Source organism: Panthera onca, chromosome D4 (genome assembly GCF_046562875.1).
Source record: "Panthera onca isolate mPanOnc1 chromosome D4, mPanOnc1 haplotype 2, whole genome shotgun sequence".
NCBI lineage: Eukaryota > Metazoa > Chordata > Mammalia > Carnivora > Felidae > Panthera > Panthera onca.
The window spans coordinates 28,018,902-28,090,990 of NC_138351.1; the positions used below are offsets into that span (position 1 = coordinate 28,018,902).

Genomic DNA, 72,089 nt, shown 5'->3' on the forward strand with positions numbered 1-72,089 from the left:
GAGAAGCCAGTCTGACCTGTGAAATGCTACATCCTTGGCATCTGTCTGCCGGGGGAGGGGGCTGGCTGGCCTTTAAGGGGCACGATATTCTTCCATTTGCCTAAGAAGCGGTCTCTTTCCTCCCTCAATTCCCCTAGAAGCTTTCCCTTTAACAAGTGTTTTCCTAAGCACCAATTCGGTACCCAGAACTAGGCCAAGCAAAGGGGATACGGTGACGAGCAAGATATACCCAGGCCAGCTTGGGGAGACAAATGAGGTAAATGGTCACCAAGTGGTTAAGTGATTTTGCCTGCGATAAATACCACGGACGTCATGAAGGAGAAACACGCGGCAATAAATGTTTTGGCCACCTTGGTATGACGATGAAAGTTTTTCTGATTGTGTCTCGGGTTCCAGGCCTTGGGTGTGTCTTTGACTGTGAGCAGGATTAGGTCAGGTTGAGCTTGGACAAGGAGGACTCTATCCCCTAATGTGCTCCTCCAGACCTGCTTTCCCTCCATGTCCTCTTTTTCACTTATTCCCACCCTTCGCCTCTTCTGCACAGTCTGGGAACTCCTTTAGGTCAGGGATCGTGGCCTTGGCTCCGAGTCGCAATGCTCTGTGCAGCGACTGGTACATGACAGGTGCCAAATTCATGTACACTGAGTTGAACTATAGACCTTTCTACAGCGTCTCTGCTTCCAAGTATAGGCTTCGGCTGGGCAGAGGGGCTGTGGGTCCTACCTGGGTGTCGTTCTTCAGTGCACCGAGGATTCCTGACCGCAGCGTCTGGCTAAGGGGCTGAGACAGGAGCAGGACAGTGAAGATGGCTGCGAAAGCAGGGGATTTCTGCTCCAAGCGCTCCCCGTCCTCCATCGAGTGATGCAGGTTTCGCACAGATCCTTTCTACTCTGCTCTCAAGGGATGCGAAAGATTCGGGTGTCAGCTTTCCTCCTGAAGGGTTTCAGAATCAGACTGATTGCTCTGTCTCGGCCAGTACCTTCCAGATTCTCTCAGAGGGACCTCCTGATGGTGTTCCGATGGAAGGTGTCAGTGTTTCACAGCAAACGCAATGTAATACAACCTTGACTCTACATGCCCCCCCCGCCCCCAACAAAAACGGCACTGTTTTCCCTTGCATTCTTTAGGTTGCTACCATCCACCCCGCAGCATTGCCGCTACCCTAGAATCCAACTTGCTTTCCACCACTAATTGCCTTGCCTCCGCGCTCGCATGCGCTATCTTGTCTCCTCCTAAATATATTATGTATTTCTCCCTCCTCTCAGTCTCAGTTACAGATTCCTTAAAACAAACAACTGGTCACCCTGCCTCAAGTTCATGCTGTTTCCAGAGATAACTTCTCGAGACACAGATTTATAGTGACTGCCTCGGAGAGCATGCTTGTCACCCACGGTGTACGTGCAGAACCCTTAGGAGGGCATAAAAAGCCTTTGAAATCTGATCTCAGGGCACCTGACGGTGTTTTCACTCCGTTCTCTACTTTCAGATATACTGTGCTCCCATAGAACCAAGCCATGTGCAGTTCTGAACCCCATTACGTTCTTTGGGCCTCGAGGCATGATGTGTCATTGTCTAGAATACGCCTCCAGCCTCTTGCCATGCCCTTTCTCCATGTCAGCCTTGTCAACATCTACTCAGTGTTCACGATCCAGCTCAAGCATCCCGGCTTCTGAGAACTTCTCCTCTCTCCCTTTCCCATCCATGCACCCGACCCAGTTATTCACACCCTTTTCTGGGACAGCAGTTTCCACCTGACTCTACTCTGGGATCTATCATAGGGCGCTGGAATTTTCGCTGTCTACCCTTTTGTTCTTCACCCGTGTCTTGTTCAGGTTTATGTTCCCTGCACCTTACACTCAACTTCCTGTTAACTCCGTGGCTTTGGAGACATTATATAACCTCCCCCGTTCCCCACCCCCCCACCCCCACCGCCAGCTTCAGGGGCCCACTTCACAGATTGTTATGAGGGGTTAACACGATACCTACAGCACAGTGTAACTATCTAATAAACGGCGCTGTCTGTTGATGTTATCTATTAGCCTAATATCAATGCAGATAAGAATTGTCTTCTGGAGGGGCGCCTGGGTGGCTCAGTCGGTTGAGCGGCCGACTTCGGCTCAGGTCATGATCTCACTGTCCGTGAGTTCGAGCCCCGCGTCGGGCTCTGTGCTGACAGCTCAGAGCCTGGAGCCTGTTTCGGATTCTGTGTCTCCCTCTCTCTGACCCTCCCCCATTCATGCTCTGTCTCTCTCTGTCTCAAAAATAAATAAACGTTAAAAAAAAAAAATTAAAAAAAAAAAAAGAATTGTCTTCTGGAGATGTCAGGGACTGTGTATGTATGTCACCAGAAGGAAGGGTTTCTTCTGTGCTTTGGGCTTGACGTAATGGATTTTGAGGAGAGGGTACGGGTCCACTGTTACTTTCAGCTGCTGAAGGGAGATTTTCACTTAGGGCCCACGGTCATCCTGGAGGAAAGAGAGGCGTGAGCTTTGCCTGGGACTAGTCTGGAGCTGTTGGTATGGAGGGTGGGGGGTGCGTGCAGAATGAACAGGTTGCTGTGTTACTTGTGCTGTCATAGGATTTTCAAGGCGAGACGGTTACAAACTGGACAGAATCATAAAAAATCTTACCTAGATATATTTTATGGTTTGAGCTAACTATTAAATGGCTACTTTGAATCTAGCACAAAAGAAGCTCAAGGCATTGTTTTGGCCTTAGGTTATTCGCCGCCTCCCTCTTCCTGCCCCACCATGAGGAAAGGAAGCTACTTTCATTTTGGCATTAATGTATAGTCCCAGACCTGCGTGATCCAGTGTGGTGTGACAGAGACTCAATTCTCTCAGAGCGCAGTGAAACGTGAGGTCAGCATGCACAGAGACCTGGGAAAAACAAACTGATTTAAGGCACTACACTGGGAAACTCTGTTCCATTTCCTTCTGAATGGAGTCCACAGTGGTGCTGGAAAACCATCTGGAGAAACCCAGCCCCAGGAGAAATAGCATGGTGTAATGCATTTGATTAAAAAAAGAAAGGGAAAAACCATGGTGTGTGTTATCCTCATGCTAAGACTGGGGGGGAGCCAACAGCCTGCGAGTGGTGGTCTACGGAGATTTCGCCTGGATTACTTTAAAAGCACTTTTGCAGAGCCAGGCAAATGAAAGTCATGTGTTTATTCATTAAGGAGACCTTCTCTTGGGGATATTTTATTTGCAGTTCTATAAAGAGGCAAAACCTCCACATTTTTAATCTTCCGTGCAAGAACTTCTAAGCACTGGAAAAGCAGTCACAGGAAGAATGAGTTTGGATGTCTCAGAAATCCTGATAAAGTTTGGGAACTTGTCCAGGCTCTTTGAACTTTTTGGCTGTGTCATATCGGATTCTGTCTGTGGTAGCAAGTTCACTTGCAGCGTGTACATTTCTCAGGCTATTTTGGTGTTTTTATCAAGGGCTGGGCCCAGCCCCAGAGGAGCAAAGGTAGCACTGAGAGAGTCTTGAGCATGGGGATGTCTGGCCCAAATTTCCTCGGCCTTCAGTGGGAGTTTGAGAGACACGCGGGGGTCATTTATCCCATCCGGGGGGAAGTGTTCTACTGATCACAAGTGGTCAGTCTCCAAGCCTCTTAGTCAAGTGGTACCAGTCCAGTACAAAGGGTCTTGCCATAACATTCAAGGCCTAGTGGGATGAGACCTTCTCTTTTATTGTTTGGAAATTTTGGAAGGTTGAAACTCCCAGTCAAGAACTCAACACTGCTTTGTGTCTTTGGTCTGGACTATGGGCAAATGGATTCAAACACAGACAGTCAACTTCAGCTCTTTGTGATTCTTTGTACAGGCGTGGTGATCAGACAGGGCACTTGATAAATGTTTTCAAATGTGTCGAATCCAGAGAAGGATGGAAAGGGGCTTTTATGTCCCTGTCCCACTTAATTTTGTATGCCGTTGGACACACAAGGGCAAATGGAATTGCTTTTGAGGGAATATGATTTAGGAGAAAAACATGCGCATCAGTGATCTAATTTCACATACATTTAACAGATTAAAACAGCAAAGAATTATTGCATGGTTTCTGTGGATCAGAATTTAGGGTGGCCACGCTGGGTGGTTCTGGCTCATGGTGTCTCACGAGGCTGCAGTCACAATGTCAGCTGGGGTTGTGGTCACTTGAGGGCTTGGCTGGGGCTGGAAGATCTGCTTCCAAGGTGGCTCTGTCACAGGGCTGTCGCAGGAATTCTCTGCTCCTTGTCACATGGGCCTCTCCATGGCGCTGCTTGAGTGTCCTCATGATATGGCAGCCAGCTTCCCCCAGAGTGAACTGAGGAGAGATGGAGAGCAAGCGGGAAGCCACAGTGGCTTGACCTAATTTTGGGAGTCACACACCCGCCTTCTGCCATATTCTCTTTATTAGAAACGAGCTGCTAAGCACAATGTACTTTTAAGGGGACAAAAATTAGCGTCCGCCTTTGCTGAGAGAAGTATCGAAGCATTTGTAGAGATATTTTAAATTTTTTTTTCAACGTTTTTTATTTATTTTTGGGACAGAGAGAGACAGAGCATGAACGGGGGAGGGGCAGAGAGAGAGGGAGACACAGAATCGGAAACAGGCTCCAGGCTCCGAGCCATCAGCCCAGAGCCTGACGCGGGGCTCAAACTCACAGACTGCAAGATCATGACCTGGCTGAAGTCGGACGCTTAACCGACTGCGCCACCCAGGCGCCCCTGTAGAGATATTTTAAAACTAACACACTACGAGCCTCAGAGCTCATTGATATTGACGTGAATCTCAAGTCCGCCACTTAATAACTGCATTGCTGGGGGCAAGTTGATGAATCTCTGGGACTTAACTTCTCATTTATGAAGTGATATCCAATAAACCTGCTTTGAAGTGTTATTGACACGATTAGAAATTATGCTTATAAAATACTTCAAATAAAAACCAGGTCATATTTACAATGAAAATTGTAGCTATGATTAATGTCATAAATTCTAACATTGTTAGAGCACACCCACTGAGAAAAAAATAGGGGAATCCCACTTTTAAAATTATTTTTGAAAAATGTTTATGTATTCACTTTGAGAGAGAGAGAGAGAGAGAGAGAGAAAGAGAGAGAGCACACGCATGAGCAAGTGGGGGAGGGGCAGAAAGAGAGGGAGAGAGGGAATCCCAAGCAGGCTCCGTGCTGTCAGCACAGAGTCCAAAGTGGGGCTTGATCTCATGAAATCTGAGCTGAAATCAAGAGTCAGACACTTAACCAACTGAGCCACCCAGGGGACTCACATTTTAACATCTACTCATCTAGACAAAAGGGTTCGTCCTCCTGCATTAGAGGCACCATCTTGTCCCATGATTCATTGCGCCGATTGGTTGTTCTGTGTCAGTAAGTCTCTTCAGGGCATTGTACCTGGAGATGACATCTGTCACACCCTCTTTTGAAGAGCTGATCATAAAACACACACGGACACACACCCCACTCTTTCAGTTAGTGTGCCATTTAATACATTCCCATCATCTGAAAACAATTATCCTGTGGACAGTGATGGGACCGGATATGAAAAAGAGATGGAAAATGTCAGAATGAGGCATTTGATGGCAGATGGTTTTTACTGTTTCACAACGATGCTTCCCCCGGAAGCCAGGGTATGACAATGAGGCCAAACAGTTGCCCGGTATGAGGTTGTTGCTCAATGGAGTGATTAGACCTCATCCCCCAGCCTTGGAACAGTAGCAGGGTGGCCCAATTGGCACTTTTATTTTTATTTATTTATTTATTTATTTATTTATTTATTTATTTATTTAGAACGAGGCCCCATGCTTCCCAAGAACCATTAAATTCAATTGGATTTCAGCAACTGGTGAGGTTACCTCAGCAAAGGCCTGTTTACATGCGGTAAGTTCAAGGTTTCTGGAATTGAAGGTGAAACTGGCAAAGCCACCATTAATCCAGGAAGCGAGGGAAAAGCAGTATATCCGTGGTGCAAATGTGGGAACAATAAAGAACAAAGACCATGATCTTCCTGCCCTGGGAAGACACTGTTCCCCTCGTTTCTACCTCCTACTAGTCAAAGGCAGGGAGGCGGTGGCGGGGGTGGGGGGGGTGGGGGGGGTGGGGGGGGGGGAGGTTCCAGTTTTCCCTGGAATGAATTGTCACAACTTTCCCCTCCAGGCTTGAAACGGGTTCCCCTCTGAGCAGCTCAGCACATTGTCAAACCAGTCTTGACTTGAAAGACATATGGCATCAGCATGGAAGATGTCATGTAAGTTACCCCCACCCCCACCCCCAAGATTTTCGAAAGATGTTACATCCTGCATCTGGGGCCTGCAGAGCTGAGGTGGTGGAGAGCAGGCAGCTCTGCAGGGGAAGCTGCCAGGGGGCTGGAGACCCCATCTGGAGAAGGTCCTGAGCTGGTTTCTGTGGAGCAAATGAAGGAGAAAAACAACTGACCGGGCGGGGGGTGGGAAGACAAAGCAGGCGACGGGAAACGTTGGTTTTATGGAGCTTGCAAACCTGAACTCAAATATTAAAAATGCTTTCATCAGTCTCCTTAATCCAGAGAAATTCTTTTTGGCTTAGATGGGAGGAAAAATCAGTCCCTTAAGGGGAAAGCGAGAGGAGAAGGAGGTAAGGATATGAGTCAGATTCACGGAATTGCCGGCAAATGACTTCGTTTTAGGAGGTGGAGGGGGACTGTTCCAGCTGATCCAATGTTGCAGGCCACGGATCATGCCCGCCTGCCTTTTACAGATTTTTCTCTCTACTTCAGAAAAGAGTTTGACTCCATTAAGTGGGGGGAAAGGTGAGGGGGGAAAAAAAAAGCTATTCTCTCTTGTTTTCTTTTTTCTCTGGGGAGTAAGCAACGCTTGGGCTCCAAAGCTGTGTTTTCCTTTGGGTTTCGCCTTTTAATAGGGGTTGAAGAAAGTGGTTATAGACATTCGAGGGGAAATAAAGCCTGCGGTTTATTAACAGGGCTGGTTTTAATCAGCAGTGATTTGACTAGGGTAACATTAGAGCTACAACACTGATAACCGATACTATGATTTTCTATGCTTTTAACCCCAAACTGAAGTCTTGTGGATTCACTGACAGACACGCATTTGTTTCCCTGGCCAGGCTGTGGGGAGTAAGTTTTGTGAGGACAGCATCCGCTGAGGGCAGGAGTAGTGGGGCGGGGGAGTCTTCTCAGCTGGAATGCCAGCTTCAAACCTTGGGGACGCGAGGGCTGCTCAGTGAGGCCAGTGGAGGCGAGAGGGAAGAGTGGAAGGCAGGTTCTAGCTTGGAAGCCAGATGGATCTGGCCACTCCGGGTCAGGGCGCAGATGGTCAAGTATTCACGAATACTTCTTCAACAGACCTGAGGTGACATCTCAGGTCGTGACACCTTACAATTTCCAGATGTTGTTTTTCCTCCTCCTTTTAGGAAAGTTGAGAAAGTCTAGCCACTTCTCAGGCAGAAGGCTGCTCTTTGGGGTAACTCAATCCTGTCCTACGTGGAACAAAATGTTCTGGATCTCTCCCTCCGGTTAGCATGGCCTCCACCCAAATCACTGCCAAGATCCCAGTGAATTTCCAGTTTGACCTTAAAAATCAAGGTCAAACTCCTGGACTAGTCAGCAACTCGGGTTTGCCGTATTTATAGCCAGCGGTAGCAATAAGGTTTCTAGGTAGGTTCCCTGCAAGAGGAAGGCACTTTGTTTTTCAGTGTATTTTTTTTTTTTAATTGTTTTAAATGTTTATTTTTGACAGAGAGAGAGAGAGAGACAGAGCATGAGTGGGGGAGGGGGAGAGAGAGAGGGAGACACAGAATCCGAAGCAGGCTCCAGGCTGTGAGCTGTCAGCACAGAGCCCAACGCGGGGCTCGAACTCACAGTGAGATCATTACCTAAGCTGAAGTCGGATGCTCAACCGACTGAGCCACCCAGGCGCCCCTTTCAGTGTATTTTTTTTTTTTTATCTATCTATCTATCTATCTATCTATCATCTATCATCATCTGTCATTTATTTTTAGCAAGCTCTTTTATCAGTCTTCTTAATCCACAGGGGTGGATTTGAACTCAGGACCCTGAGATCAAGAGTTACATACTCTACCAACTGAGCCAGCCAGGTGCTCCCACTGTATTTTATAAAAGGAGAAACAGAGGCCCAACATTTACCTTTCTCCTACTGATTGCTTAAAAGACAAATGAGATGATGCACCAAGTTCCTGGAGAAAGTGAGAGGTGAGGGTGGTGAGGGGAGTAGACCCATCCCCAGCCAGTCGTCCTCACATTTCTGTAATGTTTTGTGTTTCTTGTTTACACGGATACAAATTACTCTCTCAGCCTAGAGAGTGCTTTGGGCGCGTAGAGTTTCTTTCTTGTTCTCATGCCAGAGAGGCAGTAGTCAATCCCCAGTCTCTCCCTCGATGTTCCTTGTGAAAGGGGGCACATATCCAGGAGATGGCTGCCCAAGGTGATGGTGGAACCATGGCATGGAACCAGGCATGTGGCCAGGAAGGAATCAGAGTGAGTCTGCGTCAGTGTCGGCTCAGATCCACCTACCCAGCACCTTCCTCTTGCCTCTCCCTCTGACCACACTGCCCTTGTGTCCCTCTTTAGTGGGCATCCCTGGGGGAGGCTGCCCAGTTCACAGTACCAGCTCCTGGGGACCTGCCCCTGACTCAGACGGGTGGGGCTGTGGAAGCCATTTCTTACCACCCTGGGCTGAGAAGCAGACAGCTCAGCTCTGGAGCAATAGATTCTCTCTCTCGGGAATATGAAATCATACTGAGAATCACAGAGACTCGGGTTTGTTAGAGCCGAGTCTCATGAATGACAGCCTTTTGGAACAGTGGTTGCCAAATATTGTTTTCATTACGGGTGGGTTAAAAAATGGGACATGTATTCCCACTCTATTTATATATTTGTAGATTATATACATGTATACTTTTACTGGCTAATATCTCAAGGCACACTATATTCTTAGGGTTTTTTTTTTTTTTTTTTTTTAAATTTTTTTTTTTCAACGTTTTTAATTTATTTTTGGGACAGAGAGAGACAGAGCATGAATGGGGGAGGGGCAGAGAGAGAGGGAGACACAGAATCGGAAACAGGCTCCAGGCTCCGAGCCATCAGAGGCTCCGAGCCATCAGCCCAGAGCCATCAGCCCAGAGCCTGACGCGGGGCTCGAACTCACGGACCGCAAGATCGTGACCTGGCTGAAGTCGGACGCTTAACCGACTGCGCCACCCAGGCGCCCCGGGTTTTTTTTTTAAAATGAAAAGTAAAGATGGCCTTGGTAGTAACAAGCACACCCAATGCCCGAATCTTGGTTTCGAATACCATTCTCCAATGAAAGGAAGCAGGACTCCTTGGGTTAATGGTTGATTCTTGGACGGGGGTATTGAAATGCAGAAGATTAGCCAAGAGCATCTTGTAGTGCCAGAAAGTAGGGAAACACTCAAACAAAACAAAACAACCTAATAATGGGGGTATGCCACAGGGACACAGGAGCCAACTGAAAGAGCTCCCAATGGCCAAAATTGGAAAAAATGGAGCATCAAAATAATATGGCATTATATCCAGAACATAAAATAAATATCCATGAGTCCAGATTGATATAAAAAAATGATTAAGTAAGTAAGTGAAGAGGAAGAGGCAAATTTCATGTGCTGAAGCATTCCAATTAATTTATGTAGATAATCCAGGAGGTGGAGCATAATTCCTTGCTTCTTAAGTGCGGGCCACGTGTGGTGACTTCCTTCGAGGGGGACAGTATGGAAAAAGGAGGCAGGGGGAAGCAGCTTTCCAATGGAGAAACTTGAAAATCTCTGCCTCCACCAGGTGATCAGGTCAACATCAACAGTCATTAAGTCAGGTTGATGGTATTTGATATGATGTGATGAAAACGGTGCTTTATTTCTATTGGTCTTTCCTCTAAAAATGCATAACCCCAGACTAGTCATGAGAGAAACATCAGACAAATCCCAATTGAGAAACACTGGACAAAGCACCTGCCCAGTACTCCTCCAACTGTCAAAGTCATCAAAACGAAGACGAGTCTGAGAAACTATCACGGCCAAGGGGAACTGAGGAAGAACAAGGATATATATATATATATATATATATATATATATAACTAAATATAATGTACTATACTGGATGCCATGATCAAATAGAAAAAGGGCACTAGATGAAAACTAAGGAAATCTGAATTAAGTTTGGACTGTAGTTAATGATAATCTACTAATATTGATTCATTAATTACAATAAATGTACCATGCTGGTAAAAGCTGTTAATCATAGGGAAATTGAGGGTGGATCATATGGGACCTCCCCATCCTATCTTTATGATTCTTATGTAAATCTAAAGCTGTTCCAAAAAGAGAAGCTTATTGTTATGGGATGAATTGGTTAAAACATCATCCTTCAGGGGCCCCTGGGTGGCTCCATTGGTTAAGCATTCGACTTTGGCTCAGGTCATGATCTCCCGATTCATGAGTTCAAGCCCCCCATCGGGCTCTGTGAAGACAACTCCGAGCCTGGAGCCTGTTTCAGATTCTGTGTCTCCCTCTTTCTGCCCCTCCCCTGCTCGTGCCCTGCCTCTCTCTGTCTCAAAAATAAATGAACGTTAAAAATATTTTTAAAAATCCCATCATCCTTCAGCAGCTTCCCTGGCCTCTACCTAGTAGATGCCTATAGCATCCTTCCAGTTGTGACGATACAAATGTCACAAGTGTTAGCAAATCCCCACCCCCCCCGCCGGGGGAGGGGGTGCAGATCGTCCCCAGTTGAGAACCATTTGCCTTAAAGAAAGGCTTGATTGAGTGGGAGGGCTGGTATGAGATAGAAAGTTAAAGAACTTTCTCACAAATAAAAAACGGCCCCTCTAATTTTGCCAGCTACGTATTTGTGTGCGTGCGTGTACTTACTCATCATTGTTGGCTGAATTAGAGGAAAGTAGACAAGCTGATTCTTCGTGCTATAAGGAGCTGGTGCAGAGGATGAGACGACAAGGTCATAGGAAGGTCGGAAAGAACAAACAGCGGAAGACCTCAGAAGCGTGAGGAGCAGAGACAACAAGCAGCAGCGGCACAGGTAATCGAGGGTCTGACGTGGGCGATGTAGCTCCACGCGCTGGGGGGAGGAGCTCCTGCATCCTCCCTACTAAACTCAATTACACAGGTATGTATTGACCGCTTGCTCTGAACTAAGGCTCGTGCTAAATGCCAGGCTTCTAGGTCACCCTCCTTCACGGGCAGGTCGCTTCTCCCAAGCTCGTTCCTTCCCTTAAGGTGCTCACGTTGCTGCCCAGAGGCCCCGGCCACCCTTCAGGCTCGGCAGTTGGGCTCCGCCTCCTCAGAGACAAACCACTTGCTCAGGTCTCTCCCTGTCAATAAAATTGTCTAAGACCCCTCATCTCTGGCCTTTGCTGTGCACATACACACTATTATTTGACACAGTATATGCATATAATTATATATTATGCATATATTATATAATAATTATACACATGTTATATGCATGAAATATATGTATATGTAATATGTTATGCATGTGTATATGTTACATTATATAGTATTAATATATAATATATTAATATATAGTATATATACACACAATACATACATATATTGCATGTATTAATAATGTATATAATATATGTAATTATATACACTATTAATTATAGACACACACTATTATTATGCACTATTAATTATATGCACACACAAGTATTATACACAGTATATAAATATAATTACATAAATATATTATTATACATATAATACATATATACATATAATATATGTATATAATATATTACATACATGAATAGAATATATCCCATTATACATTATTAATATATACAACATATAATATATAATTATATATAAATTATGATGTAATTATATATAAAATTGCCTACACTTACACTATCACATATACATTTAATTTATATATTTAATTGTATAAGCTACATTGGTTATCTTCTTTCTAGCTTTATTGAGATATAATTGACCTACAACATTGTGTAAGTTTAAAGTGTACAACATATTGATTTGATGCACTTAATATATTGTGAAATGATTACCGCTGTAGAGTTAACTAACACATCCATTACCTCAGTTAATTACCATTTCTTTTTGTGGTGGGAATATTTACCATCTCCTCTCTTAGCAACTTTCTTCCCCCCCCCCCTTTTTTTTTCAACATATGAAGTTTATTGTCAAATTGGTTTCCATACAACACCCTGTGCTCATCCCAACAGGTACCCTCCTCAATACCCATCACCCACCCTCCCCTCCCTCCCACCCCCCCATCAACCCTCAGTTTGTTCTCAGTTTTTGAAGAGTCTCTTATGCTTTGGCTCTCTTCCACTCTAACCTCTTTTTTTTTTTTTTTTCCTTCCCCACCCCCATGGGTTTCTGTTAAGTTTCTCAGGATGCAACTTTCAAGTATACAATGGAGTTTTGTTAATTAACTATAGGCACTATGCTATACACTGCACCCCAGGATGTATTCATCTTATAACTGGAAGTTTGCATGCTTTGACCAACATCTCCTCATTCGGCCCGCTCCTCCCTCTTCCCCCCAGCCCCTGGCAATCACCACTCTACTCTCTGTTTCCATGAGTTCAGCTTTTTTAGATTCCACGTGTAAGTGCCAGCATATAGTATTTGTCTTTCTCTGTCTGACTTATTTCACTTAGCATAATGGGCTCAGGGTCCATCCATGTTGCAAATGGCAGGATATCCTCCTTTCTCGTGGCTGAATCATATTCCACTGTATATGTATACCAGGTTTTTTTTTTTTTTAATCCATTCATCCACTGATGGGCACTTTGGTTATTTCCATATGTTGGCTATTTTGAATAATGCCGCAATGGATCCAGGGGTGCAGATATCTCTTTGAGATCCGGATTTCATTCCTTTTGGATGGATACCCTATATGGGTTATTTCTGTCCTTCTAAATCTTCACTGTACTTGAATATCCCTGGTCAAATGTCACTTTTGCTATGAATACTTCCCAGTTTTACCAGTCACAAGTAGTTTCTTTTTCTGCTGATTTCCATTGCTCTCCCAGTTCCTTGACAAAGGTACAAAAAGCCTACATGTCTCTTCCCTAAAAGATTGCACTCTGCTGTTGTCATGAGAGTGTAATCATTGTTGTGTTATTTTAATCTTTGTACCCTTTGTTAACCCTGTGGTCAAAAATTATTACTTAACTACAAAGCTATTTTAACTGAGGTCTAGATTATTTGAAATAAATTAATATCTTACCCTGTCATCCTTTTGACATATTTGCATTTCAACAGGAACTTTCTGGAGAAACACAATGCTGAACTTACAAGATTTGAGGGTGGCCATTTAAGGTACGAAGCCAGGTTAGTCATATTAATTAGGGGCAAGTTTTATCTCGGACTCCAAATCTCATTCTGTGGGTGGAGGCCTCATCTACTTATGCCTGAGACTTGCTCTGCCTTTATTCTTAATACATGGGGATCAAGATTGAAGAGTTGGATTCTTATGGAAAATACTCCTCTTGGACATTTTCTGTTAGCCTTTCCTGTATACAAAGCACCCCCAAACTTAGTGACTTAAGATAGTAATAAGATATTATTTTTTAAGCCTCTGTGGTTGGCAAAGCAGTTCTTCTGTTGGTTTTGTATGAGGTCATTCACGTAGGGGGTCAGCTGGGCCAGAGGGTCCAAGATGGCGGGTGATGCTGGCTCTTGTCCTGAATACCAGGGTTCTCCTCTATGTGCTCTCCCATCCTCCAGGAGGCTAGACCAGCTTCCTGACATGGCAGCCACAAGGTAGCATTCCAAAATGGCAAGGGCAGAAGCTACAATGTTTCTTTATTCCAAGGCTCCAGATTTCACACATCAGGAATTCCATAACATGCTATTGATCAAGTCAACTCACATGCCAGCCGATAGTGGAAAGATGGGGAAACAGATGCCACTTTCAACGGGAGGAGCTGCAAAGACTTTGTAGCCCTATGAAATCGACCAGACAGCTGTGTCACATTTCCAGTGACCCAAACCCGAGGGACTGAGGCTACCATCCCACGCTATGCAGAAGTCCTCTACTTATTCTCCTCTCAAAGGGACAGAGGAAAGATATGCTATCTTCAAAGCCTTCTCTCTGCCCAGAGATGGGAGACAAATGATTTCCCAATACAATGCTACACTGGACTGACCCGAATTAACCAATGGTATGATATCCTCGAAGATTTCTTTCTTTGCCCAGAAGTAGGAGAATTGGAACTGTCTCATCTGTGGGGAAGAACACTATGTTGGCTGACCACCACGTATTTCTGGAAAATTAACCACTTACCTCTAAGTGATGGCCGGAGGCTGCCCACGTTGCCAAACCATTTCTTGCAGGTGGTAGTAACTTCCTAAAGCCTAAGAATGTGAAGTAGCTGGCAAAGCATCATCATAAAACTATCTTTAAAGAATGCTGAGCTTGCCTGAGTGGAATTTAGAGGGGAGATTCTATCGTCTGTAGAAAGTTAAACAGTCCCCCCCCTCCCCACAATACAGTCTTTCCTCTGCCCCAAAAGTTTGTAATAAGGATGAGTAAGATGCTGTGGATTCCCTGCACTCAAACACGAGGGAGCATTTCTTATAACATCCTTTTGCCTGGTCAGGGAGGGGAGATGTTTGAGGAATTCACCGAGCACCACATTCCACACTCACAACCACGCTCAGAGGGAAGAATTGGCATTGCACAGCTCAGGAAATGGCATCTGAGGGGCTAAGAAATCGTCTACTATCTCGCAGCTAGTAAGAACTGGAAGTGGAATTCATGCTTAATTCCAGGTCTGTCTGAGGGGAGACTCACCACCACCGCCCTCTCTCCCAGGAGGATGTACACACAAGATCTGCCAGATAGATCATGCCTTGGATAAAGGAATACAAGAAACCAAGGACTTGTAGAATCCCAGAGAGGAAAGCGTTGGAGGAAGTTTGGGGATGGCCTGGAAGCATGATGTTACTCCATTCCTGTCTTTAGAAGAAAGGTCCAATGAAGAAAGATTATTGAAGTAAGAGATAGATAGAGATAGAGATAGAGATAGAGATGATAGAGATAGAGATAGAGATAGAGACATAGAGATGGAGGTGGAGTTAGAGAGAGAGAGAGAGAGAGAGAGAAGGAAGGGCTGCACCCTGAAAATGTGCACTCTGGCTTCAACAAAGGCTTGGTGACCCAGAGGCATTTCTCATTCGCCAAGGGGAAGTTCAAAGCACTTTCTGGTGTGTAGTGTAGGCCAGCCTGGGCTTTCCAGCCAAGCATGTGCCATGACCTGGGAAAAGCTGTTGTTAATTCTATTCAGTTCAGTCTAGCATTATGCAGGGAAATCATTTGTCTTAAATAAGACCCTGTGTTTTGCAAGGTACTGTCATCTTGTTACCACATATTCACAAATACCCGGGGATTACCTATCGAGGTATTTTTTGCCTTGTTTCACATTGGCTGGGCATGTCAAAGACCCAAGCCCACCCCACATCTCCCAGGAGGGGTCAATTCCACTGAGGGAATGTCTAGTGGTTGCCTGGGGACCGCTGTCCAATACTCAAGCCTTGAAAAGGGAAGGGAGAGTCTCCCATTGCCCAGTCTGGGGCTGAACTCCTCCACATCTTGAAAACCGTTGTATTATTTTTGCCTATCCATTGTGTGCTTATGACTGACTCGTGATAAATGTGGGCTTACTCAGCAGCAGGCTTATAAGCAGAAGAAGGGAGAGAACCCGGTGTCCCATAGACTAGGGGCCAAGATAACAAGGGACTCTTCTCTAATGTGATGGAGGACAGAAGGAAACCCACAAATACGGGCATCAGATGTTCTGCTAGTCACATAAGTAGGAGCCTGCAACCAGATTTATTTGCTCTGGAGAAATAAGAAAGTGGTACATTTCTTATACTCAAGCATTGTTGGGCAAATTAACACTCATTACATATATACCTGCCAGATAGGCGTGTGCATATATATATATATATGTATATTATATATATGTATATATACATATATATAATATACATATATACATATATACATATATATACAATGTACATGTATATACAATATACATATATACATATATATACACATATATATAATATGCTCTCTTATGGCATTTTCTGATGATTTTGTGTTCTTTAGTCTTACTTCTGCCAAGTTGTTAGAGAGACTAAGATCATTTCTTATTGTGGCATATTTCTTGGACCTAGGCTCACGCTATGACCTTAGTGGACATGTGTGTCTTTTGACGCTTGCAACATATTGAAAGCTTATTAAAGATTACTAAAAGACTCTTAAATTTCCCAACTATTTTAACAAGAAGAACCAACCTAATAGTGCAGCTGAGGGACACTCGGCTAGTCCTAACAGTGGGCACGTGATTCTCAATACTGCCCTGCATTTAGAATGGCAGGTGTCTTGGCACATTGTCAGCACAAGCCAGTTGACTCACCCCAAAGAGCCAGCCCAGTGTCTGCGGCATCCCTGATTGCCTAGAGAGATTTCTGTTTGGTGTGTGTCTTTAGAAAATACACTGTCCCATTAGTAACAACCTCCTCACCCTTTCTTTCATTCCAGCTGTAGCTGACGGCCCCAATCCTCTAGAAAACAGCACCGACCTAGCAGTTTAGGATTCTCTGTAGAGTGTCTTTTTCAGTGGAAGGGTTAAAATGCATTACATTACGTTGAGTTAGTCTGCTGTGTCCTCCGTGTGTTAGAAAGGCAGCCTGGGCTCTCCTGCAGTTTTCATTAATATGAAGTGAGTGGTGGGTGCAGGGGTGGGCGTGGATAGAACAGGCTCCACTAGTCCTCAGAGACCGAATTTCCACAGTGGGCTTCGGGAAGCCATGGCTGTCAAAATGAGCCACTCAGGATGATACCTTTTCCATTCTCCAGTGTGAGTGTGTGCGTGTGTGTGCGTGTGTGCGCGCGTGTGTGTAGGGGAGTTCAGAGTCCATTCCTCCACTTGGTCTGAAAGTATTTGATAAGTGGAGACACAGAATTTTAAAGAGGAAGAGGTTTTCAACAAGCTCACATAGGCTGAACTTCAGCAGACTTGGCAAATGGGCTTTCCATTTGGGAAATGAGGAAGTAGGGCAATTTGCTCATTGTTCTGTTATCCAAGCACGTAAGTCATATATTTTTATTGTAGAAGATTTAGAAGAACCAAAAAAATACAAGGACACAATTAAAATCACCTAAATTACACTATTAATATCTGCATGTAAGATGAAATTAAATACTACATATGTATATTTGGTGAGGTATTTAATATGATGTGATATGCAACATTTTATAAAATGTATTGCATTATATTACTATTTTTTTCTACAAAAGTATGAAAATATATGTATATACTCTATTGAACTTAAGTGGTATGTAGTTTCAGACTCTCTCAAATGTGATTAACGTAAGTATTTTAAGGAAGAATAAATGAAGTTTTCCATTAATGAACAAATGCATGAGTAGGTTCATTTTCCACTTGGTGGGCGGGGGGGGGGGGGGCTTACAACCCTTCCCCAAATTTTAAACTAGAGGAAATCTGAGAGATTCACACTAACCTCTTCGTAATGGAATGATAGTTCACCTCCTCCTGACTCTGTCACCAAAACATGCCAACCAACACATGCACACACACCCATCATTTAAATAGTAGTGCTTGTTTATCTCACTGTGAACTTGGCCTGGGACAGGAAGTCTGGTTCTATAGGTTCAACTCTCAAAAATACAAGCAATGAAACTCTCTGTTTTTCATTTCTTTCTCTTAAACGCCCTCTGCTCTCTTTTATACACACACACACACATCACCACCACTACCTTTCTGCAGCATAAATAAATCCCTCATGTGGGAAGGTCTTATGTAATCCCAGAGATTTCCACGTTGCTTATGTTGGGCTGAATGTTAGGCGTTATCTTTTTTTTTCTTTTTTGCAGTGTAATCTTTCTCTTCAGAGATGAACTATGATTTAACAAATAAAGCTTCAAATAAAAACCCGGCCAGTTCTTTTGAGGTCCACTGCATCTGACTCAAAATTGCTTTGAGACTTTAGTTGTACATCTCTGACTTCCAGATATTGCAGAAAGGTGAGAAGTGGGAAAGAAACATAAGCCAAAAACATGGGACATTTCAATCTAATCTCATTTTCTTCTCCTCCACTTTTCTGTACAGGTTAAGAATAGGGTTCTGATGCCCAAGGCCTGACCTGAATCCTGACTTTGCCACACTCACCCAGGTGACCTTGAACTCTTAAAGTTCCAGTTTCCTCATTAATAAAATGGCTTAATAATAGTCCTCTTTTACAAAATTATTGTGAAGGTTAATCAAGATAATGGGTGTTTAGTACTTAGAACAGGGACTTTTAAACACTAAGTGCTAAATGTTAAGCAATTATAATTCTATTATCATCACTGGTCTTTTTGAAAAAAAATTTTGTTTGTTTTTGAGAGAGAGAGAGAGAGTACATGCCCCCATGTGTGTGTACCTGTGCCTGTGAGCAGTGAGGGGCAGAGTGAAAGGGAGACAGAAGATCTGAAACAGGCTCTGCACGGACAGCAGTGAGCCTGATGCAGGGCTCGAATTCACAAGCCATGAGATCATGAGCAGAAAGTCGGACTCTTAACCGACTGAGCCACCCAGTTTCCCCATCATAATTGGTCTTTTCTTAATATCAGTATTACTGGGCTAGCATTGAACTTGAAACTAAAAAAATTTTAGAATGAGCTGCAAAGCTCAACATAAATTTCCTCCTGAAATACTAATTTATTTTTCTTCTAAATTTAAAATAAATACAAGCATATATAACACCCATGAAGGGGTGGCGGCAAGCATTCAGGAAATTTCCTGCTTATAAAAGAAATCTAACCTGGTAAAAATAAATGAATATGCAACTAGACTTTCCTAGGATTTCTAACTACAGCATGTCATGATCTGTAATGCTGTATTGTCTGTCCGTTTCAGTACAATACCCAGATTATAAATTATGACCTTCATAGGCGAATTACCCAGTGCAGCCAATATTGCTCGAGAGGGTGGTTGTGAGAGAAACCTAATTCTGTTAAAGATTCAGTTACAAAGGAGAACGTCAAAGCCGATGAGGAATGATGCTGTCATGGGATTGGGGTTTAGTACCATGAAACTGATCATCTATGAGTCAGTTTTTGGCTCAAATGTGGGGAGCCTCCAGGGAACACTAATAGGATTCGCAAGTGTTCTGGCACCATCTCAGTGCTGCGTAAACCATGAGACCAGGGCAAGAGAGCTCAAGAGGGATAACATTTCCTGGCTTCTTTCTTTCTGGCATGTTCAGAGTATCAGAGCTTGGGAGCACACTGTGTTGACCAGTGTTTAGTGTTGAATGAGGCGGGATGGGAAGAGAGGACAAAAGGGTAGTTTCTCCCTTCCAGAGATCTTACCAGCCATTCCTGAAAGGGATCCGGGATCAGGCTTGGGGGCAAGGGAAATCCCCCCAGGTCTCCCAAGAGTTGATAGGGCATGTGAAATAGACTATAATAGAGTCTGAAGGAAGAGGCTACGGCCAGATCCTGAAGCATCCATCACAAATGCACATTCCATGGCTCCTCATGAAGGTCTGTGAGATCCCTCTGAGCCATCTGAGGACAGTGAAACTAGTTTCCCCATAGACGAAACTGAAATTGAACTGAATATGACAGCACATTTGCCTTGCTCATTTTTCTTCTTCATAAACGTGTCTGCTGTCCCCTGGCCATCTTGGTCTGCTCTCTCCAGCCTGCCAGAAATGGCATTCTTTGTTACAGGGACTCTCAACTGTAGGTTTGTCAGTGTGACTGTTCCCATAGTGAGCATGACAGAATCCCCTGGGTTCTGCTCCTTTTATAACATATTTGTGTTATCTGTGAATGGGATGAATTCATTGCTTGAACTGGGGGTGGGGGGCATTTCTTCATGGACAGGCATATTATCTATGTGTTTAATTCTTCATGGGGCATGTTATCATGGGGGCATTTCTTCATGGACAGGCATATTATCTATGTGTTTAATTCTCAGCTAGAAAATATCAAATGGCTCACACCTTGAAGAAGGATAGCCCATCAGTCAGATGGAGATCATGAGGGTCTGCATGAAAGCCACTGAGTTCCACCATAGCTTTCCAATGTACCTTTACAAGTAAGCTACTTAATTTCTCCGGATTTCAGTTTGTGGAGAGAGTTGAGCTGGGTCCCAATTGTACCTTTAAGATCAAATTTTAATTGCTTATTGTTTGATATTATATATATACATCCATCAACCAAGAAAAGTATACATGTTTCTTGACCGTCTTGAGGATTAAAGAGATATGGGCGTAATGTCCCATAAGTACAATGCCTAGTGCATGAGAGTCACTCAATAAATACATCATGGCTGCGTTGTTGTTTTTATGCACATAAACATGCATATTACTCAAGCCAACCCTGAGTTTTAAACTCTCAGTTGAGCTCAATCCTTGTACATGAACATAATAACTGAAGGGATCCAGCTGCTTCCCTTGACCATGCACGATTGCTGGTTTTCATGCTGGATACTTTGGAGCCTTCCCATCTGGTCCCATGGCACTGTTGGAACCTTGGGAGTTTGACGCAGTTCATCCCCACCCCCCCTACCCCCCCAATCCACTCAACATAGGAGGGTGAGAGCCTCTCCTCCAGCTGGGGCAACATTGGGAGTAGGTAAGTTCCTGGCAATCTGACTTGCTCCTTGGAATGAGTTTTCCTGTAGGACAATATGTTACATGGTATCTGGTTTCTTGGAGCAGTCCACAAAAGAATCTTGTGTGAGTCAGGGAGGAAACACATGGCACATTCAAATGGGGAATCTGGGAGGGTTTAGTAAAAAGATTGTTTACAAAGATGTGGACAGGGTGTAGAGAAATCATCAACGATGGTGTAGAGAAATCACCAACAATAGTGTATCAGCCTGGAGACTTGGAATGGGAAGGCTTAGGTGCCATGGCAGGAATATGTATCAAAACATGGAAACAGACAGCTTAGTGGGAAGGGCCACCAGCCAGGCCCCTACAGCACAGAGACATGACTAGCTTGTGTTCCTTGGGCAGGGAGCCAGGGGAGTCAATATCCTCTCCTCAATCTCTTATTCCCCATTGAGTGAACCCAACCAGAAGTCAAAGAACCAGGAACCAATCTGTGTAGACAATTCAAAATCTTTTTTTTTTTTTTAATGTTTATTTATTTTGAGGGAGAGAGAGACAGAGTGTGAGCAGGGGAGGGGCAGAGAGAGAAGGAGACACAGGCCCCCAGCTGTCAGCACAGAGCCCGATGCGGGGCTTGAACTCATAAACCATGAGATCATGACCTGAGCTGAAGTCTGATGCTTAACTGACTGAGTCAGCCAGGTTCCCCCGTGTAGACAATTCAGATCAGCCTTTTAGGGTGGAGCAGGCTGGAAGCCAGTAGAGTGAAGATCCCCAATCATAACGTGGTTTTCTAATCATGAATCTAATCACAATTGTTCCTAAGGGAAGTATGCAAGCCACAAATGTAGTATCAAATTTTCTCGGGGCCACATTTAAAAAATAAATTAATTTTAATAACATTCTATTTAACTTTATATACCTAAAATATTGAATTCTACCATATAATCATTATAAAATTTACTAATATAGTATATTATATTTTTTTAAACCCAGTCTTCAGAATCTGATGTATATTTTATACTTCTAGCAAGACTATCTCAATTCAACTAGTCACATTTTAAGTACTGAACAGTCCTGGGGGGCTGGTAGCTACTCCGTTGGACAGTGCAGGTCTAATATATTTTAAATGCTGAATAAATGTCAGATATTATTATTACAAAGGGCGGGAATTGAGAAACATGCTTTGCCTGGGTTTGGAGGGGGGAGGTGATGGAGGCTTTGGAGGCTTGTGTCAAAGGCCCGACGGTCCCGTCTGCCGGTGTCCTCCCTGTGCCTTGACATGCCTCACATGGCCATCTCATTTACAGTCCCAGATTCTTAAACTCAAAGTGAAGGTAGAGATGGGCCCTCCTGGGAGAGATCGGAGGCCAGGCTGTGGGTGACTTGAGAGGACAGGAATGTGAGTTCCCCATCTCCTGGGACTCATCTATCCCCATCATCCCATTCCTGCTGCCTCACATCTCACCCCCCCAGCGGGCCACTTCATCCAGGCCTCTGCTTTGGCTTATGTCACATCCAGAATTTCTGCCCATGGAGTTTCTCTGAAGAAGGTGACTGGTTTCAAGAGCCGGGCAGTGTTTTCAAATGACAGTTCAGCCCCTTTGAGAGTGACATCATGGCAAGAGTGAAGGTATTAACTCCAGTGTTGGTACCAGAGGATGGCAGGGACTCAGATGCCTGGTGAGCTGGCCCCACCTCTTAGCTGTGTTTTTCCACTAAAGATTTAATTAAACCACTGCTGTGTCAATATTCCTAGCATGCCGCCAGTCTCTTACCCTTGCACGGAAACATTCCGGGTCTCCAAGCATAGATTCATAGGGAATTGGGTGCGGTGGGGGGTCCTGGGAGGGAACCTGGTGTCGACAGGCTATTTGGTGAGGGGCTTTGGTTGCTCTGTGTGGGTCCGAGCAGCTCAGGCTCAGTTTGCAGCTGCACCACAGACCCGGAATAAGGGCAGGCCCTGCTTCAAAGTCTTTGGTCAGAATGACTTCACGGCCTTTTGTTCCTCCACCACCTTCTCTCTCTTCCTCTCAGGAAAGAATGGCCCGCGTACCAGCTGGGGTTGCCACCCTGGAACCACGATGCTTAGCCTTTCTTCTGTTACAAGACTGTTGAGACTGTTGGAGTCTCAAGGCTACGAGGGGCGTGGTTTTAGCCTTATTTTAAATGGTCGTGGAAACAGGATTGAGAGGGTAAGTAACTTTGCTTGAGGTCACTAAGCCTCAGATTTGGGATTTGACTTGACTATGCCACTTTTCAAAGTAATCGTAATAATGACAAATATAATAGTGGCAATATGGAGTAAGCACCCAATAAAAGGAAGCCATTATTGTCACACAAGTAAGAGAAATGTACAATTTGCATGTTATCACCTCCCTCTTCCTGCTCCTGGGCCAGAAATGGTAGCATTATATGGACTTGCTTTGTCCGTTAGTGGATGAAAGCAGATTCCCAAGGAAGCGGTGTCTCCTTCAGGCTCTATTAATTCTTTTTTTTTTTTTAAGTTTATTTATTTATTTTGAGAGGGAGAGAGAGAGAAAAAGTGCGAGTGGGGGAGGAGCAGCGGGAGGGAGAGAGATGAGTGATGGAGAGCCGAGTCCTGAGGAAATGAAGACAGAGGAGAAGCTTGAGTTAGCAGAGGAAAGATGGATGGGAAAGGGACATGGGTGGCTGGGTGGGAAGGGTTCCAGGATTGATTCCCTCCCTTTAATTGTGCACATGGCCCACAGTGGCAGAGATGGTGGCTGTTCACTGAACAGTCCACATGTGCCCCTGCACTTCCCAGACCCCCTTGGATTTTCTCACTTTCTGCCCTTTGCCACATCTCCATTAATGGGACTACTATCTGAACAATTGAGCAGACCCTAATCTGAGAGTCGTCTGGGGCTCCTCTCCCTCCCTTACCTTCCATATGCAATCTATCACCAAGTTCTTTCAAGGGTAGCTCCAAAATACATATCCTGACTTATTCCTTATCTCACGTCTTCCTAGCTTCAAAGCTACCGACCTAGTCCCAGAAACCACATCCTTTTACCTGGGCTGTGCCTCTTGTTTGGTGTGCCTGTTCCCAGCCTTATTTCCCCCTTCATTCTTTATATAGCATGCTATTTAAAAACATAAATCAGGTCACATCTCTTCTGGCTTAGGATACCTAGTGGTTTTTCGTGGCATTTTGAACAATAATCTAAATACCATAAAATATAGGTACCTATAGGGTATTTACCTGTACCCTCCTTAATTTAGTGTTGGCAACCTCTCTGTCCTCACCTCCTGCCCTTTTGCTCACTAGGCTAAGCCCACTGGCTTTCCTTCTGTTAATCCAATACCATAAGCTTTCTCCTGTCTTGGGTTCTTGCACCTGTTATGCCCTCTGCCTCCAGGACTTCACAAGGCTGGATCCATCTTGATGTTTAGGCCTTAGCTCAAATGTCACCTCCTCAAAGAGGTCTTTCCTGAACACTCAACATAAATGAGCCTGCTGATCCCCATTCTATCACACAAACCCTGCTTTAATAGCTTCACAGTGCTTATCATCACCTGTCCAGTTACCATGGCATGGAGAAAGAATATAAGTGCCGTGAAAGCAAGGACTGTCTTTTTAGCCTTGTTTCTCCTTTATAAGTGCACTTGACATGTAGTTGATCGTTGGAAAAATACTCGCTGAATAAATGAATGAAAGTATCTACTTGAGTTCGATTCCCAATAGTAGTCTGTAAGTTTACCAGCCAGATGAGAGGACTTCCCCTAAGAAATTCTGCCCTCGCTTAGACCTGGGCAAGGGACCTCTGTTGTAAGATCCTTGCTTTATAGGGTTCTACTCTGACCTTCCTCTAGCCTTGTTCTTTCTCATAAGATGAAGACATCAGGAGGTTCAGGGGATATGCCCTCCCAGAATGCAGTCTAGAAGGGAGTATAACATTTCTAGAATTCCCTTCTAGAGTGTCCCTCTTTTAGACCCCAGAATTCCCTATCCAGTGACCTTGAGCCTACTTCCAAAGCCTACATGGGACTCTTCTCCATGTCTGTCCTCCTTGGGCAGACCAGCGTGCATGGCCCTATGCCTGGTGGTGGCACAGGGGCAAATGTGTGATGTTAGGTGTGAACAGATCTTAGATGTGCAGGCTGGGGAGTCCACTCAGCTATGCGTGCTGTGGAATGGAGTTCAAGTGGTAAGAGAGGAGGGGCAGGTGGAGAGCTGAGGCTTGCTTCTCCTCATTGCCAGTTTTAGCATGGAACACCAAGGAATCTGAGAAGCCTGCATTGAAACCCGGCCTCTGGAGCATGATGGAAAGAGGAGAGGAGGAGATTATATATTGAGCAATACGTGAGCTTGGTTTGTAACTTCTAAGTATTTATGTGGCATCTCCGTTTGGACTCTCCCCAGCCTACAAATGCTCTGGGCAGGCCTCCCGAGCTGTGTGGAGTCCTGGCTCCCTTTGCATTGATTTAAGATTGAGTGAAGGCCCTTGGAGCATTCCCTCCATCATTGAAACAGAGGGGCCCCCAAGAGAGAACCAGGAACTCCTGGTGGTGCAGTAAGCCATGTTCCTTCCCCATCGTTGTATTTGTGCTTGCTTTCCCCAAGGTCATTAACAGGATTAACGGTAGAGGGTTTGTGAACAAGATTAATGCCCCATAACAGGGGTTTAGATAAATCAATCAAGTACATACATCCAATGCTATACTCTGTACCTATGAAAACATTTTAGATAAATAATTGGAATAACAATCCTATAACTACTAATAATCATAACAATGACAGATCTTCCTCCTTGAGCACTGGGTCTCTGTCCGTCAGCATGTGCAGCAGCTCAAACTCACCATCTCACTCAGGCCCCCAAACCACAGGGTGGGTTCTTAGTTCCAGGCATCAGCAAGGAAACTGAGCTTGGGAGGATTTGGTTATACAAGGGCATGTGGATTAGGGAGTCGCTCTCTCAGTCTTTTGGACTGGGCCACGGTTTCTCCACAGGGCGGAGGTGGCATCTTCCAGAATCACAGGGGCCCCCCCCTTTCCTTAGGAGAAGGGAAACCAGAGCTCCCTTTTTTATTGAGGTATGATTGGCATACAATGTCGTGTAAGTTTAAGGAGCATAAAGATGTTGGTTTGACACATTTACATAGTGCAGTATGATTACCACCTGGTACCACCTGTGCCATTGCTTTTTTTGAGAACATTTACAACCTAACCTTCTAGCAACTTTGAGGTATAAAATCAGTATTGTTGAGTGCAATCACTCCGCTTTGCATTAAGTCTCCAGAATTTATCCATCTGCTACGTGCACGTTTGTATCATTAGACAACATCTCCTCAGTTGCCCGAGCTCCAGCTCCTGGCCACTACTATTTTACAGTCTGTGTCTATGAAGTCAGCTCGTTCAGACTCCACGAGTGAGTATAAATGATATCGTGCAGTTTCGGCCTTTCTCCAAGCTGACTTGTCTCAGTGCAATGTTCTCAGAGCCCAGCCAGGTCATTGCAAATGGCAGTCCTGTGGCTAAATAATATTCCACTGTACATTTATACAGCTTCTTTATTCATTCATCGATTGGCGGACCCTTAGGTTGTTGCCACCTGTTGGCTCTTGTAAATCATGCTGCAATAACATGGGAGTACAGCTGTCTTTTTGATATCTGGTTTCCATCTCCTTTGGATATATACCCAGAAGTGGGATCGCTGGATCATATGCTAGTTCCATTTTTAATCTGTCGGTGGGAATGCCAATTCTCTCAGCCACCATGGACAGCAGTATGGAAATTCCTCAAAAATGCAAATATAGAAACCTGTACCCTTTGACCTTCGGTTTGCTTTTCCCTCCCCTTGGCCCTTTGATACTTAACCTCTCTAAGTCTTCAATTTTTTTTTTTTACCAGTGAAATAAGAATAATAATAATACAACAATACAACAATATGGAATATTACTACTTGTTCACTCTCTCGATAAGTTCCTATTTTTCTTTTCCTCTTCTCTGGATGCTGGTTGTCAGCTATTGTGTTCCCTGTGGGGTCTAGGAGGTGGGGTAAGTGGCCCTCCCCATGACCCATTCTGGGAAGAGCATCAGCGAGAGAGAGTTGGGAATTTCCACACCACCCAGCTGATCTCCTCCTCGCAGCTGTCCAGCCTGGTGTACTAAATCATTTGGTTTCCTCTCTTGTCTCGAGGTGCCCATCAAGGCCCTTCCAGTATGACAAGGCCTCAGGCACAGGGTAGTGAGAAGAGAGAAGGGACTGAGAAGTGAAAAAAAAGGCTATATAAAATGCCTATAAGAAACTGTATGAGTTTGTTGATTACCCCAGAGGTATTTTTAAAAGCTTAATGTTCTACATTACAAATTACCTTTTGAAGTTACCTACTTCATCAACATCACATCATTGTTGTCATTACCATTATAAGTGTTCCCATTAACAACAACAAAAGCAAAGAGTAAGACTAGGCATTTGTGCTCTTTAAGAGGAATATACACTCCTGCTGCTCTCCCTTGTGTTCTGCTCCTTCTTGTTGACCCTGTGGTAAGAGCCTTGAGTGTATGACTCACTCTCTCCTCTGGATGATGTTCCTCCCAGATTAGCAGAAAGTCCCCTCTTCTTCTGTATTTTATTTTCTCTTCAGGTTCCTGGCATGCCTGTTCTTCTTCCCAAGAAGGTTCTCTGGCACATTCAAGGTGGAATGATTTCAAGTCAACTTAGTTGTCCCCATTTTCATCTTAGTAGACATCCACTCCAGGTGCTGCATTTGGCACTGAGTGGAAGAGTGACATTCAGATGGTAGTAAGGGGATCGTCTGGCCGTTGGATTGTTCTGCGTGAAAGCAGACCTATTGGAAGGTCTTTCTGTAAGTAGCTAATACACATAAACTGTGAAACAGAACAAAAAGACATAATGGATTAAAAATAGATAATAAATAAAGGAAAATACAACAGACAAAAGAGAAAACATCCAACTTCCAACTAGACAGAGATATAGGCCCTACTAAATTTTTTGGGTACGGTTTTGAAAGGCACATTAGTAAATGCTCAGGGTATGGATCCAGGTTTCCTGGATTCGAACCCTCTTTATCCTGCTTGTCAGCTTGGGACCCTGGACTAGTTAACTTGCCTCAGTGTCCTCATCTGTAAAATGGAGATAATACAAGGACCTCTATCATAGAGCTATAATGATGAGAAATGAATTAGTATTTGGAGGATATGTAAAATCATGGTTGTCTTGGGGTGAAGCACTGTATCAGTGTTTTTCAAGGAAGTCATAAATGAATTCAACATATCCAGAAAGTCTCATGCACAGAAATGGAATCCCACCAGTCCTGAGGCTCTGTTCTCTGCTTTTCGGCGTGCTAGGAGTCTTCAGATATCCTGCCAGATCAAATAGTGCCACCTTGAATTAGCTACTAAGTGACAGTGTATTGTTTTATTTTATGGAACACCATAAATTCAGTTTTTCTTTTTTTGTGCTATGGTACACATTGGTGCAGTGGTCCTCCAGATACATATGTCTTTCCACGTAATGTCCTGACTATGTCCTTAGGTGGGAATCCAAGAAGTGGAATTGGCAAGCATGAAATTTTGTCTTTTTTTTGAAATCTTATCTTTTGATACATAATGTCAAATTGCCTTGTGCAAAGATCATGTAGCGTACATTCCCAGAAATAATGCCGGCAAGTACCTGTTTTCTGCATCCTCCCCACTGTGAGGATGGATATTGTCAATTATTTCCTAATTTCTGTTGTGTTACATATGAACACCATCAGCATTGTGGTCTACAAGACAGGTGCTGTCCTCATTGCTTATTTTGTATTTTGCCTTTACGACTCGCCTACTCATATTTGCACATTTTTCTAGTAGGGTGTGTACCTGTTGAAGTTCTGAGCTGCAAACAATAGAAACCAATCTAAGCAGATGGAGAATTGATTTTTGGGGGGTATCAGGTGGCTCATGTCATTGACAAGGAGGCTGAAAAATGAGGCTCAGAAAATAAGCAAGAACAAAGGAAGGACTGGATATAGAAACCACAGCCTAGGTTATGCGGGAGGGTAGAGGTGGATTAAGCTGTCACCAGTGGACACATCTCCCCCCTCCGAGCACTGCTCTCTCCCAGTGCACTGGTCATTGGCTTCTGTAACTGCCCAGTCAAGGAAAAGGCAAGAGCCCACTATGGGGTTTTTGTCTTCTCTTCATTGTGTTGTAGCAAGGCTTTGTACATTTGGAATATTGATCCTTTGCATGTCTTTTGTATGGGAGATACCTTTTCTTCAATTTGTATTTACCTTTTAACTTTGTTCAGAGTGTATTTGGCCACATTGAAATTTAAAAGTTTCTTTCAATAATTATACAATGTTTTCAGGCGCTCATGTGCTCATGGTAGGCTCCTAAATTGTTCCTTTTTAACTCCAGATTCTTCCATAGCATCAGATAGGGGATATCTGTGGTAGATTGTCCAAGTAATGGCCCCAGATTTATTCGTGTGTCATTGCATACATACCCTTGGCTAGTCCCATCCACATTAGTCAGAACTTGCTTCTGGCAGTTGCTTCAGCCAATAGGACAATCCAAGCATGGTCAACACATGATTCAGGCAGAGGTAGGAAAAGAGCTCACACACTGAAGTCTGCTACCACACAAAAGATGATCTGAAACTCCTCTAGAGCCAGCAGAGGTCATCTATGCCCAAACCAGAACTGTTCAGCCCACCCATGGAATGGTGAGGAAGTATAAATGTGTGCTGTGCTGGTCTCAGTCTGTTAATGGTGAGGCTATTGGCTAGAATTGCTGGAGGGCACTCACCTGGGCCTGGGGCGAGCCCCCACAGAAATGTCCCCGTTCAGAGTCAGTGTTGTAGCTGCACTGGTCCTTGTGGTTCTTATTATGATTGCAAGAGGCACCTCAGCAGCAACTCTCAGGGAATTTTGAAACAACAATCAAGGTTTTATCGCACGCAGGGTCATGGACAGTGCATGGCACGTCTGGGGTCATACAATGAGGTTGTGGAGAGAGAGAGAGAGAGAGAAAGCATGGGCTTGAGGTTCTGCTTTTATTGGGATTGAAGATGGGGCTTGTCTAGGGTTTTGTGGGTTCACTCCTTGTTGGTGAATTTAAAACATAAGAGCAATAATTACAGCATGGGCAGGGAAAAATACACTTATTTTTCAAATGGTCAGTTATGGAAGTCAACCAGGGATCTCTAAAACAGGGGTGGAGTGGCCTGGCTTTTTATCTAGTCTTGTGGCTGGCAGTGTGTTTATTGGAGATAGCTGTGTGAAGAGGCTGCTTGGAAATCAAAAGCTTAATGTCAGACACTTGCATTATAATCAAAAAGCCAACTCTCAGGTGCTTGCACTGCAAAATGTTTGATATTTTAAGCCACTAAGTTTTGAGGAAGCTTGTTACACATCACATGCAAACCGATACACTAACTATACATTCAGCTCCTTTAAAAATCCTATTAATTCTAGGAGTGCCTGGATGGCTCAGTCAGTTAAGCGTCCAACTCTCGATTCGGCTCAGATCCTGATCTCATGGTCTTGGGATGGAGCCCTGCATGGGGCTCAGCATGGAGCCTGTTTGGGATTCTCTGTCTCTCCCTATCTTTCTCTCTCTCTCAAAATAAATAAATAAACATTAAAAAAATAAATGTAAAAGATCCTATTCATTCTATTATTTGTTTCCCGCCTATAGCTTCCCAAACTATATAACCTGCAGGAGAGTAACTCAGGACCTAAAAAGAACTCACAGGTAATTCAATGTACTCTACACTAAACTTTCTATGACATTCATTTCCTGGAAGCTCTTTTTTATTAAGCTTATTTATGTTGAGAGGGGGAGGGGCAGAGAGAGAAGGAGAAAGAAAATTCCAAGCAGGCTCCACACTGTCACTGCAAAGCCCTGAAAGCTCTTAAGAGAATGCCACTGATTGGTCCTCTCTTGTTGACTTGAAGAGTATTTGCTTTAGGTGATCCAAGGGATTGGAATCTCCCTCATGCTTCTATTTTGGCAAAAGGCAGAATAAGAAATATCCCTTTCCTTCATTGAAAAGGTCTCCTTGGTTGGACAATTCCCGGCTTTCTAAATCTTTTCCCAGTTGTTTCCTCACCCCAAGACACACTTGAATTTAACCTCTGTGTTCACAAATACATGGAACCTTCTTATCAGTTAAAGTTTTCTTCGCTAAAATCTGAGGGCTCTCTCCACAGCAATATCAGGCCCATCATTTACTTAGCCCACCATTTTGTCTGAAGAAACACGATGGAGAGAAGGCGGGTGTCATTCTAGCTGACCTCTTTCACGTCAGTCCTGAGCCCACCCAACATTCGTCAGCTTGTAGGTTTGGGAAAATGTCTTTTGGTAAAATCATGGGGTGGTAAACATTCAGAGAACTTTGGGTCCGTACGATCCAGTCTCTTAGCCCAAGGATGCCGACTTCTTAGTGACAGAGCTAGGGCTAAATTACTCAAAGCTATTTCCTCTACTGGCTACGTATCAACTACTAAGAACGGACGTGTTGGCAGTTCCTAATGCTCATTCTGTCTCCCTTTCTCACTGTGTCTCATACCAGGTGAACTTACTCATTCCCAGATGTGTAAATTATGTCTATGACTTCCAAATTTATATTTGTGAACTCCAGACTCATGTATCTAACTGCCTACTCACGATCTGTCCTTGGATGTCTTGCAGATATATCGGAATTAATGTGTCTAAAACAAGACTATCAGTCATCCAACTGGTCTACCCATTCCATATCCACATCACTAACCTCAGCCAGGTTGTTACTACTGCTTCTGCAGACTCTCCCACCAGTTCCTGTAGACTATTCTAAACAGTTCCTGAATGTCTTGCCACTTCTCTATTTCTCCTCTAACCCGTTCTCCACACAGCATCCAGAATAGCCTTCTAATTATGAAAACCAGATTATCTCCTGGTTACCAGTTATGACCCCTTCCAATGGCACATGGAGTAAAATCCAAAATCCTCACTGAGGCTGGCAAGTTTTCATCATCCGGCCCTTGCCTGCCTCCAACCGCACTTCATCTCTCAGCCCTGGTCTTTCAGGTTCAGCCACACCAGCCTTTTGGTTTCTCCATGGGTTAAATTTTCCCTGCCTCTGGGTCTCCGGCTATGCTATTCTGCTTGGAAGCTCTCTTATCTTTCCTCCTGGCACTCTAGGCCTCGGCGTGAATATAGATAGCATCCTTCCAGGCCTTTCCTTATGACATGCCATGTTCTTTTCACAGCACTCATTACAGTTTGTAGTTCTTTCTTTTTTTTTTTTTTTAATTTTTTTAAATGTTTATTTATTTTTGAGACAGAGAGAGACAGAGCGTGAACGGGGGAGGGTCAGAGAGAGAGGGAGACACAGAATCTGAAACAGGCTCCAGGCTCTGATCTGTCAGCACAGAGCCCGATGCGGGGCTCAAACTCACGGACCGTGATATCATGACCTGAGCCGAAGTCGGACACTCAACCGACTGAGCCACCCAGGTGCCCCTGTAGTTATTTCATGAATGTGTCCTCCTGCTCAAACTCACTTATTGTCAACAACTCTCTAAGTACTCCCAGAGCAAAGCCAAGCCTACCTGGCTTACGGTAGCAGATTTGTTAAATGCAAATCTGGAATCTTCATGCATCCAGCGCATGGGCTTATATTGCAGAGTTAATCTCCGACCTTCTCAGCCAGAGCCGCGTCTTCTCTGACTACATCTTCAAGGGCAAAATTGTTACTTTGCATTGCTTGGCATTATGCCTCCTTTTTATATAAATGCAGGAATTTGAGGGCTTATTTGTTAAGTGCTATAAGTTGGCTTATTTACTTTTTTTTTTTAAAACAGGAGAAAACCTCAGAGTTTTCATACAGGCTCACAAAGGTCCAGTGATGAAATTGGGACATAGAAATGAGTGTGGCAGGCAGCTTTTGCACATTTTAGACGAAGAAGCATAAATCTTTGATATTTCACAGGATGATTATGCTTTTTACGTTGAAGAACTATCATTAGCAAGGAATTCTAAAAATGATCAGGTCTGGAGTAGACAACTAAGAAAAGTAACAAGGTTTGTTTATACAGAATTCTTTGTTTTGAATTTCATATCTCTGGCAGTAGGGATGTCTCTCTTCCCCCCGGTACGTCAGGCGGTCTCTTTCCTATGAGAGATTTATTTCCTTCTTTCTGGAGACAAAGGGCGGTCTTAGTGTTCTTCTTGCATTGGCCCATTTCTTAAGTAACTCAATTCCAAATGATGAAGATGTATCTGTGGAACTCTTTGTGGTACAGATTCCTCATAAACTGCAAAGACCCCCAGATGCATATCCGTGTCTTTTAAAAACAGCTGTCCATTCTTTCTGACCTCCTACGTCCATTGCTTAGGAGAATCCTAATTCAAGCAGGGAAAGTAGAATCATTATTTCCCAATACTCTGAGGCTCATGGTCTATAGTGAATGACCCCAACCCTTTACTCTCATAGGAATAATCCAGATAAACTTATCAGAATGGAACAATGCCACAAGAAAAAGACGGGCTTGAGAATCCACTGGAAAAATTCATTTGCTGGTTGGTAGTAAGTAATTTAGGTCAAAGGTCTGTCCATAGCCCAGAGGGTGATACCACGGAGGCTATGGGGTTTACAGGAGAGTCTGATTCTGTGCCGATCTGGTCTTCTGCTTGGATACATTCCAACCTGGAGTTGCTTTCTTTACACATTTCTAATGAGTCCTTGTAGAGATGATGTGGGCCAGAGAGGCCCAAATACATGCATTGCTCAAGTGAACATCCTTTTCAAAAAGCAGACAGTCCCAAGTCTCAGAAAGCAGGGCTCTCCAGTACGTTCCTGAATATAGGAGCACAGCCTGAATGTTCCTTGAAGAATTTCCTAGGTGTGTGACCATTTGTTGAGGTGAAGGGAAGGAAAGAGTTAGGAAGCACAATGTCTATGCAGGAGGTGACGGGGTATGTCACCATGAAGGCCTGCTTCCATTGTTCGTCCCGAATTCACCATCTGAGACTTTCTTGAACTTTTTCAAGTTTGCAGGATACAAAAGATATCGGTTTCATCTATGCAGATAATAAAATCTCACAGGCCTGTGTCTGTGAAGCCATTCTGTTATATAGTGTGCCTATGGCCAGGTACTACCAAGCACTTTTAAATTTTATATTTTTAATGTTTATTTATTTATTTTTGAGAGAGAGAGAGAGAGAAGGAGAGAGAGAGAATCCGAAGTGGGCTTCAAGCTCCGAGCTGAAGCACAGAGCCTGATGTGGGGCTCGAACCCACGAGCCGCGCTATCATGATCTGAGCCAAAGTCGGATGCTCAACCAATGGAGCCACCCAGGTGCCCCAAGCATTCATTAAATACTTCTCTTGGACACACTTTTAAAAAGTAGGACACATCTTTATGAAAGCCCAAATAAGTGTTTGCCTAGCTCAGAAAATAGAACCTCAAACCGGCCCCGTCTGCTGCCTTGCCCAAGAAACTCAGTCCCTGTTTTAAGGCAAAATGCAGTTTTGGACACAAGTTGCCCCCAGTGGGGAGAGGGCGAGGCAATTGCCCTCACCATCCAGTCTCATCTTGGCCTTTGCTGAAATTGGCCCAGGTTCAGCGTCTACACTGATGCCACACGCCTCCTGTAGCCTGGGCTCCTGCACCTCCCTGGGTTCCCAGGCAGTCCTGGGCTGGAGGCACAGCGAACACACACGGCTTCCCAGCAAGCTTCCCCCACCCTGCCCCAAGGCCAGGCCTTCCTCTTCCTCTGCTTTCTCATCAGCCGGGAGCCGAGGGAGGATGGGAGGTCCCCACCTCTCCCCTCCACGGCAGACTGTGGTCCGGAGCCCCGGAGGACTTGGCCCCTGCTTTGTATCTGCCCTCCCAGAGGAGGAGAGTTTGCAGGGGCCAGTTTTGAGATTATTTGGAGCTGGTGATCAGTGAGGTGTCTTTAAGCTGGTGGAGCCAGCTGTGCTGACTTAGTCAGCTGGCCTGGATAAATGCCATCCCGGCTTTCCTTTTGTTCACTTAAGGAAAATAATGTCAGAGTGCAGGACGGGCCCCCGGCGGGAGAGCTGACACCGTGGAGACGATTCATTAGCAGATGCTCCGCTGAACCTCAGCTGTTCTCTCCAGTGACATCGGTGCGACAGGGAGCTATTTGTTCAGGTGACGGGGTTTGGCGGGCTTCAGGCCAGGACCCCCACCCCCAACCCCAGGAACCCCCTCCCCCCCTTCCAGCACCGAAAAACACTAGAGTCTCCACACGGGCTTAATCCTCAAACCGCAAGAATCTAACCAACTTCTCTCAATGACACTTGGAGGTTTTTGGCAGCCAGAGCTCCTCCCCGCAGCGATGCTGGGGGCCAGGTACAGATGGGCTGGATTGAAAAGCTGAGTTTGAAGGTCACCACCACCGCAGGATCTTTCTCCATGTGGTCATCACCCTGGTGGGGTGGAGTCTGCTCATGACCAGGGGGTGATTGATCTGGGCTTAGAGCAGCCCATCTCCAGGGGCCTAACACCCACATGTATTTTCAGCTAATTTTGTCAACGAGCTCACTGGATTATCTATCCCTGGTAAGGCCTCTTAGAGGCTCAAGGATGTTTGAGGTTTTGAACTTCCAATTTTTATTGTTCCCAGTATTTGAAACTGGAAGGAAATACTAAATGGGTCTTAAAAAAAACCTTACGTTTTAAATATTCAATCTACTTGGAGTATTTGCAGAATCGTATGCTATCCCTAGTGAGATATGGCAACAAAGAATCAGAGACCCAATGAGTAAAAAGTTGGGCCAGTTACTCTGTCCTCAGCATTCATAGTCTCTGCCTCTCCCCTCTTGGCTGTGGCCCTTGGTTTAGACCCTATGGTGAAATGCTGGGCACTTTGGTATCACCCAACTGAGAGGTAACTTGGGGACCTAGAAGATCAAACAGACCTCTCAGAGAGTAATTGAGGCTTTATTATTAGTGGTTGATGACTTCTCGGTAAGTTTCCTTGACTAGTTCTGACCAATAGGCTGTAGGTGAAAGTGGTTTATGTCATCTCTGGACTCAAGTGTAGAAGAGTCAGTACATGACCCTTCTTGGCTGTATTTTCCCTTCCTATAGGGCCCAGTCATGTTTCAAGTGGTAGAGCCTGGTTCCTGAGAGTTAACACGTCGTCCTTGCCACGTACTTGAACACATAGCAGAGCAAAAACAAACCTTTGTGTGTAAAGCCATGGAGATCTCGGAGCTCATTTTTTAATCGTTGTATGGCTTAAGCTATTTTGACCAATACAACATTGTACGTTAAGTAGGTTTTGTTTAAGCCATTGGATTTTAATATATTTAAAATACTCTTATGTACGTGTATTATTGTGGACGTGTAGAGTGTACGATTATAAACTTTTGGCTCATACATTTTTCGTGTGCAATAAACAAAATGAACCAGGAATTAGCATCTCTGTGTGTTTTTCTCGTCTTTTTGGTTTTGCACGAATTAAGCACTTAATGCTAAGATGGTAACTTAGCATTAGGATAGTATAGGCAGTAGGATTAGGAGTCTCTAAGTCAAATTCTCTCTGCAGTGAAAAGAGCCTGATACAGGCTGTGGTCTCAGGAAGTTCGGGAGATTGGGGGAAAGGTTGGGAATAGAAATGAGGAGATATAGAAGCCACGGATATTCAGGATCACTCTCTGCACTGAGGCTCGATTCACCCTCCAGGGCCCTTCCTCACTTACTTGGTCCCACACGGGTCGGTCCCCTTTTGAACTGCGGTGCTAGTGTTAGTTATATTCGGTCTCCCATTATCTTTGCATTCATTCCGCAAAGATCCATTCATTCTGCAAAGATCTGTGGAGCCTGGGATGGGATCTCATGTCAGGAGATGGGAACTCAGAGCCCTAAGCCGGCCCTTAAAGACTCACAGTCCAGTGAAAAGTTCCCTACAGGGGTGTGCTCCCTCCTCACGAGAAGGCCATATGCCTTTCATTTCCCAATTTATCTCCCACACTCCCTGGTGTAATGCTGGCTGGGTGGAGGCTGTTGCATGGATGATTGATTTAATGCCTGGTCTCTGCTGGGCGCAATCAACTGGATCTTTATTAAAATCCATTCCCCGAAGCAAAACGGTTCTGTTTTTGTTCAGATCCATTTTCCTGTCTGCGATTACTATGGTCTGCTTTGGGTTGCTTCACGCTATGCAATTCTGGCAAAGTCCTCTGCATTTTCCATCCCTGAAACTTACTCAAGAGCAGCCAGGTTTTGTGTTCAAGAGTGAACAACTGTGCAAACTTGTGCATTTGGAGGGGGCAAAGGCTGCGAGGTGGGAACCGCCCCCCCCACCCCGCCAGCAGAAGTCTGACCCGCTTGTGAAACGTGGTATCGCACGGGAAGACCATCTGAAGCATCCCCCTTTTCCTCCATCACTGACATTCAACTTGAAATGTTCTCTTTCCAGATACAAGTCAAAGCAAGACTTTTCCGAGTGTCAGCTTCACAAGCTCAAGCTAGTTCTTGGCAGTGAAATAGGTTCCCTTTTGCCCCTGGCAGAATATTAGCAACCCAAGCACAGCTAGCTGAATGGAGCTGCACCAATGCACTGGGGTCCCAGCTGCTAAAGGCCACCTCGGTCCCAGCCTGTCCAGTTCTCTAAAGACATCTGCCCCTGATTCGGAGGGGTTCAGGGTGTGCCGTCAAGGATGACATAGCTGTATCTTTTTTTTTTTTTTTTTTTTTTTTTTTTAGCTTCTGTAGGGCAAAGGACCCAGCTTGTTCTCTCTGCAGCTAGATGGCTAGATGAGCTGAACTGGCTGCAGGAAAACAGCCGGCATTTGTCAGTGAGCTGCACCGACAAGATACAGAAGACAGAGCCCAAGCAGAGGAGGGCAGCTCAGGAGCAAACAGTGCCAAGCACCGTCGAGTGATCCTTTGCAAACTCGATGGCAATCAACGCCACCCAAGGGCATCGGATGTGCCCATAGAAACCTCTTGCATTTTTGGCTGAATGTGGCTGTGGACTGGCGTTTGGGGAGAATATCTGTTGTTTTCAGGTAGGCCAGACTGCCGAATACAAAAGTGACTCTTTTGATATTGATAAATAACGTGACTCATGATTCCCTCCCCCCACCCCCCCCATAGAAATTGTGCGAACCCTTAATTATCAGGGCACTTTCTCAGGGGCACATTAGAATATACACTGAATTGCGTTATCTTCACCTTGGCCCACGCCTCTGTAACACAGGGCGGTAAGTTGCTCTTAGAAGTTTTTGCTTTTGTTTGTAAATCATCAGTTCAGACTGCAGGAAGGTTTCCAGGAATTAGGAGGAGAAAAAGCCTAGCAAAAAATACACAGAGTGAGATTCCTAAAGTAGGTTCCCCACCCTGCCCCCCCAACCCCCCTTCTGGTGAACGGGTCACAAGATTGCAATTCTAAACAATCTCACAATTAATTCTTGAGCTATGCAGCCCAATTAGAACAAATGCTTTCTTTCTGGTTTAATTAGAGATGAGTACGCGCCTGTGAGCTTATTTGTATAAAATAAGCACTCATTAAACCAGGTTTGGATCAGGCTCAGCTTGTTAGAAATGCCCTTGAAAAGGGTGCTTTCTCTCACTGTCTCTGGCCCTTTTAACCCCTTCAATGCCCAGAATGAACTTCGTAGACGTGGACGGTATAAAGAGTATCTTTGTGACAACCTGGTGAACTTGAAAGAGGAGAGATGCGTTTGCTAGATTTGCTGGTAAAGAGGCCCTTCCTCTCACCTCTGTACGCTTGGCATCTTCCTAACCTGCCTCACCCACCGCGGGCAGGAAATCTGGTTGCATCTGACGAAGGTCACTCAGCTGTAGCAAGAACAGGCTTCCATGTGACGTGCGCTCTTGAACGTCTCACTATCCAGAGAGTGAGCCATGGGCCAGCAGCAGCTCTCAGGTTCACCCCAGACTTGTGAGAATCTGCATTTTTACAACATCCCCAGGTGATTTTGTGTACACATTAAAATTTGAGGAACACACTGGTCTAGAGGTAGCAAATGGTGAAGATTTTACTTGAAAAGGCAAAGGTCCCTTGGGAGCCCCCAAGAATGTCACTTCCATTGAAGAGAACCAGCCCCTGGCCCTTCCTCTACAGTGGGGGGGGAGGGGGGAAATGCCACTTTGACCCCCTGTAAACTTTCTACCAAAGACTCAAATATGTCCCTTCCTGTATCCTTTAGTGAGATCCTCTGACAGGCTCTGGGTTATGAGGCAGTTCCTCCCCCCATCTGTGCCTTGGCCTCTTACCCACCCCCTTCAGCACTGCTGGGTCTCTGGACACAGGGAGAGAGAGAATTCCTGTCCTCAAGAGGCTCCCGCTGTCATGGACCAAAGCTGGAGGGAGAATATGCGTGCGAACAGTCATGGGACCCCCAGGCCCAAAGTGAGATACATTGGTCACTAGATCCAATGTTGGAAAGGTCATACAACCTGGAAGGAGGGAGCCCTTGTCTTCAAGGAGGAGGCTCCATTATGTAGTATCCCGACATGTGCCAAGAGGCAACTTTCAAGACTGTTCTGCATTATCGTCAAGGGCATCCTCAGGCAGCAGCTACAAGTATGACCAGTTTCTGGGTGATGGTAAGACACTGGGAAAGTGTGGCTTCACTTTGAGTCAGACAGCATGGCTGCAGGCTCCAGCCACTGTGAGGCTGGCCTTCCAGAAAGATGAAGCTTTCTAGGTCTTGTGCCTTCAGCCCTTGTCTAGCTCACCTGAGGCAACTGACATGATGAAGCCACAGGACTTAGGAAGCAGCATCAATGAACAAGCCGTGCAGTGAGGGGCCCCGGTGCTCCCCCACCACCCCCAATAAAAGAGTTTTGGGTGTCAAAAAAAAAAAAAGAATGTCATGAATTATAAAAAACTTGCCAAGCACATAAATGCCACCTCTGCTCAGCAAGAGTTTGCCCTTTTTTTTTTTTTTTTCTCATTTATTTCATCAGAAAGTAAAACTTGGGTATAACAAGATGGCAGCATGAGGCAAGTTACCGACAAGGCTGAGGACTCCTTTGCTCCCTCATGTCCGTTCAGCCCTGGACTTTCTTCAAAGAGCCTGGAGCAAGAAGATATTGATATGTCCTTGCTTCACCACATGGTGCCAGAAAGAGGGTTGAGCTATAGGTATAGCAGGTTTTAAATTTCTCTCCTTCCGTCCTAGACACGGAGGCTATTGTCACTGTTGATTAGGGGACAATGAAGGAGACCGGATTAGCAGGTGAGTCATCACCAGTGAGCCTTCTAGCTGGCCCTGGTCTGACGGTATCCTGTTATTGCCTCTGCCCTGGTGATGGGCTCAGCCCTGCAGCCCTCCCCACTTCGGCTGGATGCTGGGGCAGGACCATAGGCGTCTGCACAGCCTAGGATGCTTGTCCCCAGCCCTGAGCTCCAGCCCATGAAAGGCCCATTCCTGCTCCCTTGACCTTTTGCTGATGAAACAGAAACCTGGAGGAAGACCTGGGAGGGGACCATTCCTCCCTCTCAGTGAGCTTTCCTTAGCCCACGATGACCGTGTAATACATCAGCTCGTCATCGTCTAATGCCGTGTGATGGCGGAAGGAGATGTGAGGGAGGCAGGCTCGGCGGGGTGAGACAATCTGGAAAAGCCAAGAGTAAGGAGCTGGGATCAGGTAACCATGCAGTTTGCTGGAAACCTTGAACATGATTCTGAAAAGTTCAACTAGAGTTCTGGCATGAAAGGTTTATTTATTTATTTATTTATTTATTTAGTGCAAGTGGAGGAGGGGCACGGAAAGAATCCCAAGCAAGCTCTGTGCTGCCAGCGTGGAGCCTGAGGCAAGGCTCCCTCCCAGAAACCGTGAAACACGACCTGAGCCCAAATGGAGACTTGGGTACTGCTCTCCTTCTCTCTCTCGCAAAATCAATAAATGAACTTTAAGCATAAAATAAAATAAGTTTGCTACTTTAAAAAAGTCGCATAAGCAAAATTTGCTTGATATTTAAAAATAAGAAAATAAAATTTTAGATGATCAAATGTTGCTTGCCCATCTACCACTTTCAAACACTTGGGTATATCCTATCTTTCCCCATTTTATGCGGATCGAGGTATAAACACATAGAGAGGTTTATAGATTTAAAGACAATAGAAAATGGAATCAGTACACACACAAATGATCTACAATACTATCTTCAGTGACTAATTTTATATCGGTGCATAGATTACAGTGTTTTGAAGCTAATTTGCTACAAATTATTACGGGGCATTTGGAGTATTTCCTCATCTGTCTATTTACCTACCTACCTATCTATATCTATCACCTTTTTATGTTTTACTGTCTTAACAGTATTAAACTACATTCTTATAGTTAGATTTTTGCACATATCCTTAACTGTTCCCTCAGAAAACATGCCTAAATATCATTGCTTGCTTAAAGGGAGTCTGTATTTGTGAATTTTTAATCTTATGGCCTCACTGTCTTCCAGAAAGCTTATACCAAGTTTTACTCTCTTTTGAGAAATAGCTTTCTCACTCTAAGCTAATGTTTTTTGGGGAAAAAAAATCCCTTTGGGTTTTGGGGCCAATGCTTGGAGTTAACATCTACCACAGTTCTGCCCAGAACTGTTCTTGGGCTCTCCTTCAATGACAGAGAGGGTAAAACATGAGCCTTCAAGAGCCGAGAATTCAGATGATGGCATGTGGAAGCTTTGTTCTGATTGTCAGTCTTCCTAACTACTTGGGAGGGCCAATTAATCCCTGGAAACCTGGGGCTCTGGAGGGGAACAAACTAGGGTGGGTCTTCAGTCTGTGATGTGCGGGTACCAACAGGGGTCAGGAGAAATGGCCAGTTTCTACAGCTGCCTGAGAGGCCACTGCAGCAGGTGCCAGAGCGAGGGCCACCCATTTCCCCTGAGAGCTTGGTGGTCCTGCTGGGTGAGCCACAGCCACAGGAGGCAAGGAAAAGCACAAAGGCACATTGGATTCAGAAAGGGAATCCACTGAGGGAGGAAGACCAGCCTGAGGGATCAACAAGAGTGCTGACGCTCCAGAGTAGAAGAAATGAAGAAGAGTGTAACTTAAGAGAAAGAAAGAAAGAAAGAAGGAAAGAAAGAAAGAAAGAAAGAAAGAAAGAAAGAAACTTTCAAGGAGACAGATTCACAGAGCCCCCCAAAAGAAATTTTTAGCTAAAATACACATTTTGCAAGATAAGAAATGTAACGGAAGAATTGATAACAGAGAATAATCGCTTGCTGATCACCAAATTAAAGATTTCATTAAGGAAACATGGCAGGGAGAAAGTGAGAATAATGAGGGAAATTGTGAGATTTAGAGAAGTGAGACCTTATACGCAGTGTTGAGGAATTTCAATAGGAAAAAAGAATAGATGGAGAAGTTATAAATAAATAAGACATTTTGAGTTAAAGAAAACTTCAATTTTGCAATTGAAAGGGTTCAGCAGATGTCATGCAAGATTAATAGTAGTATTAATGTTAATGGCACTGGTAATACAAACCAGATCAGAGCCGGCCAATAGCGCTTCCTGCAATGATGGAAATGCTCTGAGCTCTGCACCTCAGTGGCCATTAGTCACATGAGCTTTGGAGCTTGTGGTATGTGAATAATACGGCTCAGGAACTGACTTAATTAAAATTAACTAACATTTGCACTTAAACAGTCATATGTTAGTCACTTCCACTTTGGACAGCTCAGATCTAAACATTTCCTGGTGAATTTCCAAAATGCAAGTCTCAGTGTAAAAGCTTATAAAATTCTAGACAAATGCAAAAGCTTCCCTTCAAAGTCTAGAGAGTCGGAGTTGGATTGGACTTCTCATCTGTAATACTAGAAGTTAAAAAGCAAAAGCAGCACATGTATAAACTATTAAAAGAAAAATACATAATTAAAAAAATCATCTATTCTGCCACAATAACATTTTTTAAACAATTATTATTATTATTATTATTTTGAGACAGAGAGAGCTAATGCAAATGAGAGATGGGTGTGGTAAGGGAGAGAGGGAGAGAGGGAGGGAGGGAGGGAGAGAGAGAGAGAGAGAGAGAGAGAGAGAGAGAGAATCTTAAGCAGGTTCCATGCTCAACACAGAATTCAACAAGGGGCTCAATCCCATGACCCTGGGATCACGACCTAAGCAGAAATTAAGAGTCAGATGCTTAACCAACTAAGCCAGGCACCCCTAAGATAACATTCTTTATAAGGAGAAATAAATTTGACATTTTTAGATATGTAAGTATTCAGAAAAGTTCTTTGTAAACTATAAATAAGAGCAGAACAAGGATTTACATGCAGAAAAGATAATATGTTCCAGAAACTTTGGTGTATAATGAATCTTGATGTGTATTAGGTGATGTGCAACAGAAAGGATGATGATGTCACTGGAAACTGTGATTTCAAGATTAAATAGTTTCTTGAAACACACACACACACAAATTAGGAAAATCTAGAGACCAGGAAAAACCAGCAATAATGTATCTGGCAGAACAACAGCAAAACCCTATTATGTCTGAGCCCAGAAAATATACCACTTTCTTTTATAATTCATGGAATAAGGACAAAGGTTGATTTTGTCTTTGGTTAGAATAAAATTCTAACAAATTTCAAATAAGGGAGCTTTTATAGATCATATTATTCGACCATAATCCTTTACCCCCAAGTCCTAAAACCTAGAAAAGCATTCATGGAAAGATGTCACTCAAAAGTTTAATTAGTTGAGATTTTGGACACATCTATATCTAAATAACTTCTCATATGAAAGAGTAAATCAAGGTCTGAGTTACAAATCATACAAAAAAATTAGAATGGAAACGTAGGGGATGCAGCCAAAGGTATGCTGGGAGGAAAATTTATAACACATTGTCTTCATTATACTTAAGTAAATAAATTAGATAAAGAAGAATACAACAAACAAAAGGATTAGGAAAAGAAGGCTGATAAGAATAAAACCTGAAACAAATGAAATTAAAACAAACTAAAGAAAGAACTAGTTTTGGGGCACCTGGGTGGCTCAGTCGGTTAGGCATCTTGCTGAAACTCTTGTTTTGGGCTCAGGTCATGATCTCACGGTCATGGGATCGAACCCATAGGCCAGCATTGGGCATGGAGCCTGCTTAAGATTCTCTCCCCTCCCCTGCTCTTAAGATTCTCTGCCCCTCCCCTGCTCATGCGTATGTGCGCTCTCTCTCTCTCTCTCTCTGTCTAAAATAAAAAAAAGAAAGAAAGAAAAAGAACTAGTTTTTTAAAAGATGAAAGAGTCAAAACCATAGAATGGTATGGAAAATAGACAAGAAACAAAAGATACAATATTAAGAATGAAGCATGGGGGCGCCTGGGTGGCTCAGTCGGTTAAGCGTCCGACTTCAGCTCAGGTCATGATCTCGCGGTCCGTGAGTTCAAGCCCCGCGTCAGGCTCTGTGCTGACCACTCAGAGCCTGGAGCCTGTTTCGGATTCTGTGTCTCCCTCTGTCTCTGACCCTCCCCCATTCATGCTCTGTCTCTCTCTGTCTCAAAAATAAATAAACGTTAAAAAAAATGAAGCATGAAGTATAAAAATAAATACGAAAAAGAAAAAAAAACTATAGGGGGGTACTTTATGCTGTCTACAGTAATATGTATAAAACATACCAGAAATTAGTAATTTTGAAAATAAAATATAATTGACCCAATGACGGTAGAAAAATAAACATACCAAAAATTTATCCAGCTCTGTTGATTTTCACAGCTAACTTGCATTTTATATGAAAAAAAAATAAACCTTTTCTATGTTAGTGAAATGTTCTGGTATAGAGAAAATTATAGAAATTTCCCAGTTCATTTCAAATATATTATTATCTTGATATCAAAAATTATAGAATAAACAAATGAATAAGGACTTTAAGTAATTAGCAAGTAAAATCCATCAGTATACTGAAAGAATGCCTATTATAGCATAACCCAGGAGGGTTTGTATTTGAAAGAATGGTTCACCATCAGGAAATCTAAAAACAAAATTATTAATTCAGTTAAAGGAGAAAGACTAAAAGTACCAGTAGATTCTAAAGAAGTCATTATAAAATTTGGAAGATGTTATTCATAGAGATTCTACTTCAGTTTAAATAGAAGTCAACTGAGTAAATACACTGAGACTCTCTTCTTCTGTAAACAGAAGGGACAATGGCAGTATGGCTGTTACTATTTGACGCTGAAGCTTCTAGAAAATAAAATCAGCAGAATATATGTTAGAATTGAAAATCCTCACAATAATCTTTTTTTTCAGAAGATGTTAACGTATTCCTAGAAAACTTGAAAGATTATTAAAAAAACCATTTAGAATTCATAAAGAGATTTTGAGAATGTATATGTAGGTGTGCATATAAGTATATATAAAACATATAATAATACATATACATAAAATATACAATACATAAATATGTAAAATTCATATATTTATATATTTTTATATTTGTAAAAATCAATAGTCCTTTTTTCAGATATAGCAATAAGGGAATAGGGGAAATCCCATTTGAAATAGATATGAAAACTATAAAATAACCAGGAATAAACTTTATTGAAGGACTTAAGGTAGTAACAAAGAAAGAAACATACCATGTTCCGGAGGAAAGTCTTAAACTTGAGACTGAAGTCTCAACGGTCATGAAATCAGTGATTACATGAAAGTCACTCATACATGAAAGTATGACATCAGGAATCATACTTCTTGATTAGAAGTGAAAAGTGAAAGTACAAATATGTAAAAATTTATAATAAAAATTTGGAAAAGGAAAATACTGAAGGGTGGCAGAGAGACTTTGCCTAGCCGGATGTGAACACATACTATAAAATTTCTGGAAGTAAAATCACAAGGCATTGAAATTAGGGCAGGGACACGCTAAGTGAGCCCTCAGCCTGCCGGGAAGAAGTGGCCCTGGAGAGAAACCTCGATGACAGGAGAAAGACACAGTGAGAAATTTTCAAGTCGGTGTCTGTGGCTATTTGTGGGATCTGACAATTCTCTCTGCAAACCTAAAATGTAATTTTATGTAAAATGTAATTTTATCATTTAAAATAATAATGACCGAAAGTAAACATAATCCTATTCTGGGTCATCTGATGATCACCCACAGCTAAGGACGGCCACAAAGTCTGTGCCACACTTGCATTTACAATTAAGTGCCTTTATGATCGCACTGGTGGTAAAGTGGCCCTGATTTAATAATCCTGGGCAAGTAAGAACAGACGTAGATTTAAAACACTGATGACGTGCTTGTGTTGAGTGACAAATACCAATGTGGCTCAGTGACAATGAAAGTTAACATCGGTGGGAACAACAAGGGAGCCTTAGGTCTTCGCATGACAAATAATATTCTCGGCATACCCAACTCGAGAGGACCTGCCTGCCCCCCATAGCCCTGAGTTACCGGTCTTCCCTGCTGACCAACAGCTTTGTTATGGCAACATATTGTGTTCGTCTGAAATTTACTGGTTTTGCAATTGTATTTGTATTTGATTTGCAAAGCAGATTTAGTCTGATGTAGCAGAGCTCTAACAAGAAGGAGTTTATATCTAGTATGTGTTTACCTAAAGTAACGAAAAATAACTTATGTTAAAGAGGCAGCATCGGCGTAAGAATAGAACAAAGGATTAGTGGAAAGATCAGAAAGATGTACGTGGACTAAGCATGGAATTACACAGCATTTTATTTTAGTGGGACGAGGAAGATGAATAAATAACAGATACACACAAAACTAACCATCCGTATCAATGAAAACAAAGACAGATCTCTGTTTTACCCCGCCTATAAAATTGCAGGTTAGCCACAGAGTTTCTCCATGTTGGCACTGTTGACATTGGGGGTTGGCTAATTCTCTGTCGTAGGATGTTGCCAGCACCTTCCTCCCCGCAGGTGGGACAAACGAAAATGTGTCCAGACATTGTCATCGAGTTGAGGGAGGAAATTGCCCCCAGGTGAGAACCATTGGTTTAGATGTCCTCAAGATCTAAATGGAAGAAAAATTTTCATCAGCATCATCAGGAATACCCCAGGCCACATTTGTAAGAGAATGTCTATGACTACATGTTTAGAGATAAAATACAGTTAAATAATCTCTATCTACCCACACGGGACTCATGGATTAAACCGTGGTGCTTCCATACAATGGAGTAGTATGCAGCTACTAGAAAGGTTCAGTGATATCTCACTGAGAGGGAAGCCCATGATACATTCTTAAGTAACAAAAGAGGTTTGCAAATTTTCTTTGTAGCAGGGAGAATGGTGGGGGGGGGGGGGGCTCCTGGATGGCTCAGTCTGTTGAACATTTGACTCTTGATTTTGGCTCACATCATGACCTCACACTTTGTGGGTTCAAGCCCCCATGTGGGTGTGGAACCTGCTTGGGATTCTCTCAATCCGTCCCCCCTCCACTCATGCTCACTCTCTCTCTTTCTCTCTCAAATTAAGTAAATAAACTTAAAAAAAACAAAAGGAGAACAGAAAGCCTTATATATGCATATGGGTGAGTGTATATAAATATCAATTATTTTGTGTGTTGGAGAGTTGAGAATATTGTCGGGCAGACACAAACTAAACACTAGTCCTGGTCACCTTGAAGGCACAGAGACCTCACTGTGCAGATGGGTTTGAATGGGCCGTAGGAGGCTTTGGACTTATTTTTATCACTAGTCCATTGTGACAAACACATAATGATTCTATAATCCAAAAGGTAAAGCCAGTAGAGTTTATGTAGTTCAAAGGTCTAACTATCCAGTGAGGGGAAGACAGTTTATGGCTCAGTGTGCTAAGCGATATAACATAGTGATGATTATCCTTTTGGGGGGCTAGTGTGCCATGGGGTGGTTTAGTGTGTTTTTTGTTGGGCAGGGGTATATAGTGGGTCAAACAGTGGCCACCAAAAATAACTGTCTGTGTCCAAGTCCCCGAGACCTACAGATGTTACCTCATTTGGAAGAAAAGGTCTATGCAACTGTAGTTAAGTTAAGGATATTGAGATGGCGTCACAATTACCCAGGTGGGCCCTAAACCCAATGGCAGATGTCCTCCTAAGAAAAAGTCCAAGAGAGCCGTGAGACACACAGAGGTCAAGTGAGGAGGAAGGCAGAGGCTGGTATGACGGAGCCACGAGCCGAGGAAGCCACAGCCACCAGAAGCTGGGAGAAGCAGAAGTGGATTCTCCCCTGGACTCTCTACAGGGAGCATAGCCCGGCCCACACCTTGACCTCAGACTTCCGGCTCCCAGAGCTGTGAGAGAATAAATTTCTCTTGTTTAAGCTATCTGGTCTGTGGTAACCTGTTGCCGCAGCCACAGGAAACCAGTATTAGGAGGATGATTTATTCTTTCTGGGACAGTTGAAGGAAGCTTCCGTAGAAACGTGGCTGTCGCCTTGCACTTCAAAGGAAAGTGAAAAAGGGAGGGAGTCTGCTCAAGGCAGGCGAACAGCATGAGCAAAGGCCCGGTGGCCTCACGGGGCAGAGCTGGGTGAGGGTGGCTGGGACGTGAGGTGTATTTCCCGGGGAGGGTGAGATGGAAGGTGAAGTACCATGTCGTCTCCTGATCTCCTCAGGTGGAGAATGAGTTCACAAAAAATTGGGGGATGTTTTCTAAGAGGATGCGGCAAATTCATGTCAGAGACAGAACTCTGGTGAATCTGCCTTCAGCACTGAAGTCATGAGGACGGGGGATTGCAGCCTCTCCAAATACCCAGAAAAAGAGAATCTCAGAAGGGACTCCTGGCCTTCAAAACGTGGCAGCTTGCTGGATCCTGCGGGCCCCGTTCTCAGCCAGTTCGCTCACATTCCTAGCAGACGGCTTGCTTTGGCGTCCGTGTAATCCCCGCCAGAATGGGAAGCCCCCAAGCTAGGCAGAAAGCAAAATATTTTCCTCATTTGACATGATAAAGCGTGTGGCTTGTGAGGAGAACTGGCACAACCCTGGGCGTGTTCTGTCTTGTCCCCTCCACTCCAGCAACGGGGGGAAACGACTCTCCACCAGCCACCGTGTCACAGGGGGTCTTCTGTTGGCCTGGGAGGGGACAGTAGCCGTGCCTTTTCTTCGTGTACCATACATGGCCCTGCCTTCCCCCCCCCCCCACCCCTCCCACCACTGCTCAGCGCCATTTCTGTTGGCAGGTGGGTGTGATTCTCCTTGGTGCCCTCAGAAATACCCAATCAGGGAATCTTCTGGTAGGGCATACTGAGACTAAAAAGGAATGGGCCTACATGCCAGAAACGCTCGCAGATGTATGGCTGAAGACATTTGTTTCACAGGACTGGCGCTATAAATAGATGCGGATAAGCAGGAAGGCGGCAGTTTGCATGGGTGGCCTTGTCTCCGTGGCAGAGATAGTTCCCAGAAGCACGCACCAATGGGGCTGGCTCTGGATCCAATGACGTTGCCAAGTCATGGCCGCAACATGCCTCACAGCTGCCCTCGTGCCACGCCCTTTCCCTCATTGTTCAAAACACGTGTGCAATCATCTCTAGAAACTTCCATGAGAGGCTGGGGGCTCTCATCTATTGACGGTACGCCGTGCATGTGAAATCCTGTCTCCCCTGTGGCTGGGGGAGGGGGTGTGCGTGTGTGTGTGCACGAATGTGAGTTTGTGCATGAGCGTGTGCACGCCTGTGTATGAGTGAGTGTATGCGTGTGTTTGTGTGCGTGTGCATGTATGCATCCGTGTTTGCATGTGAGTACGAGTGTGTTTTTGTGTGCATGTGTGCACATGCATGTGTGCCCCACATCCCAACCCACGGGAGCTCTGAAAGCCTGGGTCCCGGCTTCATCTCAAGTGAGCACCATGGGAGTTCTCCCTCGTCCCCCAAACAGAGGGAGGCGGATTCCCCTGCTCTTGGGAAAGACTGGAAGCTTGGATGGGGGAGGGGACGGGGGGCAGGAGGGAAGCAGAGGAGACTACAGGCTGGGGTGCAAGTGGTGCCAGGAGCTGGTGGAGCACCTGGTGTGTGGGAAGCAGGGGGAGGAGTCGCTGAGGAAGGAGCGGGGGGTCAGGCTCATCAGTCACAGTCTGTCTCCTGTTGGGGCCCTTGTGGGCCAAACAGAGGCGGGGGCGAGCAAGGGGGTGGGGGAAGGGAAGGGAAGAGGCCAAATTCTCCAGCCCAGCAGCCAATAAACTGGCGAGAGGAAACGAAAGAAGGAAGAAACCACGTCTCTCTGACCGAACGCTGGAGGTACAGAACAGTCTGAAGGGCTTTGTCTGGAAGCCAGTTATTCTAACGCTTTCACGTGGGTGCGAAGAAACCAGGGGCCTCATGTGCTGTGCTCCCCAGACATTTGTTTCCCATCCCACTGTGGCTCTGTGTGGGGTCACTGATTCCATGGTCTCGGTCAAGGCTCACAAACCTTAGCTCCATTTTACAAAGGGAAAGACTGAGGCTCAGAAAGGTAGAGTCACTTGTTCAAGATCAGAGTAGGATCATGAACCCATGCCTGGGATGTAACAGAAGGTCCTTGTCTTGCTTTATCTTGGGGGCTTGCAGATACTCTTTTTTTTTTAAGTTTTATTTATTTATTTTGAAAGAGAGAGAGGAAACAGGAGAAGGCCAGAGAGAGGGAGAGAGAATCCCAAGCCAGCTCTGCACCATGAGCACAGAGCCTGACGTGGGGCTCGATCTCACAAACCATGAGATCGTGACCTGAGCCGAAATCGAGTAGGTTGCTTGACCAACCGAGCCCCCCCACCCCGCCTCCCCACCGGTGTCCCCAGATATTCCTAATGGCAGAGGGTGCTTCCCCTCTCTCATAACACAAACACCAAGTGTTCGTCTGGGAACCGCTACGTGCACGGAAATACACCGTCTCATTTGTTCCTCACAATCACCGTCTGGAGCGAGTGGGGGAAACTCCTCCAAGGGCACGCAGCAAGGTCATGCCTGAGCCTGGAGTCAAGCGGAAACCTATCTGATCCCAAGGCCATGCTCTGGCCCCCTGCACTCTACTCTGCTTCCTTAGAGGAAAGAAGGCTCCGCCGACTCCCAGCCCCCACATCCCCTTTGCAGCTGGCTCTTCCCAGGAGAGGAGGTGCGTTGTAGGCACGCCACAATGCCCATTACTCATTACTCACGGGCCTGCCAGGCCTCCCAGTAATTAAGCCCTTAGAATTTCCCTCAGCTTGGGTGACGTCATTGCATAATTAAGGTGATGGTGATGTCCAACTGCACGCACCAAACAAAGGTCCCTTGTTTTAATTTATCATCCGAGCTCTCCTTGTGCAAAACTGAGCTCCCACTTGGTGATTAAGGAAGACGGTTTGACCCCACTGAATGAGGGCAGGGCTTGGGGCAAAGCAGCAAAGTGGCAGAGGAGGAGATGCTACGGCCACTCTTAAATTGGCACGGTAATGAGGGCACCAATGAAAGATAGGAAAGGGTATGCTTACCCTGGAAAGACGAGATGCCGGCACGAAGCTGCTGCCTTCCTTTTAGGTAATTTTCTTGCCAAGTAGCTAAACAGATTTTTCTGGGTCCCCTTTCAGTTCTCATCTGACCCTTGGATGGAGCTACTAAGTGCTCACGTGTCCCGAGGTTGATCACTGTCTACCCAGAGTGTCGTCCTAACGCACGCAGATTCTACAGCACAAAGTACAAAGGTTCAAACTCCAGTCTTTGCCAAGTATTAGTTTTGTGACCTGGGACAAGCACGTAAACTCCCCGTACCTCAGGTAACATATCCATAAAGAGGGCAATAATGTAACACTAGTACCTACTTCCAAAGGGTGTTGTGAGGGAGTCAGGTGAGTTACTGTGTGTTGTGTTGAGGACCCTGCTTAGAGCATCAGGACCGTATGAGTGTTTGTTGTTTTTATCTCAATCACTTTCGTAACCATCTTTGTATACCTGTGTCGTGTTTTACATGGGGCGGGTGTTCAAAAAACGTCCCTTCCCTCTTAGTTAATTTCAATGTTTTCAACACACACACACGGAAGAAATGGTAAGTATGTGATGGGAGGGAGCGACTGCTATGGTGGTATTGACTGGCAATTTATAATTTAAAAAACAATTTATAAATGTATCAAATTGTTCACATGTCAATGATATCTCAGTAAAGCCAGAAAAAAAAAGAATAAATGTCCCTTCAGTACATTTTTTCTCTCCCTCTCTTCTCTTTCTTTGTCCCGTCTCTCCACAAACACGGATTCATTTCTATCTTCATGCACAAGTTGAAGAACGTAAAATATGGTGAAGATCGACTCCCATGTGATTGCTATGGGCGGGGAGGCAAGATGGCAGTGCTTATAATGCGTCTGTGTTCCCTCCTTCTTTCCACCCCCTCAGTATCTATATTTATGTAATATAATATAAATATTTTATACATATATTTATATTCTTTTCTATCACATTTTCTGAATTCTTTTGAACTTTAGCTATTCATTTGTGAAATTTTCAGGTTTTTTGCGAGTTGTTCTGAAGTTCTTTAAAAGCCATTTTATTATTTACCAAAACTCTAGCAATTGTAGAAATCTTTGATTAATTTCTCCAATGGTACATTAATGTTTATTTCTTTACAAATTTCAATTATGTATGTAATGTACAGGAATTCATATGAGATGATATAGGTTTAATAGCTTTTGGGGAAATCTGCCATATTATATTTGCCCGATTTTTAATTCTCTTCAGAGAAGCAATTTAAAGAATTGCTAAGGAATGTAACGGGATTTGTACTTCTTATGAACATATGTATTCCTTGGAAAAGTATATGTTTAAAACCCCAGTAGAAGGTGAAGGCTGATTCACTCACGAATTCATCCAGAAGCGTATGTTCATATTTGTTGCTATGTTCAAGAATACATTTATAAGATTATGGGTAAATTTAGGAAATTCAGCAACTTGGGCGTTTGGTGACATGAGCCTTAGAAGAATTTACTTCGCATTGTCTCGTTATTCTTCTATGAATGAATGTTCCACTTGCCTTTCTGATTATTGAGAAGAGTTAAAGCAGGATCAGAATGAATGACCACTTGCTGAGAGAAACATGGAAGGTTCTCGGTAGTAAATAGATAGGAAGGCAGACTAGGGGTTTTTATCTAGTAGACATCCATAGTGAAGCATAACATATGTACAGGAAAGTACACAAGTCATGAGTGTCCATTAAAGTGTAACTTACACCCAGACCTGGGCATAAAACATTACTGGCCCCCCCAAAACACCTTCTTGTTCCCCATCCCAGGTACTATGCTAGCTCCCCAGGTTAACCACTGTCCTGACTTATCACCGCAGATGAGCTCTGTCTTTATATGTCTGTTTTGTACTTCACGTAAATAGAAGCCTATCTATGAACGCTCTAGTGTGGACTTCCTTGGCTCAGCACAGTGTTTGCGAAATTTCTTCACAACATGTGTATGACTCTTTAGTGCCTGTTGTGTGGTGTTCGTCAGGAGCGTTCCACGATTTGTCCATTCTATTGTTGATGAGCGTTTGGATTGTGTTCAGTCTGGGGCTATTCCAAAGAGTGTTGTGACGTACATCCGAGTACATGTGTTTTGGTGAGGGTAGGTGCACGCTTGTTTACAAGATTTTGAAGACTTCTGCAAAATTTTAACTGACAAACTTTTTAATCTGACTTCATATCAACTTGCTGACTATACCGGGGTGTGGATTTGCGGGGTTTCAAACGTTTGCATAGGTTCAGTTTTTGTGGCTGTCCAAAATGGTTTCCTAGAGTTGTATCCATTTACATTCCTACCGGAAGAATTCTGGCTCCTCTATATCCTTGCCAACTGTAGGTATTACCATATATCCAGGCTTTTTTCATATGCCTACTTTTCTTAATGTTTAGTTATTTTGAGAGAGAGAGAGCATGAGTGGGTGAGGGGCAGAGAGAGAGAGGGAGACACAGAATCCGAAGCAGACTCCAGGCTCTGAGTTGTCAGCACAGAGCCCAATGTGGGGCTCGAACCCACAAGCTGTGAGATCATTGATGAGGTTTTTGGGGTGACAGTGGGGTTCAGGCGGTCTGGAGCTGATGACCACGAAAGAATTCTTGAAGACATCTTTGGTGCAAAAAGGTGGTTTTATTGAAGCACAGGGACACCCGAAGAGCTGCCCCGGGACCAGGAGGAGAGATTGGTTTTATGCTATGGAGTTGGGGGAGGTACCGGCTGGCCAGAGGAAGTTTCCAGTGAGATTTTCATGTGCTAAAGAAGACTCTCAGGATAGTGGAAGCCTAGCTATTGTCAAGGGAAGGTGGTTTTCCCTCTAGCAAGGCATCAGCGTTAAGACAGTAGGGAGTTCCTGGAGAAATGTTTTACTCTGCCAGCCTCAAGTATCTGTCAACGGGCTGCTGGTTACAAGGAAATTTAGTTCTATCTGCCATTTCCTTCTGCCTTTGTTGCCCACACCACTATGGAGGGGAGTTGGAGACTTAGGTCCTGCAGGACTACGATCTATCAGCTAACCCTTTGTTTACCCCTTTCCTTTGTTCTTGGGCAGCCAGGAGTGCCTGAAGAATATCCCGCACACCCTGCCTGGAGGTGGGGGGTGTTTGCAGCCAGTCAGCTTGCCCTAAACTCCCTCATCAATTGTCGGAAGCTTAATCTCCTAAACCACCCAGTTGCCCCTCATATGCCTTATTCTATCATTCTGACATTCCCTTTTCTGATGTACCTATCCCATTCTTTAGCACATTTTGAAAACTGGCCAGTCTGTCTTTCCCGTGGATTCGTAGGAATGAGTTATACATTGTAGATACACATTTCTTGTCGTATGTGTTGTGAGCATCTTCTCCCTCCCTGCGGCTTAGCTTTTACCTAGTAGCTTCACGGTGTCTTCTGATGAAGGCATGTTCTTAACTGAAAGTAAACCAGTTTGCCCATCTTTTCCTTAACAGAAAGTACTTTTTGCATCCTTAGGCTAGACGATTATCAGTGGCCCTCCCGATGCCAAAATTACGTGATTCAGTGACTATCCCTTATTTTTTCCTTCAGGTTCTGCTCTCCTGCTGCGGGAGCAAACAGACACATTCAGGTTGCACCTTCATTAGGAGGTTAGGTGCTGGGCCACGTGGGGATGGAAGACAAAGCAGCAAACAGACCCAGGCATCAGGCAGCCTGGCGTCAGGGGACCTGGAACGCTGCCCGGCCATTCTCTCTCTGTTTCTGCTCACACAACCCTCTCTTCTCAGTACCTTCTTTCTCTCTTTGCCTCCAGACTCCGTCCCTCTGTGAGTCTCTGTTTTAGAAGACAGTGCATGAGTAGAAAGATGGAGGTATGGTGAGGCCAAAAAAATTGTCACCGATCCCACGGGGAAGGGGCAGGCTGTGTCACAAGGGGCCGCAAGGAGGAGGCACCAGAGGCTGTCAGGAGGGAGAGGGAGGAGGGAGACTTCGGCAAGAGCCTTTATTGTGGTTTCCAGGAGAAAGCAACGGTAAGCTAGGATTGGCTGGTCTGAAGAATTTCGGCAGACTGCTGGGGCTGTCTGGAACTCAGTCCTGGGTGATAGGGCAGGTGGGTAGTGGCCCAGAGTGTGAGAGCCCAGTAAGGAGATGTTGGGATGTGGGTTTGTATTTGGAATGTGTGCTTAGGGGCAAGTTGTTCCCTGTCTCTAGGATTGGCTAACCTGGGAGGGGCCGACCCTCCCATGTCAGCCAGGCCCTGGATGTCAAAGCATCAGAATGCCGAAACTAAGAGACTTGGGTCCTCCAGTCTCCCCTCCCGAGAACTGTCAGGCCCCTAACATAACTTATATTCGTGACACTTCCCACGGGAGGCTGGCTTGTCCAGTGAGGCCTATTTGCTTCCGAGCAGAGTTTCCGGGCAGCCCCCCAACCCTACAGCTGACTGGCCAGGCTGGAGATCGGAACCTCAGCAGGATCTGCGGGCCAGGGTCACAGGAGTGATGTTTGCACCTGGTCAGCTCTCCTCGGAGAGAATGTTCTTTACCGGTATCTACCTACCTACATACCTCCCCTGCCTTCAGGTGAGCTCCGATCTGCCTCACTCCTAAGCCTTCCTAGCTTCCCTTCTAAGTCTGTGGCCACGTGTGTGTTTCCTCTCTGAATTTCCAGACTGTCTTTTCTATTCTTTCATGGAACTTTGCACTCTCTGCCATTTGATACATGCTGTTGGGGTATCTGCTTTTATCTCCTCTAAAAACACACAGTAACTCAGGACTTGCTCAGGTGGCCTCGCTCCTCTCTTCTCTGCACTCCCAGCATCCAGAACGGCGCCTGGTGCTTAGTGAATGACTTTAACCGTGAATACTTACTGAATATTTTACGTTAGGTCCCCACGGAAGCAGGACCTAAAACGAGGATTCAGGAACAACTCGGTTGCTTTGGCAACCAGCCCGAAAGCACTGGTGGGGTAGGCGGGGAAGAGAGGCCGCAGCACAGTGGGTGAGTGCGCTGTTGACCCCTGAGGGAAAGTGGGGCTCAACCTGCTGCCACCGTTTGTGGGACACAGCTGGGAAGTGTCCCCTATGGGTTATTTGTCCATAAGCCACGGGGCGTGGACAGTCCCTAGGCTGGTTAACCCTCTGACACATAGAGCATGTTCCTGTAGCCAGGGCAGTCCCTCCACAGGATCCAACACCAGGAAAGCAGGCCATTGACCTATGAGCGACAATGGGGGTGGGGCACCAAGGCATCTCCTACCCTTCAGTTGCAAACCAAATGTTAAGTAGCCACCGGTCCTAAAATCTAGGCCCCCATACCTAATGGCCAAGAAACATTGAAACAAAGGGACAGGTTTAAAGACGTATCCTCAGGGGGAATGGCCAGCTGACCTTGGGAGTAGGTGGTTGATGCCTTCATGCTCCCACATGCGATGTGCCGGGCCCTCACAGCTGGGAACAGCTGGGCTGAGCTATCAGGGAAAAGTGTGGCAATGGCCAAGGAGTGCCCTGGGTGGGCAGGCTGGGGATCATCTTCTAGCTGTTGTGATTTCACGTGAGCCCTCCCTTACCCCAAGCAGCAGTGTTACCCTGGGGGTGCCCTTTCATGTTTCTCCCCATCCTCAAAGACTTCTAGCCTTCAGGCGCCCTGACAATGTCCATTTCCTTCCTTGGAAACATCTGTGAATCCTGGCTCCAGGCAAGGTCAGCTTTTCTTAGCTTCCTCTGAGTTCTCCTGTCACACCGAGGTAGAGGCGTCGTCCACACTGCCTGTTGCAGTGGCATGGCACGACTGGGGGTAAATTTAACCAAGGCAATAGGAATCAAGATAACCTGGAACGCTCGTCCCCAAACTCAATTTAGGAAGCCCACGTTACGGAAGCAGCCCAGGATGGAGTGAGGACGGACAGCAAGTAGAAACCGTGAACTGAGACTCTCTGGAATTTGGCATGAAAGCAAATGTCATCACTTTGCTCAAGGCACATGAGCATCTCGGCAACGTTCCATGTTTCAGACATTCTTGAATTTGCCAATTTCGATTTTATATTTTTGGACACTCTTCTGGAATAATCTGTCGATTAACATATACCAGATTCCCTTTCTTTTTTCTGTTAGCAAAACCCTACAAAAATGTTTCCCAAACCCATCCATTCCCCCGAGTTTTCTGGTAATCACAAGCAGGCCTCCCCATGTGTCAGCTGACTGCAGCGTTCCGGAACATTCCACCAGCACCACAAGCTTGAGTACTCCCTGGGGGGCTTTGTCTACAGTCCTAGGCTGGGAGGGCCAGGTACAGCTGTCACGATGACAGGGTATTCTTTTTTAAAAATAGAGCAAATTGATTCTGGATTATATTTTAAGTTCTGTTATGTGGTTATAAGAAAGAAGGAAGAGAAGAGCAAACAAAAAACGGTACTACACGTTGGAAACTGGGATGAGGTGGCAAGAATACTGGCCTGGGAACTCTTCCCCAAGTGCTGACAATAGTATTGTGACCTTGGACAAGTCCTTGAACACTGCTGACTTCAGTTTCCTCCTCACCTACAAAGCTGGACCACGTTCCAGCTCTAAAATTGTTAAGAACGCACGCATTTTAAAAATACACACATATGGCAATCCCTCATACACTTTGGTATAAGAAAAACAGTGCCTCTGCCATAAGCGGGTACTTGTGAGTAGTCTGGAGACCAAGTAATATGTATGAGGCAACCGAACGGGGAAGGCTCAAGTCTGGTCAATGACGTCATCTCTCAGGTTTCATAATTGCGTATTTTTATAAATGTGTTATGAAGTGTAGTAGCAATACCTTGAAGCAGAAAATTGTTGTTCCTATGAATTAACATTTAAAGATTTTTCTCTTGGCCACCTGGGTGGCTCAGTAGACTTAGCGTCTGACTTGATTTTGGCTCAGGTCGCGATCTTGCTGCTCGTGGGATCGAGCCCCGTGTCTGGCTGTGCACTGACAGTGTGGAGGCTGTTTGGGATTTTCTCTTTCTCCTTCTCTTTTTGCCCTTGCCCTGCTCATGCTCTCTCTCTCAAAATAAACGAACAAATAAACAAACATTTTTTAAAGGATTTTTCTCTCCATTCTTCGAGTTGCCAGAATCACTTCAATTTATATGACCCTCTTGGGGAGCCTGGGTGGCTCAGTACATTGAGTGTCCAACTCTTGATTTTGGCTCAGATCATGATACCAGGATCGTGGGATGGAGCCCCACATTGGGCTCTGCGCCGGGTGTGGCTCCTGCTTAAGGATTCTCTCTCTCCCTCCCTCTTTCTAAAAATAAAAGAAGAAAAAGAGTTTTTATATGAATCTCTTGTGTGGCAGTATCACTAATTCACACATCGACCTGTTGGAATAACATTCTTACATTCCTTCTACTGATGAAGAAATTGAGCCGCGAGGGGTGAAAGACCTTGCCCAAGGCCACACAGCAGTGTTGGGATCGGAAAACAGCACGTGTTTCTGTCCATTCATCACTGGCGCCATCCTGAGTGAGATGTTCTGAAAACGGCACTTTTAGACTCAGATTTGCTTGGCTTCTCTCCCAGGTACTTGGCATGGTGAAAAGGGCTTTGGAAACACCAAAGTATGATCAAGGAGTTGTCTTTGTCTTTGGAGGAATTCTAGGAGGACAGGTTTACATGAACTACAGGTGAGCTCGGCATAGTATCCCCAGCAAGAAGGAAGCCTCTAGTTTGTTGGAGTGTGGGGATGCCTGTTGGAGAAAACAGGGGGCAGATTGTCTGAGCAACTGTGACTGCATCTTTCCCAAAGGGGTTGTTTCGTTAGGGGATTTTCACGGTAAATTGTCAGTTTCATCAAGTCTCAGAAGCTGGTACTTTGGTTTGCCTTCTACCTTTTGCATTTGGCCTTCTAAGAGTCCAAGAACACATTCTGAAATGTCACTGGATCAGTGAAGAGTTTCTCACTGAAGTCAAATTTTCATGGTTTCTTCTGAGCTAGAACCAGAATTAAACAATTCCAAAATGATCGCAGTTTGCCAAGTCTCAAATCCATCCCACGCGGCCAGCCTGAAACTGGGTCCCTATTCAGGCTTCTTCTTGTTTTAATTTGTTTATTTGTGATGGGGACTTACTGCCTCTAGGAGGGTCCCATTAAAAAAAAAAAAAATCTCAGAGGACATCAAAAAGTTCTGACCAAACAACATCTTGATGATTTAAGTGTAAATATGTCAGCGACATATGGTTTTCATTATTCCTGAAATAACACATGGGTTTAAAAATCAAGGGGAAAAGTGTTTGGTAAAACACACTGAGGACTTGGCTGAATGTTTTTTAAAGACCGTTATGAAGCCTGAAGGGGAAAGCACCCCAAGTGGGACAAATCCAGGCAGCTAAATACTTCCTTGTTTGTGTCTTTCCTTGATCAGACATGACATTGGTGCTGTCACCGGCACGCTGATGTATCTGCCACGCCACAGAATCTGTCTGGCAGGTGAGGCTTTCGTGGACAAGTCTAGGTCCTGAACGCATCCCTGCTGATTAGGAACAACGCTAATTTTAAGCAAGAGAACGCATCTGGAGAATGAGAAAATAATTTATCTCGTAAGATTGTTGTGAGCATCTGGGCTAGTACATGTCAACTGCCTGGCCCATAGTAGATGCTTAATAAGTGGAAGCTTGAAAATGATCATCATCCACTTGAAAAGTGGTCATTGGAGCACGAATAAGGTATTTCAGGGTGAAAATTGGTTCTAGCGTAGGAGAAATCCATGTGATCACTTCCCCAACCACAGAAACAACAGGTGAGAGGATAGGGCAACCGTGTCAAGTGTTGCTCAACACAAAGAAACAAGAATGAGCCCCAAACTAGAGGTCAGAATAAAATCAGTTTTCACTGACCAACTTACCAAGGCACTTGTTCCTGATGACACACTTTTAAATGTAAGGAGGTTCATTTTCACCTAAGGGTAGTTGGATTACTTTTTTAATTAACGATTTTTTAACAGCTCTCTGGAGTTGTAATTGACTTGGAGAAAATGTCATGGATTTAAAGTATTTGAATTGATAAGGTATATACAACTGTGGAACTACCACCGAAATCAACGCAATGAACATACTGATCCCTCCCCAAAGTTTTCATGTGCCCTTTGTAATTCACCGCACGAGGTCCTTCAACATCCAGCCCCAGGCAACTACTGAAGTGCTTCCTGTCACTGTAGGTACGTTTGCATTTTTTAGAGTTTTATGTGAATGGAATGATAAAATACTTGCTATTTTTTATTGCTGAATACTATACACAGACACTGCAGTTGGGATACCCATTTGCTGTTGGTGGCCATTGGGATTTTTTCCACTTTTTGGTTTGTTTTCACTATTATACAAACGGAGCTGGATGGACAGTTGTATAAACTTTTGTGCTTGCTTTTCATGGTAGGGACCTAGGAGTGGAATGGTTGGGTATGTTGTTAGGTGTGTGTTTAACATTTTAGGAAACTGCCAAACTATTTTCTAAAGTGGTTCTACCATTTTGCATTTCCAAGTGCAGCATATTAGTGTTCTAGTTGCTACCCAAACTTGCCAACATTTGGGTTCGTCAGTCTTTTTCTTTCTTTCTTTTTCTTTTTTTTTAGTTTGTTTATTTATTTTAAGAGAGAGAGAAAGCGTGCACGCATGCGAGTGGGGGAAGGGACAGAGAGAGAGAGAGAAGGAGACAGAGAATCCCAAGCAGGCTCCTCACTGGCAGCACAGACTCTGGGTTAGGGCTCGATCCCACAAACTGTGAGATCATGACCTGAGCCAAAATCCAGAGGCAGACGCTTAACTGACTCAGCCACCCACGCACCCCTGGTATAGTCAGTCTTTTTCATTTGAGACATTTTAATAGGCATATTGTTGTTTCTCATTGTGATTTTCATTTGCATTTCCCCAGCAACTAATGGTGTTGGCTGTCTTTTTGCGTGCTTACTTACAATTCCTGTGTCTTCTTTGGAGAAGTATGTATTCAAACCTTCCCTCATTTTAAAAAACTCAGGTTTTTGTTTTTTTATTGTTGACTTTTCAGGGTTCTTTTTATATTGTGGGTACAATTCCTTTATCAGATGTATGATTGGCAAATATTGCCTTCTAATCTATGGCTTGTCTTTTTATTCTCTTAATAGTGTATTTCAAAGATCAAAAGTTCTTCATTTTGACGAAACTTGATGTAACAGGTTTTTTTTTTTTTTTAAAATTGATTTCACTTTTGGTGTTGTATGTGATCTTTGCCTAATCCAAAGTCACAAAGATTTTCTTCCATGTTTCCTTCTAGAATTTTTCCAGTTTTCAGTTTTACATTTAGGTCCAAGATCCGTTTTGAGTAAATTTTTGTATATGGTGTGAAATTGGGATGAAGATTAACTTAATTTATTTATGCTTTCATGTGGCTATCTAACTCTCCAGCATCATTTGTTAAAAAGACTATTCTTTCTCGACCGAATTGCCTTTGTACCTGCATCAGAATCAGTTATCATGGATGTGTGGTCTATTTCTGGATTCTGTTTCGTTCTGATATATTTGTCTATTTTGACATCAATACCAATTGTCTTGACTACTACGGATTTTTAATAAGCCTTGAAGACTGGCATGTGATTATTCCAACTTTGTTCTTATTTTTCAAAATGGTTCTTGTTCTCTGAGGTTCTTGCAACTCCACATGAATTTTTCGACTCAGCCCGCCCCTTTCTGTAACAAGCTTGCTGGGATACTGATTGAGATTGCGCTGAATTTAGATCAATTTAGAGAGAACTAACATTTTAAAAGTCTTGAGTCTTCTAGCCCAGGAGCAAAGTAGATCTCTCCATTTATTTAGATCTTCTTTAATGTCTCTCAGTATGATTTGGTAGTTTTTAGTCTAACAGTCTTTCATTTTTGTTGTCAGATTTATTTCTAAATATTTCATGTTTGTTGTGTTATTATGGATGGTATTTTTAAAAAAATTCAATTTCCGATTATTTATTGCTAGTATTTAGAAAAAAAACAATTTCTGTCTATTGACCTTATAGCTTATAATTTTGGTAAGCTCACTTATTAATTTTAATAATTTTTTAGTAGATTCCATAAAATGATCCATATAGATGTTTGTGTCACCTGTGCATAAAGACAGTTTTATTTCTGTCTTTCAAATGTGGGTGTCTTTTTTTCTTTTTTCATTTTCTGGTCTTGCTGCATTGGCTACAGTCCAGTATTATGTCGAATAGAAGTGATGAGAGTGGGTATCCTTGCCTTGTTCCTGGACTTAGGGGGAAAGCGTGCAATCTTTCACCATTAAATCTGATGTTAGCTGCAGGTTTTTACGGATACTTAAGGGTGTTCCTTTGTATTTCTAAGGGGTTTTTTTTGGAGAATTTTTATTAGAATTTGATGTTGGATTTTGTCAAATACATTTTCTGCATTGACTGAAATGATTATATGGTTATATATACTTTTTTAAAGTTTAATTTTAAGGGTGCCTGGATGACTCAGTGGTTAAGTATCAGACTTCAGCTCAGGTCATGATCTTGCATTCATGAGTTCAAGTTCATGAGTTCGAGCTCCATGTCAGGCTCCGTGCTGACAGCTCAGAGCCTGGAACCTGCTTGGATTCTGTGTCTCCCTCTCTCTCTGCCCCCTTTCTCCACTCACACTCTGTCTCTCTGTCTCTCTCTCTGTCTCTCTCTCAAAAATAAATAAACATTTAAAGTTTAATTTTATTTATTTTGGAGAGAGATAGAGAGCAAGTGGGGGCGGGGCAGAGAGAGAGGGAGACAGAATCCCAAGCAGGCTTCACCCTTTCTGCACAGACCTCGTGGGGGTCGAACTCATGAACCATAAGATCATGACCTGAGCTGAAATCAAGAGTCAGACACTTAGCTGACTGAGCCACTCAGGCATCCCGATTATATTGGTTTTCTAATGTTAAACCAATCTTGCATTTCTGCCGTGATATATTATTCTTTTAATACATTTTGTTGGATTTGATTTGCTAAAACTTGTTAAGAATATTTGTATCTATACTCATGAGGGTTACTGATCTATAGTTTTCTTTTGTTGTAACATATTTGTTTGGTTTTGGTGTCAATGCTCACCTCACAGAATGAGTTGCAAAATACGCTTTGCTCTTCAATCTGCTGGAAGAATTTGTTTTGATTTGGTGTTATTTCTTTCTTAAGTGTTTACTGGAATTTGTTAATAAAATCATCTGGGCATGGAATTTCACTTGTAGGAAGGTTTTTAAATACAAATTCAGTTTCCTTAAAAGATACACTATATGGGGTGCCTGGGTGGCTCAGCTAGTTAAGTGTCTGACTCTTGATTTCGGCTCAGCTCATGGTTTGTGGGATGGAGCCCCATGTCAGGCTCTGCACTGACAGTGTGGAGGCTGCTTGGGATTCTCTCTTTCTCCCTTTCTCTTTGCCCCTCCCATTCTCTCTCTCTTTCTCTCTTTCTCAAAAAAAAAAAAAAACAACAAACAAAAAACAAAACGTGATAACAAGATACACTATATGACCTTCACAATATCTGTTTCATCTTAAATGAACTTTGGTAATTGTATCTTACAATGAATTTGTCCATTTCATATAGTTCTTAAATTTATGAGCATAAAGGTGTGTGTAATATTTTATTATTATCATTTTAGTATCTACAGAATTTGTTGTGATGTTGCCTCCTTCATTCTTGATATTGGTAATTTGTGTCTTTTCTCACTTTTATCCTGATCAGGCTAGGTGAATCTTCACCAACTTATTGATATTCTCAAATAACCAGGATTTGCTTTCTTTGATTTTCTCAATTATTTTTCTGTTTCCTATTTCATTGATTTCTACTTGTCTTTCATTATTTATTTTCTTCTGCTTATTTTGGGTTTGATTTGCTCTTCTCTGTTTAGAGATATAAGATGGAAACCCAGGTTATTTATTTGAGAACTTTCTTCTTTTCTAATAAATTTATTTTAGTGCTACATGTTTCTATGTACTGCTTCAGTGGATTCCCACACGTTTGATATGCTGCATTTTCATTTGTGCTTAGTTCAAAATATTTTCTAACTTTCCTTTTTTTTTTTTTTTTTTTGACCCATGAATCATTTACAAGTTTGGATTAAAATGTGAAGTCAAATGGAAGGAGAGGGAATGGAATTGCAGGAAAAGAAACATTATTGGGTCCTTGTTGAACTTGAAACACACTGCTAAGTGCTTTTACAACACTGATTCAACCACTACAAAAACCCCATTTCTGAGATGTGAAAAGCTGGTGCTGAAGAGATTTATTAGCGAGCTCAGGTCACAACATGTGCCAGATCTGACATCAGATCTCCCAGGCTCCAAAACCCACACATTTTATCTTCTTCCCACATTTGGTGCGAGAGGTGCCAAACCAGAAGGTTGGGAGAACCATGCAGATCAAAGCATTCTTACCTTGATTTTCCCTAGAGTGAACTTTGGTATTGATTTCTAAGTAAAACATTGTGACAGTCTGCCATTTTTATGGATTCACAAAGCATGAAGCCAAAGCAGAGAGAAATCGTAATTAATTTAGAGTTCTTTTATTTTTTATTTTTCTTTCTTTCTTTCTTTCTTTCTCTCTTTCTTTCTTTCTTTATTGAGAGGGTGCATGAATGGGGGAGAGGGGCAGAGAGAGAGAGAGAGAGAGAGACCGAGAGACAGAGACAGAGATTCCCAAGCAGGCTTTATGCTCAGCACAGAATCTGATGTGGGGCTTGATCCCACAATTCTGGGATCATGACCTGAGCCAAAATCAAGAGTTGGACACTCAACTGACTGAGCCACCCTAGTGCCTCAAATTTAGAGTTGTTTAAAATCACTGTGGTGAAATAAAGCATCAAAAACAAAACCCTCACCCTCACCCACTGACTTGTAGAGAACGAGTAGAGAAGAGTGAACCACGTCTGAGATACATTTTGTGTGATGATAGTGATAGTGAGACTGTAAAACAGAGGTTGGAAGACAGTTTCTTTTATTTAGGATCTGATATTTCTGCTTTTTACTGAGACGTTGATTGAGTCTTTCCAGTCCCCCTTTGTTTTCTCATTACTGGTTTAGATATTCTTGGTCACATAGAACTGTTGTTTCAATATAGGGTAAAATGAAAATGCTATATTGAATTAAATCAGATAGAATACAGGTATGGAGGAGCTTATCGGGATAAAAATAACAAATCTGTGGCTCAGGTATCCCCCATGGAGAAAATAGAATGTCTTCAATGAAAAAACACAGAAGAAAAGAGACTGTTGTCAAATAGCATATACCAAAGAGTCTGGCAAAGATCCTGAAATAACTGGAAACTTCCCACATTGTGCTTTCTTTGCCTGACTTGGAGACAAGTTCTGAGGTGACAATGTGTCAATGTCCCTCATATCAGCACTCCGTGACCCTCTTTGTTTGCTGCTCTTATGGTGTTTGCCCTTGGACATTCAGTTCCGATTAAAAAGGGGAGAGAGGAGGCTGCATACTGCCAGTTTAGTCCTATAAATATTTGTACAGTGTTTATGACAGATGTTTTCCTGTTATGAAGGAATCTGACCTTCATTAAAAATCAGGAACGTTTTTAATGCAATGCCAAGACATCAGAAACAACAGCAGGGATTGCCAGTGATTTTCATATATTTGAAGATGCAAATTCTTACTTGAACAAACCAGTAATTATCACAGCTCTGATTATTTGTTGGGAAAGTGGTCAGAGGGTAGGAAATGGTCACAGTCTCTCTTTTCTTGCTCTAATCACCGCCCCATTCCATCATTTTGCAAGATGGGCCATTTAATACTCTCACTTCATAAAATAACAATGTGGCTTTTTTTTTTTAACATCTCTTGAACCTTTCTTCCTGATGTGTGGAATACCAGTCAAACCACATACGCACAACCCTAAATGTCAAGCTTATGCTATTTCTCATAATCATTTTTCATCATGAAGATAGTATCAATGTGTGACGCATGAAAAATTGCATTAAGGTACCATGAAAAAATATACTCCAAGTTTTAGAGTTTTCCAGGTGGCCACGCTCTCTTCTTTCAGTGGAAGGATTAAGTCACCTGGATTTTCCCTATGTGCATTAACTTTTGGGCTGAGGCATTTGGGCTTAGACTCACCCACTTGGCTGACATGTTGCCTCTAGGATTACTGGGACTCAGATTTATTGTGACTTCTGTTTGCGGGGGCCGGCGGGGGGGGGGGGTGAGAAAGGTATATAAGACATTGATAGAACTTAGAATGTGCAAATTACAGAAACCGCGTGCACATAGTCAGGTATTATCGTGTGGCAGACCCAAGAAAAGAGAGCCACAGTGCTGTGACCAAGGACCTGCTCGGGTGGCATTCATTACCCCTATTTACCTCTGTCAGTTCTGAAGCTCCGGGTCTCAGTTTCAAACCTGACGCTTTCAGCATTTTGAGAAGGGACCATCTCATTGTGGTGAACTCTGAAGACATGTGCGTGGGACGGACTTGTATTATCAGAATGCCATTGTATTCATTTACATTAAAAAATATGGCACGTAAAGGGAAGCACTCAAAGTCCTAAGGGTCAGTATGATATTTGATTGATAATCAAGGAACGAAAAAGGAATCTTAGTGGTGAGTAAGGCATAGAAGCGTGTAAGGATCAGCTCTACAGCCGTGGTTTAGAAATCTGTAGTTCTGGCTTCCCTTCTTTGATGCGATGACTGTACTAGCATTGTTGAGTTTCCCCCTGGGCTTCCTAGGAGACAGTACCCATTTTGATGGCTATATTCTATCTTCAGAACAGTAATGTTTCATTTGGGTTGTAGTCAGATCCCGCCTGGCTTGGGAGTAATTTTCTTAAGGGACTGTGGACATCCCTGCTGTGATCTGTTGTGTTTGGATATAAAAGGTTTAATCCCAGGGGGTGATACTATATGGTCATTTCCAATTTCTTGGAAATGGAAGTTCATTAAAGTCCTTAACACTTCCGAAGAAATCAACATGACCAACTTAGAGGGATACCTTGCACTCATTGACTGCATATATCTGCGTATCACTTCTTTAATAAAGTAGCAATTAACTAATATTTCATGTTAATACAAGTTCTGATGAGTCCTACAAATGATGGGCATGTGTCCAAAGGACACCAAGAGATATACATCTGATCAAGGCAGCATGCACTATGTTCACTGCAGAAGTTTTAAAATGACTTAAATATCCACCCCCCCATGGATAAAGTAATCATCATAAATTCAGACAATAAAACCTAATAATGAAAATAATTAGTCAGCTCTCATGTATCAATATGGTTATATTTAGATACTTATAGAAAATTAATACTGAGCAAGAAAAGTAAGTCATAGAAAGGCATGCATGGTATGAGACTATTTCTGAGTATCGAAAACTCCCAGAACAATGTCATAATTAGTTTATGGAAACATATACATGTAATTAAAAAAAAAAAACCAACAGCTTCTATCAAAAGTATATCCAACAGTCTCCCAGGATTGTGGAATCTTCTGGGAAACTGGGGAAGGGAATGACATTGGAATGGGCTTTAAAAAAGGCAATTGAACTCTATGAACAAAGTTCCATTTCTCAAAAATTTTGGTGACATTGAGAATCAATAATTCTATAAATCGAGGTGGCAAATACATAGACTATTGTTACATCAGAGTCTCCATTTTCTCTGTTTTAAATATAGTCTATAATAAAATGTGTAAAGAATTAAAGAAATTTATATTCCCTTGTATTGAAGTTTCTCCAAGACATCTGGTCAAGAGAAAAATTGATCGCACAGAAATATGTAATATCTGTTACAATTTATTAAAAAATATGAATACAGAAATGCACATTCATATCCAGATATATACAAAGCTGTAAACACAAAGGAAAAGGTCTGTTTGATGAATCACCAAGTCATTATTATTTGTACTTACCTACTGTGAGCAGTGTGGGCAAAGGGGTACTTTCACCCTTTTCCCCCTTCCATAGACTTGTCTTATTTTGTAAAACACAGGAAGCATATATTCATGCATGCAGAATTTAAAAGTTAGAACAGAAACCCTTGCTCTTTCAATGAAAACAACAAGCACAATAGCAACGTACACATATTCCATGGCGCAGGGACCTCAATCTCTCTGGAGAGTCCCAGGAATTTCACTCAAAGCCAATTCTTTCCAGATCAAGGAAACCTGTATTTCTCACTCCCAAGACCTTTACGTGAAGGCCAATGCAACAGTCTCTCTGGCGATTCCAGGGTGTAGGGCAAGGCTGAAGAGACTGTGAACCAAGCCAGGGAGAAACCAACCAGAGCACAGGAAGAAAGTGGAGGAGACAAACTAATGTGACATTCTGTGTCCACTATACTTCAATTAAAAAGAAAAGGAAGCCTCGGGGCTTCTGGGTGGCTCCACTAGGTAAGTATCTCATGCTTGGTTTCAGCTCCGGTCATGATCTCACGGTTTCATGAGTTTGAGCCCCGGGTTGGGCTCTGTGCTGACAGCATGGGGACCCTGCTTGGGATTCTCTCTCTCTTCCTCTCTCTCTGCCCCTCTCCCACCCGCGTTGTTTCTGTCTCTCTCAAAAATAAACTTAAAAAAAAAAAAAAGCCTGAATTCTGCCTTCAAACATGATGTTGACAACCCTCCTTATGAAATAATAATCATGGCATTATTGTTCTTAGGAACATTGATTTCTCATCTAAGTTCATACCAACCGACCCTCAGATAGAAACCCTGATGGAAGGCTTCTCTGAGGTGACAATTGCGTCTTGCTTTGCCCCAGCATTCCAGCCCACCTCTGAACGTGCTGGATAGTCTAATTAATTGTTGAAAAGTCTAGCTCCCCTGTCAGATCATGAGAGGGACCCTTTTTTCATTCCATCGTCTCTTTGTGCTTTGGCAATGGGTCTAGACCTTCTGATGGTGGGGATTTACTCCAAAATGCCCAATAATTAGAGCTTGTAATCGGACAGATCTGGATTCAGACCCCACCTCCATTACTAATTGTGTAATAGGGGCAAGGAAATAATTCCCCTCCCCCTCAGCTCTCTCTGTAAATTGAGGAATGATTCTTACTTTAGAGGTTGGTATAAGTGTGTTTCGTCCATAGTAAATGCCTGAAAAATAACAGCTATTATTAACCATTAAGCCCATCATGACTAGGAGGTACACAGTAGGGTTAGGGCCAATGTATAACCTGTGCTACAGTCCTGAGTTTCCCTGTAGGGAGCAAATAGCTGTTTCTTTACCGGTTTCAGTGGAGATATCCCATAATTGCCCCACAGACTGAGATCCGGGCATACCCCAACTTAATCTCTGTTATCTGATCATGTAGTGAAGATTTAGCATAACCAATCTCTATATCCTCCACCTGAAAACCGTCTTTTTTGGAAGAGAGGATAGTGTTCCGGCCAACAGTTGTACAACCAGAAACCTCAATTCAGCTCCAGTGGGAGGCCGGGGGCGGGTGGCTTGGGATGTGGGGGTGTAAAGAATCCCAGGATGAACAAGAGTATCATCTGGAGAACGAATTTTCTGTCCTCTCACTGATTTTCTTGCCTTTCTTTTTCTTTTCTTTCTTCTTCTTCTTCTTTTTTTTTTTTTTTTTTTAATGGGAGAAAATAAGAGGAAGAAAAGAAAAAAGTCAGGAAAGGAAACATGGTGTTCTTTGAAGGTCCCCAGAAGCAAATCCCCCAATTTCTGGGTTGGCAGGGTCACATTACAATCAGTGGGCCGTGGTGCTCGGGAGACAACCGCCGCTCATACCGGAAAGGTGAGTATGAAGTACAGGGTCAGGGTCTGTGAAAAGAAAACAATCACTCTGCTGTTGTAGCCCGGCCCGTGCCTCTCAGATGGGAGACGTGCTAGGACATTGGTTCTCGGACTCTTCACTGTTATGGATTAAGAAAATTTTAAGAAGGCAAACAAAACAGGTGAGAACGATGGAAGGCTGGAAAATTCCAAGATTGCTATTACGGTTTCAAGCAATCACTATCACTATCACCAGTCTTGAACGAAAGAAGGGGCTTTTCAACACCAAAAGTGAAGGAAGGATATGTTCTTGGATAAAAGGAAAGTTCTTTTCAGAAAATGCAAATTGGAGTTTCCACATAACAGTTCCCTCCCTCTCTCTCTCTCTCTCTCTCCTCACCCATTCACCTACCCTGTCTATCTAGTTATCTAGTAATTGTGGAAAGTCTACCTAAATAATTCTCTGTAGAACACTCACTAATTTTCCTCATTTTTTTTTTTTTTCCGTAGATCTTTCATTATGAACCAGTGTGAGTCCCCAGAGGAGGATTTTAGAACCATGACTTGGAGGTGACCTATTACAAGCTTGAGTTTCAAGAGGAATGTTCTGAAACACAGAAGTTAAGTGGCGAGTTTCTTATGGCCATGGAGCTAATAGCAGATCAGAGCTAGAGCCTGTCCTCAGTTCCTAGTCTTACAACCAAGTGCGACAGCCTGTCTTGTCGGCAAAGGGCACAGTCAGCGTTTGGTTGCAATGGGGCTCCAGACCATGGGTCACCATCCTGGTGGTGCTACGCAGGTAGCTGTTTCGTGTATCCTCCCGTGTTACAGCCCCCATCCTGTCTGCACTCGTGTCACCCCTCTTCCTCTCCTGACCTCCTCTGACTTTGGCTCCGCGGGTGAAGGGTGCCGCCACATTTCCAATGTCCAGTCCCAGGACATGGGAGCTTGCTGCTTCCTGTCCCCGATCCCTCGGGGACCTTACGTTTTCTCAATCGTATCTTTGAAATATCTCTTATATCTTATTATTCTAATGTTTATTTTATTTTTAAAAGAGAGCACGCAGAAGTGTGGGGGGCGGGGCGCGGAGAGAGGCGGGGACAGAGGATCTGAAGTGGGCTCTCTGCTGGCAGAAGAGAGCCTGATGCAGGGTTCGAACCCATGAACCGTGAGATCATGACCTGAACTGAAGTTGGACGTTCAACTGACTGAGCCACCCAGGATCCCCTCTTGTTACTCTTCCTTGGCCCCCCAAAGCTCACTCAGTCCCTCATCATTTCCTTTCCAGAACTGACTGCCACAGTCGTTTACTCATTGGTCATCTTAGCTCCCCATGTTTTTTTCTTATCTATTTTTTTTAAGTTTATTTATTTATTTTGACAGAGAGTGAGAGAGAGAAGAGAGAGGGAGCAGGGGAGGGGCAGAGAGAGAGAGAGAGAGAGAGAACCCAAGCAGAGTCCACACTGCCCGTGCAGAGCCCAATGTGGGGCTCGAACTCGTGGACTGTGAGATCATGACCTGAGCTGAAACCGGGTGGTTAACCGACTGAGCCACCCAAGCACCCCTCCTATCTGCGTTTTATAACAGAACATCAAAAACAATAATAAGAAAATAATAGTAGCAGCAGAAAACTGTAATGACTTCTCACTGTTTCCCCTAGCAAAATCTCTCCCACCCTCCTCCTTGAGTGTCAAGTCTGAGTTTTGGGCCATTCCAGGCCATGTGCTTCTGAGCCTTTGGTTCTGCCATTCCTTCTGCCTAGAATGCCATTCTTCTCATCCTGTGATTTAAAATCTCCCATTTCCCTTTAATGCCCACAGCAAATGCTCCACCTTTTATTAAAAAAAAATTTTTTTTTTAAATAGGTCTTTATTTTTCTGAGAGAGAGAGAGAGAGACAGAGCATGAGCGGGGGAGGGACAGCGAGGGGGAGACACAGAATCTGAAGTGGGCTCCAGGCTCTGAGCCGTCAGCACAGAGTGATGCAGGGCTCGAACCCACAAGCTGCGAGATTATGACCTGAGCCGAAGTCAGACACTTAACTGACTGAGCCACCCAGGCACCCCTATAAATACTGCGTCTAATGTCACTTCATTACTTTCCTCTCCAGCAGAATTGGTTTCTCCCTCCCTTAGGGCCCTGCACCTCCCAGCACACCTCTATCTTTGAGTGAATATAGCGGCATATCATGGGGGGTTGTGTATTCCTTCCTTATAATAAATCGTGAGCTCACCAAAGGTGATTTCTGGGGCCTTCTCCATCACTGCATCCCTCCCAGAAATCTAGTTCTGTGCTGACTCCAAGTGGGCACTTGATTAAAATTTGTTGAATGAGTGAATGAAAAGTCTAGCAGTGTCTTTTTGTTTTAATTTTTTTAAATTTTTTTTTAGCAGTATCTTTTTAAAAGAAGTACAAAAGCAGGTTTGCATATTTAAGAATTAAGA

At 43.8% G+C, this 72,089-nt stretch overlaps 1 long non-coding RNA gene across 9 annotated transcripts; it reads left to right on the plus strand.

Annotated features, from left to right (window-relative positions):
* Positions 1 to 547: 547 nt before the first annotated feature.
* LOC132663541 (uncharacterized) lies at positions 548 to 40,512 on the plus strand. Of its 9 annotated transcripts, XR_014135941.1 has the most exons (12): positions 548 to 1,053; positions 5,795 to 5,884; positions 6,161 to 6,251; positions 10,958 to 11,066; positions 13,286 to 13,354; positions 22,185 to 22,345; positions 22,700 to 22,857; positions 32,480 to 32,699; positions 34,660 to 34,795; positions 37,358 to 38,589; positions 39,805 to 39,861; positions 40,374 to 40,512. It is a non-coding gene; the product is annotated as an uncharacterized LOC132663541 (long non-coding RNA). The 9 variants fall into 9 exon arrangements; XR_014135936.1 differs by having other exon boundaries at positions 37,358 to 39,861; XR_014135939.1 differs by lacking the exon at positions 39,805 to 39,861 and having other exon boundaries at positions 37,358 to 39,767.
* Positions 40,513 to 72,089: the final 31,577 nt, after the last annotated feature.